Source organism: Panicum hallii, chromosome 4 (assembly GCF_002211085.1).
Source record: "Panicum hallii strain FIL2 chromosome 4, PHallii_v3.1, whole genome shotgun sequence".
Lineage (NCBI taxonomy): Eukaryota > Viridiplantae > Streptophyta > Magnoliopsida > Poales > Poaceae > Panicum > Panicum hallii.
Window position 1 is genome coordinate 48,238,641 of NC_038045.1, and position 67,624 is coordinate 48,306,264.

The 67,624-nt window shown below is 47.7% G+C and overlaps 11 protein-coding genes across 16 annotated transcripts; 6 read left to right on the forward strand and 5 right to left on the reverse strand.

Moving 5' to 3' along the window:
- The first annotated feature begins 16,718 nt into the window (after window positions 1-16,718).
- LOC112891066 (phosphopantothenoylcysteine decarboxylase-like) lies at window positions 16,719-18,780 on the forward strand. 3 transcript variants are annotated; one of them, XM_025957964.1, is made up of 3 exons: window positions 16,719-16,870; window positions 17,654-18,013; window positions 18,092-18,780. In XM_025957964.1, the coding sequence occupies exons 2-3, from the start codon at window positions 17,675-17,677 to the stop codon at window positions 18,434-18,436; spliced, it is 684 nt and encodes a 227-aa protein (XP_025813749.1). In that variant the 5' UTR covers window positions 16,719-16,870; window positions 17,654-17,674; the 3' UTR covers window positions 18,437-18,780. The 3 variants fall into 3 exon arrangements, with proteins under 3 accessions (XP_025813749.1, XP_025813750.1, XP_025813751.1); XM_025957965.1 differs by having other exon boundaries at window positions 16,759-16,870; window positions 17,659-18,013; XM_025957966.1 differs by having other exon boundaries at window positions 16,770-16,870; window positions 17,662-18,013.
- Window positions 18,781-22,140: 3,360 nt separating this feature from the next.
- Window positions 22,141-23,403, forward strand: LOC112888440. Its single transcript, XM_025954654.1, has one exon. It carries the CDS (start codon window positions 22,464-22,466, stop codon window positions 22,842-22,844), a length of 381 nt encoding a protein of 126 aa, XP_025810439.1. The 5' UTR covers window positions 22,141-22,463; the 3' UTR covers window positions 22,845-23,403.
- A 780-nt stretch (window positions 23,404-24,183) lies between these two features.
- LOC112888439 (polyadenylate-binding protein-interacting protein 7) lies at window positions 24,184-28,545 on the forward strand. The gene is made up of 6 exons (XM_025954653.1): window positions 24,184-24,492; window positions 25,687-26,487; window positions 26,559-26,946; window positions 27,402-27,472; window positions 27,701-27,825; window positions 28,051-28,545. Exons 2-6 carry the CDS (start codon window positions 25,756-25,758, stop codon window positions 28,328-28,330), a joined length of 1,596 nt encoding a protein of 531 aa, XP_025810438.1. The 5' UTR covers window positions 24,184-24,492; window positions 25,687-25,755; the 3' UTR covers window positions 28,331-28,545.
- Window positions 28,546-29,802: 1,257 nt separating this feature from the next.
- LOC112890126 (pentatricopeptide repeat-containing protein At3g18110, chloroplastic) lies at window positions 29,803-37,544 on the forward strand. 3 transcript variants are annotated; one of them, XM_025956989.1, is made up of 8 exons: window positions 29,803-33,367; window positions 33,474-33,674; window positions 34,328-34,418; window positions 35,105-35,723; window positions 35,818-35,917; window positions 36,197-36,265; window positions 37,032-37,161; window positions 37,238-37,544. In XM_025956989.1, the coding sequence occupies exons 1-4, from the start codon at window positions 29,874-29,876 to the stop codon at window positions 35,639-35,641; spliced, it is 4,323 nt and encodes a 1,440-aa protein (XP_025812774.1). In that variant the 5' UTR covers window positions 29,803-29,873; the 3' UTR covers window positions 35,642-35,723; window positions 35,818-35,917; window positions 36,197-36,265; window positions 37,032-37,161; window positions 37,238-37,544. The 3 variants fall into 3 exon arrangements, with proteins under 3 accessions (XP_025812774.1, XP_025812773.1, XP_025812775.1); XM_025956988.1 differs by having other exon boundaries at window positions 36,197-37,161; XM_025956990.1 differs by lacking the exon at window positions 36,197-36,265.
- Window positions 37,545-39,407: 1,863 nt separating this feature from the next.
- On the forward strand, window positions 39,408-42,161 carry LOC112888590 (pentatricopeptide repeat-containing protein At3g53360, mitochondrial-like). Of its 2 annotated transcripts, none has more exons than XM_025954838.1 (2): window positions 39,408-41,628; window positions 41,893-42,161. In XM_025954838.1, the coding sequence occupies exon 1, from the start codon at window positions 39,604-39,606 to the stop codon at window positions 41,347-41,349; it is 1,746 nt and encodes a 581-aa protein (XP_025810623.1). In that variant the 5' UTR covers window positions 39,408-39,603; the 3' UTR covers window positions 41,350-41,628; window positions 41,893-42,161. The 2 variants fall into 2 exon arrangements, with proteins under 2 accessions (XP_025810623.1, XP_025810624.1); XM_025954839.1 differs by having other exon boundaries at window positions 39,408-41,547.
- LOC112890587 (pollen receptor-like kinase 3) lies at window positions 41,777-44,419 on the reverse strand. The gene is made up of 2 exons (XM_025957452.1): window positions 42,298-44,419; window positions 41,777-41,912 (listed from the first exon to the last, which is right to left on the reverse strand). The coding sequence occupies exon 1, from the start codon at window positions 44,417-44,419 to the stop codon at window positions 42,338-42,340; it is 2,082 nt and encodes a 693-aa protein (XP_025813237.1). The 3' UTR covers window positions 41,777-41,912; window positions 42,298-42,337.
- A 5,690-nt stretch (window positions 44,420-50,109) lies between these two features.
- LOC112891154 lies at window positions 50,110-52,640 on the reverse strand. The gene is made up of 7 exons (XM_025958088.1): window positions 52,560-52,640; window positions 52,299-52,378; window positions 52,123-52,193; window positions 51,509-51,579; window positions 51,346-51,427; window positions 50,713-50,762; window positions 50,110-50,196 (listed from the first exon to the last, which is right to left on the reverse strand). The coding sequence occupies exons 1-7, from the start codon at window positions 52,638-52,640 to the stop codon at window positions 50,110-50,112; spliced, it is 522 nt and encodes a 173-aa protein (XP_025813873.1).
- A 543-nt stretch (window positions 52,641-53,183) lies between these two features.
- On the forward strand, window positions 53,184-55,749 carry LOC112888518. The gene is made up of 3 exons (XM_025954743.1): window positions 53,184-53,384; window positions 55,055-55,176; window positions 55,248-55,749. Exons 1-3 carry the CDS (start codon window positions 53,237-53,239, stop codon window positions 55,566-55,568), a joined length of 591 nt encoding a protein of 196 aa, XP_025810528.1. The 5' UTR covers window positions 53,184-53,236; the 3' UTR covers window positions 55,569-55,749.
- Window positions 55,750-56,598: 849 nt separating this feature from the next.
- On the reverse strand, window positions 56,599-57,432 carry LOC112890588 (ethylene-responsive transcription factor ABI4-like). Its single transcript, XM_025957453.1, has one exon. The coding sequence runs from the start codon at window positions 57,430-57,432 to the stop codon at window positions 56,599-56,601; it is 834 nt and encodes a 277-aa protein (XP_025813238.1).
- A 2,077-nt stretch (window positions 57,433-59,509) lies between these two features.
- Window positions 59,510-60,166, reverse strand: LOC112890589 (ethylene-responsive transcription factor ERF015-like). Its single transcript, XM_025957454.1, has one exon. It carries the CDS (start codon window positions 60,164-60,166, stop codon window positions 59,510-59,512), a length of 657 nt encoding a protein of 218 aa, XP_025813239.1.
- A 2,226-nt stretch (window positions 60,167-62,392) lies between these two features.
- On the reverse strand, window positions 62,393-66,648 carry LOC112890097 (20 kDa chaperonin, chloroplastic-like). Its single transcript, XM_025956952.1, has 6 exons — window positions 66,488-66,648; window positions 65,922-66,102; window positions 65,587-65,766; window positions 63,220-63,375; window positions 63,026-63,103; window positions 62,393-62,811 (listed from the first exon to the last, which is right to left on the reverse strand). Exons 2-6 carry the CDS (start codon window positions 66,072-66,074, stop codon window positions 62,638-62,640), a joined length of 741 nt encoding a protein of 246 aa, XP_025812737.1. The 5' UTR covers window positions 66,075-66,102; window positions 66,488-66,648; the 3' UTR covers window positions 62,393-62,637.
- Window positions 66,649-67,624: the final 976 nt, after the last annotated feature.

Genomic DNA, 67,624 nt, shown 5'->3' on the forward strand with positions numbered 1-67,624 from the left:
CAGCCCACATACTTGAGAAATATTTCTTTAGGTGTTGGCCGTTGACTGCTACTGGGAACTTGACGCCGTCCAATTCTTCAAGCATGTATGCGTTCCCGGGTAGGGCCTGGTCAACCCTGTACGGTCCATGCCAGTTTGGGGACCACTTGCCATATGCTGCATCTTTGGTTCCCAACGGTAATACTGCTTCCCAAACCAAGTCTCCTACCTGAAATTCCTTTGGCTTGACCTTTTTGTTATACGCACGGGCTACTTTGGCCTTATTCTCCTTAATCTTCTCTAATGACCATAGCCTGAGTTCCGTGAGGTCCTCCACATTATCACTCATCAGAGTCGCATATTCTTCAGCGGACAGGTCATTCTGGAATTCTATGCGCCTGGACCCGGCTGTAACCTCCCACGGTAACACGGCTTCCTGGCCGTAGACCAAATGATAGGGGGAAGTTTTTGTTGCCCCGTGACAAGATATACGGTATGCCCATAATGCTTCCGATAAGACTTCGTGCCAGCGTCTGGGGTATTCATCGATCTTCCTCTTGATCAACTTGATAAGGCTCTGGTTGGATGCTTCGGCTTGCCCATTCGCCTGGGCATAATAAGGAGACGACCTAATCAGCTTGATACCCATATCGGTAGCGAACTTCTTAAACTCTTCTGAAATAAAGACCGAGCCACCATCTGTTGTTATAGTCTGTGGAATCCCGAATCTGTGAATAACATGTTCTTTGACGAACTGAATCACATCTTTGGATGCTACTGACTTCATTGGAACAGCTTCTACCCATTTGGTAAAATAATCTGTGATAGCTAAAATGAACTGATGACCCTTGCTAGACGGAGGATTGATTTTGCCGATCATATCCATGCCCCAGCCTCTGAACGGCCACGGTTTAACAATGGGATTCATTACTGACGCTGGCACCATCTGGATTTTTCCGAATCTCTGGCATGCCTGACACCCTTTATAATACTTAAAACAATCTTCCAGCATGGTGGGCCAGTAGTATCCTGACCGCCTGATTAGCCACTTCATCTTGTGAGCTGACTGATGAGTCCCGCACGTTCCTTCGTGAACTTCATGCAGGAGCCGATTGGACTCGGTTGGCCCTAGACATTTGAGCAACAGCCCTTCCAAAGTCCTGTAAAACATATCATCTCCTATTAGGACGTACTTCATGGCTTCATACCGTATCTTCCTGGGTGCCCCCCGAGCCGAATCCTTCAAGTAGTTGAAGATATCGGCTCTCCAATCTCCCTGGTCCAGGAAGTATATCTGATGTCTGGGCCCATCGGCTTTGTATCCTGAAGCCAGCTGCGCGAGATCATTGGCCTCTGCATTCTGAGCTCTGGGTATCCAATAAAAATTTATATACCTGAACTGGGCCATCAGTTCCTGGCATTGCACCCACAATGGGAATAACAACTCACTTTCACACCTGTAGTCCTCGGTGAGTTGGGAAATTACCAATTTGGAGTCTCCGAAGACCTCTACAGCTTCGGCTCCGGCTTCCAGAAGCAATTCCATGCCTTTACGCACCGCCTCATACTCTGCAAGGTTATTAGTACAAGTGGCCGGTAACCCAATTGAGAAAGAGTATGTTGCCCCCCGGGGCGATACGAGCAAGATGCCGATTCCACATCCATCTCCACAAACGGATCCATCGAAGCACATGGCCCAGGCTCGTACGGAAAGCGCTGCTATGTTGGTATTAACCCTCTCAGCAATGAGGTCTGCCAATGCTTGCCCTTTAACTGCCTTCGCAGGTTGATATCGGATGTCGAATTCGGATAACGCAAACATCCATTTTCCTAATCGGCCTTTCAACACAGGAGCCGATAGCATATGCTTTATAACATCCGATTTGCAGATGATGATTACCTCAGCCGATAGCAGGATGTGACGAAGTTTGGTGCATGTAAAAAATAAACAAAGGCAAAGTTTTTCCATGTCGGAGTACCTTGTTTCGGCGTCCAACATCCTTCTACTGAGATAAAACACCACCCTCTCCTTGCCATCGTATAATTGTACTACCACCGAAGCAATTGAGGTGTCACCGACCGATAAATATATGTAAAATGGCCTGTCTTGCTGTGGCGGCATCAACACAGGTGGTCTCGACAAATAGTCTTTGATTTCTTCGAATGCCCGTTGTTGTTCTGCCCCCCAGCGGAACTCTTCATTGGTTTTGATTTTTACCAATTCCATAAAGGGTTCAATCCGCCCAGATAAGTTAGAAATAAACCTCCTGACGAAGTTAATTTTGCCAATAAGTTGTTGGAGCTCCTTCTTGTTAGTGGGCGGCACCATAGTGCGCACGGCCTCCTGACTTTTTAGGCCGATCTCTATTCCTCTTTCATGGACCAGGAAACCCAAGAACTGCCCAGCTGTTACACCAAAAGTGCATTTTTTCGGATTCATCCTGAGCCCGAATCTTCTGGTTCGTTCCAAAACTTGCCGTAGATCATCTAGGTGCCCTTCAACCGATGCTGACTTGATCACGACGTCATCGATGTAGATTTCTACCAGATTGCCGATTAGGTCATGGAAGATGTGGTTCATGGCACGCTGATACGTTGCCCCGGCATTTTTTAATCCGAAGGTCATAACCACGTACTCGAACAGTCCCACCGCTCCGGGTACTCTGAACGCCGTTTTGTGTATGTCTTCAGGAGCCATGAAAATCTGATTGTACCCAGCATTGCCATCCATAAAGCTCAAAATCTTGTGGCCAGCAGCCGCGTTGATTAATATTTCTGCCACAGGTATTGGATATTCGTCCTTCGGAGTGGCCCTATTAAGATCTCTGAAATCCACGCAAACCCGCCACCGGCCATCTTTCTTCTGCACGGGTACAATACTTGAAATCCACTCAGCATATCTGCAAGCCCTGACAAACCCGGCTTCTATCATTTTCTCTATTTCTTTTTTTACTTCGACCAAGACATCGGCTTTCATCTGACGTATCCGCTGTTGGAACGGTCGAAATCCACTTTTGAGAGGGAGCCGATGCTCCACTATGCTCCTATCGAGCCCAGGCATCTCTGTATAATCCCAGGCGAAGCAATCGGCATACTCCTTCAATAGAGTTATCATCGGCTCTCGCAATGACGGATGCAGTTTCTTACTAATGAACGTTGGCCGCGGCTTATCCCCGGGACCAATATCGATCTCTTCAAGTTCATCAGCCGATGTGAAGCCATAACCTAGCTTCCCATCCTCCGTTAGATCAATGCTGTAAATAGGAAAAGAAGATAACAAAGCGATCTCCAGCCGATCGGTGGTATCGGCCGATACACATATCTCACTATTTTCCAAGTGTTTAAGAAAAGAATCAGGCCGGCTGTCGAAGCCGGCCATCTCATAACAGCTACGTAAAACACTTGCCACCAAAAATTCATTTTTTTGGGGCCGATTGCGCGAATCGGCCTCCGTGGGTACATCATTACGACTTCCTTCATGCAACTCTTCTACTCTGTAAGGCCAGTGGATAAGACCAGCCTTACTCCGTTTTTTGTAGCCTCGATGCGGTCGCACCCTTCTAAGCTTATCCCTGAAATCGGCTCTTGGTCCTCCGCATCCCAGATACTCATGGCAGCATGTGAAATCTCGATTGAGTCATCTGCCTGGACTATCTCCACTTCGTCTCCATCCCATTGGATCAAACATTGATGCATTGTTGAGGGGATACAACAGTTGGTGTGGATCCAGTCCCAGCCGAGTAAGATATTGTAGGTGCTTTTGCTGTTGACGACGAAGAAGGAAGTCGGGACGGTCTTACTCCCGATGGTGAGATCCACACTGAGGACGCCCTGCGCTTCTGAAGTTTGCCCGTTAAAGTCACTTAACGTGACATTAGTCTTGATCAAGTCTCCAGTGGATCGCCCCAATCGGCGCAGAACTGAATACGACATAATGTTGACTGCCGCTCCCGTATCCACCAGCATTTTATTAACGGGCTGACCATTGATATACCCTTTGAGACACAATGCCTTCAAGTGCTTGTAATTCTTGGCTTGCGGCTTCTCGAATATCACCGGTCGTGGTCCCAAATCAAGCTGGGCTACAGATGGCTCCTCGTAGGTCCGAGCATGAAATTCTGCAGGAAGCACAAAAACCATGTGTGTATCAGCCGATACCTTCTTATCGGCTATTGTTGACTTAGGCCGCCATTCTTTCCTTGAGGCATCCGGCTTCTTTTCCTGCTCATAACGAATTTGTTCTGCCAGATCCGGTCGCGCTTTTCTCAATGTTTCGATGTATCTGGCCTCGGCTTCCTCCAAGCTCCGTAGCCTCTGAACCCGACGCTTCTGCGAACGATTTAATCCATCCGGGCACCAACGTGGGCGATGATACCTATCCTCGTCTTCATCTTCTCTTCGTAGTGGTTGAACCCACTGTTGCTGAGTTGGCACAGGTCCTAATCGCCCAAAAACCGATTCCCTTGCCTCCGTCTTCATAGGTGCACATTCTGGACAGTCCTTAACAGTAGGCAATCGGCTCATACCGGAATCCCAACAGTACCTGAAGAATGGACAGTGCCAATGATCACGAGCATCCTCATGCTTCTTCAAACGCTTTCCGGTGCGATGCTCATATTCTTCGTCTTCAGACTTCCGCCGGAGGCGCTGCTGGTATTGATACTCGTATTTCCTGAGAAGGTCAGAAGAAGTTGGACGTTGATTCCTGACATACCTTACTCGCTCTTCCGTAACATATTCTTTTTTCTCTTTTTGGGGCCGATTGCTGGAATCAGCCTCTTTATTGTTAACCTGGCGTCGCGATGCCATTCCTGCCATGTTTATGCCGAGCGCGAAGTCCAGCTGCCGCCTTGCAGACCGGTCATTTTGTTCCACCATGTTTACACCAGGAAAGGGCTGAGTGTCTATCTTCATGGCGGTCTTCCCCAAGATCAATCGGCCCTGCTCAATAGCCGATTGTATTTGCCGACGGAGCTCCTTGCAATCATTCGTGCCGTGGGTAAAAGAATCATGCCATTTGCAATATGATCTTCCTTTCAACTCCTGTACGGTGGGAAGTTTTATGTCCCTCTGGAAACTTCAACTGCTTTTCTTTTAATAATAAGTCAAAAATTTGTTCGACTTTACTCACATCAAAGTCGAATCCTTTTGAAGGACCAGTTTGCTTCAGCCACTTACAAGGCACAGGGTTCGCGCCACGAGCCCACTCTGCAACCGATACCTCCATGTCTTCTTCAGAGTCATCGGCTTCCTCCGTGTCAGCTACCGCCACCTGACGCTTAAATTTATCTTGGTATAACTCAGGATGACGCTGCTCATACGTCGACAGTTTCTGGACCAGATGCGCCAAAGAGGTGAATTCCAGTTGAAAAGCCAGATCTCTTATCGGCTTTAATAATCCCACCGATGCTAATTCGACAGCTTCTTTTTCTAAGATCCGCGTTGAATAGCACCTGTTCTTCATCTCTCTGAAGCGTCGAATGAACTCCGCTACAGTCTCTCCACGCTTCTGTCGGAGCTGTGCCAGGTCGGCAATTCCTGCTTCCGCGGCTTCTGAATGATACTGCATATGAAATTGTTCTTCCAGTTGCTTCCAGGTGCGGATGGAATCAGGACTCAATGATGTATACCATCCAAAGGCTGGTCCTGTGAGCGACTGCGAGAAGAACCTTACTCGCAACGGGTCTGATACAGAAATCATACCCAGCTGAGCTAAATATCGGCTCACATGCTCGATGGAGCTGGATCCTTCTGCCCCACTGAATTTGGTGAACTCGGGGAGCCGATACTTGGGTGGTAGTGGGATTAAATCATAATCTCCTGGATACGGCTTAGTATAGCCGATTGCTCTCCTCTTTGGTAAGATGCCGAACTGATCCCTAAGGATAGCGCTGATTTGTTCCGCTGTTTGCGACCCAGGGGCCGAGTGCATATTGTCATGACTTGGCCCGGTAGCATAGGTCGCTAGCCACGCTTGTTTATCTGCGTCGGCTCCAGAAACTCCCCCAACTGTCTTCTGTACAGGATGTACCGGATTATTACTGTCCGGTATATACATACACACATAACCATGTGGGATCTCCTTAGGTGGCTCGCTGAAAAACTGGTGATCCATGGGATCACCACCTTCTTTATAAACTACATAAGCTGGAGCACCATGGGACTCTGCAGCTGCAAGTGTATATGGTAGTGGTGGTCTGGTTTGGAACGGCAATTCTCCTCTATGACTTCCCAAGGTAGGTCCAGTTGGGGAATGTTGATGCTTCATAATCTCCTGGACCACACGCAGGGCCACACGCTCAAAAGCATTAACCAAACTTTCCGAATGTCGGTGCAATGAATGAGCCACCGCATAATTCACTTCCTGCCGCAGCGCTCTAGTACGATCTTCAGACGGAATGGATAAATCCACCCTATCAAGAGCACCTTCAGGTGAAAATCCCTTCCACCTGACACCATGGTTGCGAGTCCTTTCGAAAGAGCCGATGAGATCGGCTTCAAACTGAGTCTTGATTTCGTCATACCTCTGCTTGTGTTCAGCAGAGAGCTCGTCGTAAGTAATCGGATCTTCCCTTGCCATCCTGTTGATCACCGCTAACGGAGTCGACGAAGACGAAGGAGTCGATGAAGATGATGCCGATGACGATGACGAAGTCGATGAAGAAGGTCCCACCGGGCGTGCCAGAATGTGTTGTCGATCGAAACCCACCGGCGAGCAGCGACAGGCAATACGAGGAGCCGGGAGGCTTCCGGGACGGCTGGCGGGCCCCGGTCCCTCGGTCAACGGCCCAGCGATCTGGCGCACACCCTGGCTTGGAGTTGCTAGGCGTGCCACCTGATCCTGTACCTGATCAGGAAGGTGTGATTCGTGAAATTCCTGTAAGCACAGACACTTGTAAAGATTAGTCCGAGCCGTGATCGGCTCATTGCTCCTCCCCGGTATCGGCTGTAGAGAGCCGATTGCATCAGTACCGGATCGGATCTTCAGGTCAGATAACATGTGTATACAATAATAAGATGAAACTCGCTTTAAAGATATTAATCTAATCCAAACCACGACAGCTAAGCCCTCACTACACGATCGGAACATCCTACACGTGATTGAGCCTAACTAATACGCAAAGTATCAGAACGAACAACCCGAATAGAGACCCTAAAAACAGCTAAAGAGCCGATTCCTAAGGAACCCCCTACGCAAGCTAAGATCCGATACTAACATACTGCCGGAACTTTCAACTCGTTTGTAAGGCCTAATCGTGCACATATTGAACTAAATTCCTAATAGATAGAAACTAGCCATAACAGATTGGATCTATCAACATAAACAAAGCAAGGCGTGATCATTACATCCATGGTCGGGCATAATGACCGCGGAGCGCGCAAGAACAATGGACAGGGCAAGATCATAATACAAAAATAACATTGCTCCATGCACGCTATGATAACTAATGCTACTCGCCATCTACAAGGCTTCAGAACGAGCAACATATGAAGAAAACAAGCAAGAGCACTGCGCCCCCGATCACGCGAAGCGTGATCAGGGGGCTACATGGCACTTACCCGATGGAAAACCCTAGAACAGGGGAGGCGATGCGCCGTGAGTTGTTGATGAATGAATCCTTTTTCTTGTTTATTCATGGTACATATTTATAGTCCGTAGACTTGTTCTCCTTAACTAACCCTAACCAAACACGATACGAATCCTAACTGTCTAAGCCTGAGTTTACACGGCCTTACCGGCCCCAAACACCCGTACGGGACCCGATCTGTAATCCTGCCATCAGCTTTCCCTAGGCCCATCTTGCTCCTTGGCCCACTTTTGGCCCGTCCAGAATATGGCGATAACAATGATAAAATATTATCAAGATTTAATGCGACTATTAGTAATGCACCCAATTAGACATCTAAGTTGTTAAGGACTTCGCTCTCTCATTTTCTTTTAGCACTGCGGCTCCCTTTCAGTTTGCCTGTTGTAAGACTAAATGATCACCAAGAGCCTCACATGGAGATATTTTTATCTACAGTTTCACTAAGCTTCTCTCCACATACACCAGTGTCATGATAATGGTATAATAATACCTGCAGGTGTGTATCTTCAAATTTGGTGGTCGGTTGAGCTTTTCTTGCATCTCCCGGGCGCTTGTGCCTTCCAAACTCTCCGAGAGTTCCTTTCCACCTCCATTCCGCACTCACTTCTTCTCTCCTTTTCTCCCCTCCCTCCTTCGCTACCGTTCCTTAGCCGAGGTGGTGCTTTTTATCTCGTATATTCTTCTTTGTTTTGTTGTTATATGTAACTGTCCATGTAATAGCAACAGGTGACAAATGGCAGTAAGGCATTGGTGATCCATGTATGTGCTGCTGCTGGACTTGATGGATCTTCGTGTCCCCAGGAGAGAGAGAGATAGAGACAGGCGACGGACGCCCATGCACATCATAGAATAGAACTTCTCAAGCGTGCTAGCATGTGATTTCGTGGGGACAAAAGGTCACTCGTCTACGCAGCTCCTCCTTGGCTCCACGGCTCCACCACACTTGAGCACTCCCAATGACTCAATGAGAACGATGTGCTCATAGATTCTTCCTCTTTTTGCTTAGAAAGATGCTGGTCTTTAACCAAGTCAAGTTAGACAAATAGGTCAAGCAATGGCCGATCGATGCATTTTCTGGCCCCCTGATACGGGACCGCACCTTTTTATCATGTACTTCTTAGTCCACCGAGTGGGAAGAAGTTTCATTGCCATATGTGCAAACAAAAGAATGCAAAATAAAGCCACTTGTATAAAAAGGCATATGAGATGGGGGGCTAAGGTCCAAAAACAAAGTGATCCTAGCAGGAGTGCGAGACAAGGCTGAAACACCTGTGCTTTTTCTTTTTTTGCTTTTACTAACTAAAAAAACTACTTATTTATACCAACTTCTTTTGGAGGATTCTGTGGTCAGTGTGGGATGCCAATGTGGCATGATTACTTATTTTTACCATGTTCTATATATGATTTCAAGGTTTAATTATTTTTTAAATGGCGGGTTAAGTGGTGAAGTATCAGATTTGTAGCAATTGTTTTGAGATCCATGCAGGCTTACAGCACATATATTGCACCCTGCTTGCATTATATCCACATAGCGAGGCTGCATTGTGTAAGGGACCATTTTGTGATTTTCTTTGCTTATTAGTTCCTCCTGACCATTTTGTGTAAGGGAAGGCCCCTATGGTAATGCGAATCCAACTTATCGGCCAAAGATACAAGACCACCACTACTTGATATCGTATACGATGCCATGCTATAGGATTGAATTCGGGCTCACACCCACTTAAGTTTTGGGCGTTCATAGGTGGTAGACCTTGTCTACGCCAACGCACAAAAGCTTTGCATTCAAAGAGAGTTTGGTGCTTGTCAAGTTTAATGATTTGAAAACAAGGGACATGGAGTCAGCTTCAGAGCTTCTCAAGCAGGCAGCTCCTGCTCTATACCACATTAAACCGTCCTGTCTCATTCTTTCCAACAGCTTGTGCACCAATCTTTGCTTTCCACTAAATATTCTACCATTCTGTTCCTTTAGAATATGCAAAAAAAAGGAACTACAAACAGGTGGGCCCTCTTATAAACTCTTTCGGATTACTTTTGATCAGAAAGGAATGAATCCGCTAAGATAAAAAAGAACCACCAATCCATAATACCTAACTACCCACCGGCGGTGAACCATCCCCCCCCCCCTATATGTTAAAAAAAAGGACAAATGGAATGGAAAGGATCTAGCCCATTCCACTCATTACGGCATAACCATAACCATACTCGCTAGGGTTGAAGCAGCGCGCATGCTCCCCTCTAAAGGGGAGTGAATGTATATAGACTTGTCTACATATTGCATGCGGCTAAGTAGTTCACTTGTAGAGGGAGTATATTACACTTATATGTACTACTACAATAGCATAGCAGTTAAACACATATCAACATCTCTAACAAAAAATGGACAAGATTACCATGACACTATGAGCTTACTATTGTTAACATCTCTTAGCAACGGAGATGAAGGTTGATGTTAATTCTCTGAGGCAGACCGCCCAGTTTACATACGAGCTATACTGGAGCTTTCTTACAGTCCTTGGTAACAAAGTAGTGAGGAACTTAAGATACCAAAATTATAACCTCACTTTGGTAAAGGTGGTAAAAAAACTGTAGAGGTATCAAAACTATAAATTCACTCCCTCTCACCCCCACGAAATACCCCAAAAGGATGGTAAAAATGGTAAAAATTAGATACATATTGTTGTTAATATATAGTTCACTTGCAGGGAACAGTAACGTCAAACATCTTTAGCAACAAATATACAATAAAGGTAAAAACACACCGTCAACATCTCTAGCAGTAACTTGAGGTCTCTCTCAAGTTTTTGGAAAACCATTTGAAAGCAGCACGTGGATTACGACTGAAAGGTAGCTCATAACACAGAAAGATTTACATTGCATTAACTTCTTCATCACAAATTTACACTCAGCTTACAAGATCACCTTCTAGCATCCACCAGTCATGGCCTCATTTATAGGCCCGTTGCGCTTTTGTTCCTACGCGCGGCCAGGCCAAGTAGGGATGCTTGTACTTCAGAAAGAAACTGGTAACTTAAAACCGTGGAAGTGGCCAGTCAACATATCGGCTTGTGGCTCGTGACAGCCGGAGAATATCTCCTCCAATACTATGCCGGCAGATGGACTCATTTGCAGTACGTGTCACACACTCATACCGCAGAATCTTTGCATCAGGTGCCCCAGCCATCGTGAAACTAGGCCATGACACTTCATTTTCTAAGCTAGTACCTTTTGCCTTATTTTGGATATTTGTTTTGAGGATTGATTTAGCTTATTCTAAACTAAGAGTATTAAATTTTAGCTTAGATAATCTAAGAGCCGGATCTAAAGGAACTAAATTTTAATTATATATAATTTTAAATTAAAAATATATAACAGCCAAATTGAATTGTAAAAACAGTATTAGCACCATGATATGTTACCACAGCCCACGCTCTCACCCAATCACTCTAGAACAAGCATTCCCCGCCTTCCGGCTACGCGCTGCCGGCGGTGAGGAACAGAAAGGCGACGAGGGGCACGGCAACGAAGAGAAGCAGCAGCACAAATCCCAGTACGAGGGACTGCCAGAACGCGGCTCGGGAGACGGGCGCGGCCGGCGGCAGGGTGGCGTGGAGCGCAACGGGGAGGATGACGCCGGCGACGAAGAGGTAGGCCGTGGGGAGAGTTAGGAGGACCGCCGCGACCGCCATGTCGAGGACGGGCCCGCGCGCGGCGGCCCTATCTAGGAAGTCGAGGACCGGCATCAGGACCTCGCGGCAGCCGAGGGCGATGTACAGGGCCACCATTGCCACCTCCGGGAGGTCCGCCGCCATGTCTGCGCGTCAGGGAACGAAGTGAGCTTCTGTCAGCCGTGAGCAGGCAGCTAACGGGAACGGCGATGGGAGGAGAGCAAATGATCGGGAGCTAATGATGGGTTACCGTGGCCTAGGCTCTGCTTAAATAGAATTTGGTGATGGAGACATCTTGGGGGTGAGCTGAGTGGGGTCTATTCCCAGTCGCAGGTGCGACTGGGAGCTGAACTCTCGCAAAAGCTTCACTGTTGTGGGCCGGCCGTGCTACCCTGCCTCCACCGACGCTAACCCGGTACGCTTTCTCATTCCAGCCTTCTTCTTGCCTCGCCGTCGGCCGAACCACCACCGCTGCCAGGCAGCTGCTGCCCCCAGTCTCCCCTCTATAGCCGCCGGTCCTGGAAGCCGCCCCCACCGGCCCACCTCTGGAAACCCGAAACCCTAAAAACTGCCGCCTCGACCACCATCCCGGCCGGCGGCGAGGTCGCCGCCGGCCGCTTCCCCCACCTCCCACCCCTGGCGGCCGCTCCACCCCCTCCCCCTCCCCAAACTCGGCGGCGTGGCGAGTAGCGGCGGCTGCCGTGGGCCGTAACCGGGCCCTGTGCGATTTGTTGACTCGCACCCGCGTGCACAACCTGGAGTATTGGCGGCTGAGTGGTGCTACAAATGGCTGGACAACTTCGGATATTATGGTTTTGGTATAAACTGGAGACGAATTCGAGATTCCAATTCATCGTTGGGTGAAATTTGATTATTTTTTCTTTGTAAAGTTGAACAGAGTGTGTGTCCCACCCTGCCAAAGCAGAGTTTGATGATCTGCAACTGCAATGGACAAATAAATACCAGGAGGGAGTGAAACGGCCCGTGGGTGGGAAGGGAGTCGTCGTTGGTCGCTGGGCTGGATTGAGTTGCGACTACCCCGGGCCGCCATGTTAGCGTGTTGTTATTTGGGCTTGATTGGTGGTTGTGCGTATGGGCTGCAACGTGCACTATATGGGCTTCAATGTTACGGGCCGTAGACCCAGTAGCCCACAGATTCCACGCTCCCTTTTATTTCAACATTTCTTTTGTCATTTAGGAATTAGGAAGCACAAGGTACATGCGAAATTGCTTATGTCAGTGTGATGTGCTTGTTAAGGTGCAGTTTAGTTGAGATAAGTTGAGTTTGCTGAGAACAGATATGATTTGTTGTCGATCGAGTGTTTGGCAGAGCATGGTTTTACATTTTGCACGGGTAAGATCACATGACCTCGTCAAAATGTTCGAACTAAATGCACAGGAGGCAATTGGTTGCCATTTTTAGATGGCAGGAATGGTGTTTACAAGGAATTCAGCAGGGCTCCTGACAAAACTCTAATATTCAATACAGGCTGCATAATTAATGGAGGGAGGCTACTACGTGGAGATGCCTCTTTATTTATTTCACGCTAAGTGAAGAGCCCTCACACTTTCCTTTACCCCCGAAAGAGAGTCATCTGGGCGCGTTAATTGATACGCCAGTGAAATATTATAATACACTAACTAGGCGCATGAGTTTTTCCCCTTCCAAACACAATCTGATGAGTACTGATTGATTGGACATGCAAGTGACTTCTCCTGGGCCTCAGTTTTTAAATCTCTACCTGATGGAAAACAAAAGGAGCCATAGTCAGAAACCCGTTTATAGCGTCATCAAGAGTCCCAAATACTAAGCACTCCTATCGTATATTTGAGGTGTACCATTAGCCATGCAGCAAAAAAGCATACAAATTAAATTAGGAGGCATTGTTACAGTTCTGTAACGCAAAAAGGAAAGTTACTTCAGGTATCATGTATACTCATCATAAGTTACTTCCTATGTTATGGAAGTTGGTGAAGAGTTACTTCATGTAGTGTGAAGAATAGTCACAAGTTACTTACTCTGTTATGTTTCAAAATAGGCTCATAGTTACTTTCGATCTTATATAATTGATCGATAAGGTACTTCCTTTGTGTTTCAAATCAGAGAGAAGCTACTTTATATCTCAAATAATCCATACATAAGTTACTTCTTGTTGAGTTTCAAATTAGGGACAAGTTACTTTAAATTAATGTTTAGTTACTCCTTACATATTTCAAATCAGGGACAAGTTACTTTAAATTAATGTTTACTTACTCCTTATATATTTCAAATCAGGGACAAGTTACTTCCTGTATCATGTAAGTTAATGATAAGTTACTTAGTATGTGCTGCAAATTAGGAACAAATTACTTCCTACCTCATGTAAATCAATGATATGGTATTTGCTAGACCAGATTTACAATGACAGGTAATTGCTAATTCAGAATAGAAAAGGAGATGAGATACATCATATTTTGTTAAATCAGATGATAAAAAAATCACAACAAAGCTACAACTAGCACTATTTATTCGAGTTTTATAATTTTACATCATACATAATCAGAGGTGGAATAAAGCAGGCACGGTAAAAAGATCACGTGCATCTATATTTTGTTCTCCAAAATAAACACAGCTTTCCATGAGCATCGTAACATGTAAATTCTTTAAGGGATAAGCAGCTGATGGATTCTGTCGCAAAACTAACTTACTAAAAACTGTTGGGAGTATCAATACAGCAGAATTGAAGTGACCAAGGGTGGAGGCTAATATGGGCTCTTTGGCGGAGCTCCGACAACAGCTCCATAAACGGCTCCAGTGAAGCTGTACCAAACGGAGTGCATGCAAATCGGTTTCACCACTATACAGTATGTTGAAATTGTTTTTCTCTCTCCTCCTTCTTTCCCTCACAGGACCACAAGAAGTCGGTAAAGGAGCCGGTAGAGCCATAAATTATGGCTTCACCGGCTCCGGCTCCTCTACACTACAGTGGTGGAGCTGGAGCCAACAGTGGTGGAGCTGAAGTTCCACCAAAAATGGCCGAATCCAAAACTAACCTACTTGCAAACACTTTAAGCCCTGAACTAGCCTTGACCTACAACACTTGTACAGCTCACACTCTCTGTCCACGCATCAGCTCCAACGTTTTTATGATCCATATGGGTTCCTACTTCCTGCTAACTTTTCCGACTCTTCGCATATCTGGCTGATGGCAAGCTCCAGCAGGCCGTTTACCGGACTTTCTTTTTCGGAGCCAAGTTGACCAAACTTCATCATCTTGTGCATAATTAACGCATTGACAGAGCATCAGATCAATGAAGAGAACGAAAAACTCTTCAGACTATTATATGGTCCGTCTGACAAATGGTGATGAGGATTGGGGTCACTTAAACAAGGCGATTATGTGCTAGCCTCTTGTCGTGCATTAATTATGTTTCGAGTTTATCCTGGGAACAATAAGAGAAGAGCTTATCTTGCTTGGAAGATGTCGTCATTCGTCCAACCCAGCCTGTTCCGATCAATCAGGCACACACATATATGACGTCTCCTTCCACATTGACTTGACGAATGAAACCGGCCACCTCGCCCTTTGTTTTAGACGGATGATGAAACCGTCTCATGCTCGTCATACAATACCTGCACCCACCCATGGTAGGAGCGAGCAATCTTTTGCGACCCTTTAGCACCCCATTGGACGCTGCCCTTCCAGAAAAAGAAACGACTCGTCTTGGAAAATCAAACAGAATTTCATATATAATCGTCGTAAACTAACCATATGTCCATATATAAATCAGAGATCTCACATTTCTGTTTGTATAATTGAAGTATTGAGCTGAGACAGTTCACACTCACCTGCCGGACAGGAGGTCATGGAGTGCTACTATAACTAGAACGCACACCTGCAAGCAAAGCAAAGCTATAGCTTAGACGCCGAAAGCACCTCGCACATAGCTTCTTGCAACGGCATTGTAGCTAGCAGGATCGAGGCAGCGGCCAGGGAGATCAGATCGGCCGGCCATGCAGTTCCGCCTGGCGTCGTCGTCGCGGCGAAGGGCGGCGCAGCAGGCGAGCGGCGGCGGCGGCCGGAGGAAGAGGATGGCGGTGGTGAGGCTCGGTGGCGGCGGAAGCGACGGCGGGGCGAGGAAGCGGAGGCTCTTCGGCGCGCTGCGGCTGCGGCTGAGGTGGCCGTGGCTCGCGGCGGTGTACCGGCGCGCGCTGCGGCGGCTGAGGGCCAGCTACCAGCAGGCCCTGCGCGATCTCGTCGAGGGCACCGCGCTCGTCGGCGCGCTGCACGCGCCCGCCGGCGTCGACTGCGCCCACGCCGCCTCCTTCGGGCCCATGGCCACCGTCGGCTTCTGATGATGAACTCCGATGGATGGACCTGGCGATCCTGCACGCCGGCCGGCTTGATTAGTTACTAGCGTTTTACTACTTGCTTACTTATATGTGGACGAATATGTACGTGTTGCAGGTTTGATGAGGCCATGCATGTTGACTGTGTGCGATCGTGCCCCATGTGCATAAACACGTTTAGCTAATTTTCTTCATTTTTCGGGCATCTGATGTGTTTTGTCTATACCTTTCCTCTTCCTTTTGATGAACAGTTTCCCTCTTGTAGTCTTGTACTACTAACGTAAGACAGCTGACGAGGCACTGATGAAGGCTAAAGCTAGTTATTATTGGCGAAATCAAGGAGCTTAGCACATGAGAGTGATGTTCATTTCGAACTTTCTTTCTCCGGTCGTTCTTGTGATCAACGCCTGCGCAATTCTGGTGGCTATCTGAAGCACTCCTCTCACTGTGCTTGAATGCCTGATGAGACGTGTTTACTTCGTTGCATACATGCAGGGTAAAGAAAACGGGCCTTTTGCTCCTTCTTTGTTGTGCTGGCCGGGCCTTTTCACATGAAAAAAAAATAATACATCTTCCGGAAGATAGTTTATTACGAAACTTCCACTTTGAGATTCGTGCTAGGTCAAAATAAACGCATGAGTTTATAGGGGTGGAAAAGGAGGTGGAATACTTCAATATTACAGGTGTCACGATTAAATTGGCTAGGCAGCAAGTGGTTTAGATAGATTTTTTGATCTTGAAACATATTCTTTCTTTCAAACCATGAATCTATTTTCAATTCCTTTCTCAACATTTTCTTGTCGAGAATAAATATAAAAAATAAGATCCAACATATTTAATTTTATTTAAATAAAAAAATCAATATTCGTGCTGTACTATTTTAATATTTCGAGTATAGATGTTCAATATTTTCAATATAATGCTTCAATATTTACATAAGTTGTTAAATTATTTTATCTAAAAGTTTGCATAAAGCTTTAATAGATGCTCAATCTCATATTTTAGAATGTTGACTATATTAGTTTAGTATTTTAGATATGCTAGTTACAAGTTTTTCAATAAAAGTAACGAGCAAAATGAAAAACATAGAAGCACACCTGCCACCTGCCTCCCGCTGCGTCTGTGGGCTTTTCCTGGGCCTCCCGACATGCGGCGCTCGCTCGGCCGCCGCCTTCTCTCTCTCGCCCCCCTCTCTCCTGTCCTCTCTCTCTCTCTCTCTCTCTCTCTCTCGCTCGGCCCCCTTCTTTCCAAGCGCCGACGACGACAGGGGAGCGGCGCCTCGTCGGGCGCTTCGCCGAGCCGACAAGGTATGTCCCCCCATTCCCTTCCCTTCCTTTCCTTCTGGGCGAAATCGAATGCCCAAATCCCCTAAGGTGTGCTATCTGTATCTGGATCTGACCGTGGATTTTACCTACTAACTTCGATTTTTTTGCAAAAATTATTGGGAGATCATGTGTACAACCATGTCCTATACTGGGTCCGCCCCTGATGGCACTAATTTACTATTAACAGATTTGTGCAGTACAGGTCCACAACTACCCTTGTTTCTCTAGGCTTAAGTTGTCTCCAAAGTTCCAGAAGATGAAGCACTGGATGTATGCTGCGAGTAGTCATAGCACAGGATAGTGGAAGTAATACGGTTGTGGTGCTTGAACCCCTGGAATCCTAATTTATACACCTTTTGGCCGTTGATAAAGACAGTACTGTGCACATTTCAAGTTTGTGGCAGCAATCAGATTATAGATCCTCACTGGACTCGTCTGCACAACCATCACATTGTCTACTTCTGTCAAACTGTAAAATTGTGCCTATCATAAAGAAAAACACTTATTTTTGAAATTGAGAACACACTAGTTTTCCATAGCAACACTAACAGAGTTAAGAGTTTTTAATGCAAACATATGATTCCCTTAGCGCTGCAAAGATAAAATTCAGGGCCATATTGAGTGATGCACAAAGGTTTTTTTTTTGCTTATTTGAAATGATATTTTCCCCCTGTTTTTCTTTCATTTCATTCCAGACCTTGTATTGTTAATCATGTTTCTCTATACCTGCACAAAAATCATTCGACTTACTGTAATCCTATGTAGTTGAGCAGTTCAAGCAGGCTCATGGCTACATCAGAGCCAGTACAAGAAAGTTTGATGCTGGACTACCCACAACCTAGTAAGCCTCGGGTTCTTCTTGCTGCTTCAGGAAGTGTAGCTGCTATAAAATTTGAGAGCCTATGTCGTAGTTTCTCTGAGTGGGCGGATGTCCGAGCTGTGGCCACCAAATCATCCTTGCACTTTGTTGATAGATCATCTCTACCTAGTGGCATTGCCCTTTACACTGATGATGATGAATGGTCTACCTGGAAGAAGATAGGAGATGAAGTTTTACACATCGAGTTGCGGAAATGGGCTGATATTTTGGTGATTGCACCATTATCAGCAAATACCCTGGCTAAGGTATCTTGTTTTTGTGTGTGTGAATAGCAAATTGGTTTCATTGCATACAAGAAGTGATGCTAGATTTTTTCTGTACAGATTGCTGGTGGCCTATGTGACAACCTCTTGACATGCATTGTGAGAGCATGGGACTACAGCAAACCACTCTTTGTTGCCCCAGCTATGAACACATTAATGTGGAACAACCCATTCACAGAGCGTCATCTTCAGACGATCAACCAACTGGGCATAATCTTGATCCCCCCAGTTACCAAAAGGTTGGCTTGCGGTGATTACGGAAATGGTGCGATGGCTGAAACCTCACAGATCTATACTTCCGTGAGGCTTGCATGCAAAACGCAACCCCATGGTTCAAGCAGATCACTTGTGATTCCTGTCAGTAACCATCTAGCTGATTCAGCTATCAACCTCACCAACTGTTAAGCTTAGGGATTTGTTTCCTCTGCAATGTGCATCTGGATGTTAGAAGTGAAGAGCAGTAGATATTTAATCAGCAGTGTTTGTACCAACCAGAGTTGTAGTGTTGTACCTTTGGATCAATGTACTTGTTATCTGGGCATCTGGTAGATTGTTCAGACTGGGTAAAAGCTGTTGTTACAGCCACAGCTTCCTCCCTATCCAGTAATGGTAGCGATGATGAGTCTGTTCAGTTTGTGTTGTTTGTAAAATTACTCCTATGCAGTTGTATCAAATGCTGCAGCAAACTTTTGTATCATCTTTGATATTCCTGCTGCAGGCACTGGAAATTTGGAATGATTGTCTGACCATATGGGTGCTTCCTACTGGATCTGCCATATTGATGTGCTTCAGTCAGCTTCTTCAGTTCTTCGTTCTCAAATTCTTGCCTGTCCATGTATATCTCAAATCACCTGGTGTCGCTGTCACAAACTTGGACCAATATCTCTTGGATTCATTCTGGTCCCAGGAGCACGTCGATGATATTTTCATGGAGCTGCACATCGTCAGGCTCATGACTCTGTTCAAGCAACATGAGCAACTGCAAAGATAGGCATGACGGACTACCTGCGCCTGCTATCTGCACCCATGTTTCCAGGTCCAGTGACTTTTGGATCACTTCAAGCAGGTAGTAGGAGGAATGTGCATTGGCATTTGGCAGGTGCAGGAACAAAGTGGGAGTGACATGGACGAGCAAAGGCCGGGCGAAAGCAAGAACCGGTGGCCAACAAAAGATAACGCCAGCTCGCGCATGCTCCTGTGGAGATAAGCATCAGGGGCGGAGGACGGCAACAGCCGGGGTCAGGTCGGCTGTTGGGTCGTCGTCTCGCCACCCAGCTCACTAGCAGTGAAAGGACGCTTTCGTCTCGCATGGATATGGCGGTTGGTGATGAATGGCTGGTCAATTGGGGTCTGAAAAAGGGAAAAAAATAACCGTCAGTCATTTGGATAAGTATGCCCGTTCCCAGCATGAATTCAGAAATGCACGGTGATCAAAATGCTTAGCACAGCTTAAATAGAAGAGCGAAAGTCAGTCATACACTTGCATATACGCAACACAATGACTTGACCACATATTTGTGCTGCGATTTTTCATTTTGAGGAATATTTGCGCTGCCAATTTTTTTTCTTTTTTTGGAGGAATATTTGTGCTGCCACTGAAAGGCACCTGGCAGCCAGGCACCTTGGCAGCCACATGTTCCAAAAGAAAAGGTAATTCCGGCCTAGATAATTTTGATACAATGCGGATGAAAACAAAAGGGTCACCGGACAAAAAGAGTGCCGTATCTAAAAAAAATCAGCGGACTTTTCGCTTTAAGACGGCGAAAGCGCGCGACGTGGGCGTTTCCGTTTCCTCACGAATTAAGGTGGCAGATTGGAACGATGTGCTTACGCTAAAATTGCGGTGGATAATAAATTGGCGTCATATCAACCATTTCACTTTCGTATACAGGGAAAAATCAGTTTGGTTCGTTCCACGTACATACATGTGCGCTATTCCATTGGAGAGAGAGTTCGATTACGGCATGCACAAGAAAATCGACCGGTTTTAAATGAATAGATACCGGTCCAAGAAACTCAGATGTCGTTTTAATCTGCGGCGTCAGGACCACAAGTGGAAAATCACGAGCAGAACTCGAAACAGGTTTGGATTTCAAGGTGCGGATGGGGCCGGGCACCGGCATCCGCAGAGAAAGGTAGGGGTGCAATTTTTATTATGTTTAGTTTAAAATTTTACGCTACTTCTTCAAAATAAGATCTTAATTTGAAGAATTAATACAAATATTTGAATTAAAGAGGGTTGAAGTTCCATCTAGGAGTCATCAATTTACACCCCGGGTTTCCTGGGCCCTCCTCTGAACTGAACCGAACTGTGATTGTGAATTTGCGATGCCGCGGGCATCACCGGCGGTGAGACGGGAGCGTGGACCGGGACCAGTGGCAGCGTGCGTCACGTGCAGTCGGCGTCGTCTCCCTCGTAGCCTGCAGGCAAAGCCGACAGGAACGGGTGCAGTGTCGTCGGTGTAGTATCGTGCCGTCGAACCAGCTGCGCGACCTGCACTGCACCGGTCGCTGCAGTATGTATTACCACTGTATCCGGTGTGGGCCGGCCCGGTAGATTTACCGCCGCCATGGACGGCGCCGTCGCTCTCGGCTCACGTCTCGGACCCCCCGCTCCTCCTGCCGGCCGGTGGAGCGGGACGCTCGTGTCCGGCCGCGGCCTGCACCTACCGGTGTGGTGGGTGTGCCCCGGCCGCGTCGCGCCTCCGCGGAGGGGGGAGAACGGCGGGCCACAGGGCACGGATCGGATCGGGCCGGACGATGAGACGCCGGACGCGACCGCTCGCTCCTCCGGCTCCGGCGCGGCGTGTCGCGCAGCTCGTCGGCACGTTCGCTCCGGCGGTGCCGTGGCGGACAAACGAGCCGTGTCGTCTCATGCGGTGCCTTCGTTCTGTCCCCGACGCCGCAACCGCAGCCGCAGCCACCCCCGGCTCGCTTCCATGGCACGCCTCCTTTTTTTGAGCGCCGTCTCTACGCGAGTTCGCGACGGTGGGCGGGCGATGCGCCGATGCCAACGTGTCTGCTCTGCTCTGCGACGATCCTGGACAGCCACGGGATCGCATTCAGCGGCAGCTAAAACCAACACGAATCCAGCGGCAGATCGCAGCATCGAGCGACGACGACGCATCGGCATCGGTGTGCTCGTGCACCCATGTGAGCCTCGCGTTGTCCCCTTTCCGGCGCCTGCTTCCAAACGTACAGTGGCGCACGGCCAGCCTACAGTACACCGGTGCAGTCGGCTTGATCGGACGGCCGGGGCACTTGGACGAACTCGAGGGCAGTGCTACTACAGGTCTACAAGCCATGTACAAGGCCCGCAAAATAGACGAAACCTTCTTCTTCTTTTCCTTCCGAGTGGAAATGGCCGAAACGTTACAGGTGGGCAGGGTTCTGACCGCAGATGGTGAAACTCCTTTTCATCTTTACGTGCCATCAAGAATGCGTATTGTAATTGGAGATGTAGGCTCTTACGAAATATAAAGATGATTTTTTTTTTCTAAAAGAACGATCTAGAAGTCACTAGTTCGCAGAGTTTTTGAATTCTCCAAGAGTAAAAAGTCGAGTAATCGGGCTATATACTAGTAAGATTATGATTGGCGGCACCAACCCAAGACAAAACCAGCAGAGGAGACAAAACTGTTTTACCCATTTTTAAAATTCGAAATTTTTTAAAAAACACGAAAGCAACAGGAAAATGGCGAGCGGGGGCCCAGCGACAGCGACGGCCCAGCCGAACCTGCACCGAATCCCACCCCACCCAACCCAACCGGAGCGGAGCGGCCGCCGCTCCCCTCCACAGGCCGCCTCCGCGCGGGCCCCTCCTCCCCGGCGTCGCCAGCTGTCACGGTCCACACCATGGAAAAGGGCGGGCGGGCCTTCCAGCTCGGCGCGCTGACGTGGTCCTCCCCCCTCGCGGCCCCCGCCGCCCCTCCTGCCAGACCGCGACCTGCACGTGGCGCCGAAAAACCTACGCCCGCCGACGTGTGGGGTCCGGGGCGCGGTGGTCCGGCGTGTCGCGGTTCCGGGTGGGCGCGGGTACGATAGCGGCGTCGCTCTAGCGCCGGGGACCCCGCGGCTGCCACGGCGTTCTCCTATGGATAAATACACCTGGAGAGACCAGAGTACCAGACCACCGGTTTGCAGGAGCAGGAGATAGCGCGGCGGCCGCGGAGGAGCAGCGGCGGCGACCAAGCCGAGGAGGTGGGAGATAGGGGGGAGGGAGACGTCTCCTGCGATGACACCGGCCTCATCCGCCGCCTACACCGTCATCGTCGCGAGCGAGCAGAGCAGCAGCAGCCACCGCGCCACGGCGCCGTCCGTCCCGTCGTCCTACGCCGTCTGGGAGAAGGAGCGGTAAGAGAGAGAGCTGTACGTCTGCTGCTGCTGCAAGGAGAGGAGAGGAGGAAACGATCGTCGGATCGTGAGGAGCGGCATGGAGGTGGAGAAGGCCAAGTGCGAGTGCTGCGGGTTCACGGAGGAGTGCACGCCGGCGTACATCGCGGCGGTGCGGGCCGAGTACCTGGGCCGCTGGGTCTGCGGCCTCTGCGCCGAGGCGGTGGGCGACGAGATCCGGCGCGAGGACGGGACGCTCACCACGGCCGAGGCGCTGGACCGCCACGTCGCGTTCGCGCGCGCGCCGCGCGCCCGGCCCAGGAAGGCGGCTGCGGCGTCCCCCGACGACCTCGTCGCGGCCGTGGCGCGGCTGCTCCGGCGCTGCCTCGACTCGCCGCCCGCGTCCCCCGCCGCGCCCGCGCCGCCGCAGGGCCGGAAGGTGGCCGCGGGGCCCGGGTGCCCCGACGCGGCCGACGCCTGAACCCCGAAGACCGCACGACGCGGGACGGCGAGCTGCTTGCTCGGCGCCGGCTGCAATGATTGGGGCCATTCGTTGGTTGGAGGTTGAAGCTGATGGCGAATTGAATATTGATTACTTGTAGCTGTGCAAGAATAAAACCCTGGCGGCATGTGTGGGGGTAGCAGTGCTCATGCAGGTCGCCTTCGTCTCCCTGAAGAAACAATAATTCGTGCCGTGATCGATTGATGATTGCTCGAGAGAGGAGCGAATCGCGCTCCGTATGATCATCGAGCATGAAGTTATTACGTGTTGGGGGTCTATCTAGCAATGGTACTTCTTATCTGGGGAATTATAGCGGAGGACAAGGGGTGTTCCATTAGCTCAGTACTGAATTATTCAGCTAGAGCTAGATACTGTAGTCAGGTCGGAAGAACATTGTACTGGACTACTGGAGTTTGTCCTTGACTTCCTTATATGCTAGATGCAACTGTATTCATGTAAATTATCTTGTATTTTGCTTGTGTAATTCTTGCCTCACATCGACATTTGGAGTTGTTCAGACTGAATGCTGCTATACAAATCTTCATGGGTGAAACTTGCCCAATTTCACTACACGAGTTCCACATGGCTCAAGTAAAATATTTTCTCTGAAATCCCCTCTAGATCCTTCGGGCCAGCAGATCAGTTGCCACAGCTAGTGTAGCACCTGCACCGAGCCTGGTCAAGCTGGCGACCCCAACTGAAAAAGGATAAGAAAAATGGAAAACAACTCCAAGTCTCTGACGGAAAAGCGCATTGTTGAACCGAAAACCACTTGCCAGCACGTTTGCCGTTCCTCCACGTACTCTACGCCTTTCTCGCACAGAGAAAGCACTTGGAGCCCGGCAGACCTCGAAACAGAAACGAGCAACCTTTTAGCTAGCTGCAAGCCTGCAACCAAAGTCTGCTGCACCCATGCCTCACCACGGCCTGGCTTGCTATTTTCAGTCACCCATCCATGACGATGACGGCGTCCCGGACCTCGGCTGGCTCAGCCAGCGCAGGAGCGACCACCACCAGAGAGGCCACCCGGCGCACGGCGCCACCCGATCGCGAGGGCTTCCAGAGATTTCCCAGCTCGGCGAGGCAAGCGCATATTCGCATCGCGCGCACGCCTGCCTGCCAGGTGCGGCTTAGCCGCGCCCGTGCCAGCCGCGGATCCCGAGGCCGCCACCCAACCACCGCGCCGCGGCCCGCCCCGCCCTTCCCCTCCACGCCACCGCGCCCCCACAATGGCCGCGCGGGACCCACCCCCCCGTCGCGTCGGGTCAAACTCCACCACCCCCTCCCTCACCTTCACCTCACCTCACCTCACGGCCTCCTCACCCAATCCATCCATCCCACCCACCCACCAGCCCGCCCGCCTCCATCCACAGCGGCCACGCCCGCTCCCCTTCCCCTCCTCCTCCTACCTGTATCCGCCCCGGACGCGGCGCGCCCGTCCGTCCGCCTTCGCCTCCCCCCACCGCCCCGATCCGGAGCCGAGTCGGCCTTGCTCAGGAGGTAGAGAGCCCCGAACCGCGGCGGGAGGGAGGGCGGCCTCCTCTTAGCTTCCCCCCGCCGGAGGCCAGCCGCCCCATGGGCCGGTCGCCCGCGCGCGCTACGTACCAGCTCATCGACCGCCGGAAAGGTACCGCCGGTTTCCTCGCCCGCCGTCCCCAGATCTGGCGGAATTCCGCGTAGATCTGGTCCGGATCTCCTGCTCTGTCCGGTGCACTAGGTCCGTTGGTTGGTTGGTAATTCGCCGGTGTCCTGTCGCGTGTGTGCGGTGAAAGAAAAAAAAAGGGGGCGGAGTCTTCTTCTCTCGCCGGTTTAGCGTGGGCGGGGACGTCGTGAGCGTGGGCTGCCCGCGGGAGCGATTAAGCGAAGCAAGGTGCACTGCTCGCTCACTTTGTTTTATATTTGCTTGCTATTTTCGCTTCGCTCAAGTATAATTAGTGTGATTAGAGCTGGAGTTGCGATTAATTGAAGGGTTAAGGTGGCTAGCTTGAGAACGGCTAGCAGAGCAGCGTCCTAAGCTTTTCCGTTCGTTATTTCTTGCCTGCTGTTTGGTATCTGCAAAAAATCTTCTTTTTTCCTGTCTCTTGTCTGCTTCGCTTGCTGTTTATGTAGATTCTGCTTTGAAAGAGTATTTTCTTTGAGTGGATGGAAAAAAAATTGCAAAGTGATGAATTTGGAGAGTGCAAACTTGCACCATGATGGGAAGCTGCTGCTTTTATGAAGCAAGTAGTTCCGTGCTGCAACTTTTAGTAAAGGAGGCATGCGTAGGAGCGACGGGGCACAGCTGCTTTTGTTGCAGCAGGGAACACGCCATCGGTTTATGGAAAGAAAGCTACAATTCTTTTGGTCTTTTGGATTGTGAGAATAATTACCATTATAAGCTAAGCTGTTGCTGGTGGTGGTATAACTGCCGGACACTGTGACTGGGATAATAAGGAAAGTTCCTTTTCAAGCAATAGTGTGGGGGCATTGCTATTCTAACAAAACCTTGACCACTTTGCCTGGCCCGATTTGATTGGGTTTTGCATTTAAGGAATAAGGAAGTCAATTGATATCCTCTTTATATTGTCCTAATATAAACAGCTAGTAATAAGAGCTATGAGGTGCTTTGCAATTACTCCTAATCGTGTATGAATAACTGGCTGCAGTAAGGCCCTACAAATAGGATTTTAATTTTGTGGAGTAGCATGAAATGATTCTACTTACGAAATTTGTATTTTGATTACAATAAACAATCATAGAAAAGTATACTTTTTATTTTTGTTTAAGGATTGGCAGCCAAACCATACCTTTGCATAACTCTCCTTTTTTCATGTCTTTTCAGGGCTTGGGTAACTCTTTGTTGAAAGAACCTCTCTTGTACATGTAATATTGCATGTAATTTCTGTTAAAGATGAGTTCTCTGAATAAAGTTGTTTCAAATAGTGGGGATGCGTGTTCAGTGTTACCTAGTAAAGCCACATCATTAAATCCTAATGCAGCAGAATTCGTACCTTCGTTTATTAAACCATCTCTTGGAAGCAGCACAGTTCCAGACGTAGCCAAGTCAGATTTTAGGGGGTCTTCTGGAAAAACAATCCTAGATAGGTCCGAGTCTTCAAAGTCTAATAACTCGGATGATGAGGCGCACCAGTTTTGGCGCAAGCAGCTTCCAGATGACATTATTCCAGACTTCTCTTCGTTTGAGAAAATTGAACAAGGGCCTGAAGATTTGTCCCTTGCTGGATTATCCTTGAATGCGCCGCCCTTTTACGGGACAACTTCCAGTCGTTTCTCAAGAGAGCATCAAGAGTTATCTTCTCCAGCTACCAAGGGCCTGGAACTGGAACATACTAATCTACTGTACGAAGATAATTATTTGGGTTCAAGCAACTGGGAGCAAAATTATATTGGTGATCTTCATATTGCTAATGGGAACCAAGACCTTCACTATGATTCTGAAAGCGCTGCAGGCTTTTCTGACAGTTTTGCTAGCGAGTATGCTGCTGCATCTGATGGTGTTGTTGACCCCCTTGAGTACTTAGCATCTCAGTTCCCTGGATTTTCAGCAGAGAGCCTTGCGGAGCTATACTATGCAAATGGTTGCGACTTCAACCATACCATTGAAATTCTCGCACAGCTAGAGGTAATCTCCTGTCTCTGTTTACACGTAAAATATCTTGCTAGTATCATTAAGTGAGCCTCCTGATTTTTCAGATGCAAGTTGATCCTACACCCAATCACGCAATGAATTTGACCCCCAGAGCACCAAACTTTAGTACGGGGGATTTTCCTGCTCTGCCAACAGCTGAAGACCAGAATGGTTTCAGTAAGGGCAATGTGGATGTCCTTGGCATCTTCAATGGGCGTGGTTCATCCACCATATCAGGTGGAGCTGGTGATTTTGTTTCTGCTGTTCGCAAACTTGCATCACAAAATTCAGGCCACTGGAAGTTTAAGAAAGGTCCTGAATATGGAAATGGTGTTTCATCTCATTCTGTACCGAAACAGTATAGTACTGGCACCAAACAATCATCTGGGAACAAATTTCAAAGTGTCAGCAGTGCAAGAGTTGCTCCATGGCTCGAGACTGGTGATGCAGTGGGTAATGCTTCTTGGAAATTTGTTATTTCTAATGCAGATTGCACACTTGCATCATGTTTAATAATGTTGGTAGTTATTGATTTTTCATCATTCTACTACTATGCACTTGAATTAATAATCACCTGGAGAGAGCGATCCTATGGGGTGTTCGGGTGAGGAGGATCACTCCTGGAACATCATCAGTACAAATTTAGATCTGAATCATATATTTTCATTTTCAAATGCCCCTATCCAAATATACCGTAAGCTGGCTAGTTCGTCATTCTTTGCAAATTACATCTTGGTGTGGACGCTTGGAAGCATAGATTTGTTATAAACATCCCATTTGACAGTATAGCTGGGAGCAGTGGGGAAAAGCACTAAGAATAGATTGGATATTTCAGCATTTGATGTTCATTTATCTTGACTCCGCTCCAATTGTAAACTGATCCATTATCTTTGTATCCAATCTGCCAGCAAATATGTATTCCGAATCAAGGGGGGAAGCTCGTGATTTTGCTAGGGTCAGAAATGCTTGCTTTGAGCAGGTAATTTTTTTAATTGTTGCCTTACATGCAGGTCACGTGCATATGGAGAAGAGTATACTAGTGTGGCATGCCACATGTTTTTACATTTGCATTTGCCTTTGCTTATACTGGTAGTACATGTTGCTTGTGCATGAGTAGAGTTTGCTGGCATAAAAATATATCACCCGAGTTGTTAGATGGATGTTTCATGAGTTTGTCAAAGTATTCACATAAAGATATACCTGACAGGCTAGACAGGCTTACTTGGTTGGCAACAAAGCTCTGGCCAAGGAACTGAGCATGAAGGGTCAGGCGTACAATGCACAAATGAAGGCAGCTCATGAGAAAGCCAGAGAAGCTATTTATCGACAAAGGTCTCCTACCCTTAGCCTTTCACCAGATTTAGTTGAATTCCTTCTTATACAGTTTATGCTATCAGTTATCACACCTAGTAGCTGTTCACATTCTATTCTGAGTTCCGAAGTTTGTTCCGAATCATGATAATTTTTTTTTTGGGGTTGTGTTTTCCAAAGAGTGTTTGGAATCACGACATATTAAAGCCTAACTCAGTCGTGTCCTGAGCTTGTTAAATTGTGCAGGAATCCTGTTTCGCAACGGGGAGGCGATGGTCTGATTGATTTACATGGACTGCATGTGAGTGAAGCAATCCACATCCTGAAGGTTGAGCTTTCTGCCATGAAGATGTCAGCAAGGGCTGCGGGGGAGAGGATGCAGGTCATGGTATGTGTCGGGACAGGCCACCACACCAAGGGCTCTCGCACCGCAAGGTTGCCCATCGCCGTGGAACAGTTCCTCCTGGACGAAGGCCTCCACTACACGCAGCCTCAACCGGGTCTTCTCCGCGTCATGGTGTACTAACATCTCTTAGGTAAGACACCCTGGAGGAAAAAAGGACCGCCAAAAAAAAAGGGAGAAAAGAGATGTACGAAAAACACAAAAAAAGCGTCGTTGGAGCACGCACTGTAATTTCCTTGTAGCTGTATATTAAAAGAGGCAGCAGAAGAATAGCCTGACAACAGAATACAGTGTAAAATTATACATAGCTTCATTCAATTAACATTCCATTCCCATCCCGCCTTTGCGAGCTGAGGTAAGAACCTGAATGCCCTGCTGATTGATGGCTTGATGCTGATTTCTGTGAAATGTTATGCGTGTAGACTGGAGTTGATTGCAATTGTCGCTAAAAAATTGAACTGAGTTCATGAGATATGGTGGAAAAATCAAAATAACTGGCTGGAGCGCTGTAGAAAATTGTTGAGCCTCTGGCATTGCACTGGCACTCTGGTAGGCCATTGCCGATTGTGGCTGCTAGTATTATGTACGTATCGCAGCGAAGCAGTAGACTACAAGGGTCCTAATCGTTATGCACTCATTCTCGTTTTACTTGTGTACCCGTAATTTTATACGTTTAAATGGCAAAAAAGAAAGTGAAACATGTAACGTAAAAAATAAGCAAAGATACGATCATATGTGCGCCCTAAAAAAAGGAGAGATGAATATATGATCATATGTAATGTACTTAGTATGAGAATGGAAAGGCTTGACGATCTATTCTCCCTAATTCTATTTCGTCATTTTTTTTACACTGCCGTCATGGTCATATCATGTTTTTCTCTTGCACAATTTTTTTTGAAAGTGAACACACATTTTTTTTAGAGTTTTTCAAAGCTCGAGTATTCAAATACGCACAGACGCGTACGGTGTAGGAAAAAAAAAAGAGCTGCTAGCTGTCGGAAGTCCAATGGAAAATTTTTCATCGGACCTTCAGTAGCAACGTTAAAAATTAACTACTGCAATATTACAAATATATAAATAAGAATAATTCTATCATCCAATTATATGACATTATATTTCATGCAACATCTAATGAAAACAACAATATATAGAAATAGAGTTATGTAATATCGACACTTAACTTTTGCAATATTTAAAATTATAATTGCGATATTTTTGAACTACAATTGCAACATGACAAATTAATTATTGAAACATTTGGAATAAATTTATGCAACATTATAAAATAATTGTTGCAACATCACATCATATCTCAAATATATTGGAAATGATCACTGCAACATCATGAATCGACCCATCGAACAATCTTAAAACAACTATTATAACATCAATAATCAACCAAAAATTCCCACTGTAACATTAGTAATCAAAATTATATGGAAAAAATTTCCACACTAACATTAGTGCGCTAGGTGGGGAAAGCAAACGAGCGGACGGGAAGCGTCTGATTTTTTTAATGGTATCGGACGCTCCAGCCGGAGCGTTACCGAAAAAAAAATCTGCTTGAAATATCTTCCTCAATTGCCCGCCCAATTCAGCAAACGTTATCGTCTCCACGGGGAAGGTGAAGCTTCGAGCCACATTCCTCCATGCTCGCCTGTCTCTGATGGCCGTCGCCTCCCCACCATTCCCCTTCCCCTCCTCTTCCTCCTCCTCGCGCCACCTCCGCCGTGCGGCCACTGCCACCGCCTCAGCGGCTTCACCTTCCTCCGACGACTTCGACTACCCCCTCGCCGACTCCACCGTCCGATGGCCCCACCTCCGCTTCCCGCACCTGCCCGCGCCGCGCTTCCCCGCCACCGTCACCGCCGCGCCTCCGCCCCCCGCCAGGCCGCCCCAGGGGGAGGACGGCGACCCCGAAGAGGCCCCCGCCTCTGCCACCGCACTCGTCGAGCCGCTGGACGCGCGCGCCCACCGCGGGAGGGTGAAGAGGCTGAGCAAGCTCGCGCTGCGGCGGGCGCGGGACTGGCGCGCGCGCGTGGCGGGGCTCGCGGACGCCGTCCTGGCGCTGCCCCCCGGGGCGCCCGTCGACGACGTGCTGGACGGCGCGCGGGCCGCGCCCGACGAGGCCGCCCTCGTCGTGCGCACCGTCGGGGAGAGCTCCTGGCGCCGCGCGCTGGATGTCTTCGAGTGGCTCGCGCGGAGCGGCGCTCCGGCTCCCCGCGCAGTCGCCGTTGTCATCGGCGTCCTCGGACGCGCGCGCCAGGATGCGATCGCGGAGGAGCTCTTCCTTCGCTTCGCGGGCGAGGGCGCCACCGTTCAGGTGTTCAACGCCATGATGGGCGTTTACGCGCGCTCTGGCCGATTCGATGACGCACGGCAGCTGCTTGACACAATGCACGACCGGGGGATCGAACCTGACCTTGTGAGCTTCAACACTCTCATCAATGCCAGGGCCAAGTCCGGGTGTTTGGCTTCCGGTGTCGCCCTTGACCTCCTATTTGAAGTCCGGCAAGCGGGGCTAAGGCCGGATGTTATCACTTATAACACGCTCATCAGTGCTTGCTCACAGAGTTCTAATCTGGAAGATGCTGTGACAGTGTTTGAGGAGATGATGGCTTCCGAGTGCCGGCCGGATTTGTGGACTTACAATGCAATGGTGTCGGTGCATGGCCGTTGTGGGAAGGCTGAGGAGGCCGAGCGGCTGTTTAGGGAGCTGGTGGAGAAGGGTTTTATGCCTGATGCAGTTACTTATAATTCTCTTCTCTATGCTTTTGCAAAGGATGGGGATGTCGACAAGGTGGAGCGCACCTGTGAGGATTTGGTTAAGGCTGGGTTCAAGAAGAACGAGATAACTTATAACACTATGATTCATATGTATGGGAAGATGGGCAGGCTTGATTTAGCAGTTGGTCTGTATGAGGAGATGAGGTCTATGGGCTGTATTCCAGATGCTGTGACGTACACTGTATTGATTGATTCTTTGGGGAAGATGGATAGGATTGCCGAGGCAGGTAAGATGCTGGAGGAGATGGCGGCTGCGGGATTGAAGCCGACTTTAGTAACTTTCAGTGCTTTGATTTGTGCATACGCCAAAGGTGGGAGGCGCGCCGAGGCGGAAAAGACATTTGATTGCATGGTCGCATCAGGTGTCAAACCTGATCGTTTAGCGTACTTGGTTATGCTGGATGTTTTTGCTAGGTCAGGTGAGACGAAAAAATTGTTGGATCTGTATCGGACAATGATGAAGGATAGTCATAGACCAGATGATGGCCTGTACCAGGTCTTGCTTGCCGCACTTGCAAAAGAAGATAAGTGCCAGGAGATTGAAGAAGTTATCCAAGACATGGAACTACTTTGTCAAATGAATCCAGGAATAATATCTACAATACTCATCAAGGCAAGGTGCATTTCTCAGGGCGCTGAACTATTAAAGAAGTCATGTCTCCAAGGATACGAGCCTGATATTAAGAGCTTACGGTCTATTATTGATGCATATGTAAGGACAGAAAAACATGAAGAAGGTCTCTCATTGCTTGAATGCATCCAGGAACATGTATCCAGTTCCCATGATTTGATGTCGGAATTTTCCATCATGCTTCTATGCAGAAAACAGACGAGCATTGCTGCCTATGAAGAGTACAATAGAATGCAAATGTCAAAATATGAATCTTTTGGTCGAAACTGTAACTTGTATGAATACTTGATTACATGCCTTGAGGAAGTTGAGTTATTTTCTGAAGCTTGTCAAGTGTTCTGCGATATGCAGTTTATGGGCATAAACGCTTCTAAAAATGTATACGAGAGTATGATTTCCACCTACTGCAAACTGGGATTCCCAGAAACAGCACATCGGTTGATGGATGATGCTTTGCAATCTGGTATTCCGCTAAATGTTCTCTGTTCTAGAGTGCTTATAATTGAAGCATATGGGAAGATAAAACTCTGGCAGCAAGCAGAAATCTTGGTGAAAGGGCTGAGGCAAGCATCAGGTATTGATAGAAGGATTTGGAATGCTTTGATACATGCATATGCAGAGAGTGGACTTTATGAGCAAGCAAGGGCTGTGTTTGATAATATGATTAAAACAGGTCCTCTACCAACTGTTGATTCTATTAATGGAATGATGAGGGCATTGATAGTTGATGGCAGATTGGATGAGTTGTACGTGGTTGTGCAAGAGCTTCAAGATATGGACTTCAAGATCAGCAAAAGTACGGTACTCCTTATGCTTGATGCTTTTGCAAAAAATGGTGATGTATTCGAGGTAATGAAAATCTATAATGGAATGAAAGCAGCAGGATATTTGCCAAATATGCACCTATATAGAAGTATGATTTCCTTGCTCTGCCATCATAATCGATTCAGGGACGTTGAGTTGATGATTACAGAGATGGAGGAAGCAGGGTTCAAGCCAGATGTTGCCATACTTAATGCTCTTCTTATGATGTATACCGCCACTGGGAACTTTGATAGGACTATACAAGTATATCAAAGTATTCTGGAAGCTGACTTAGAGCCGGATGAGGACACATACAATACATTGATAGTAATGTACTGTAGAAACTTGAGGCCAGAAGAAGGTTTTACATTATTGAATGAAATGGGTAAACGAGGTCTGACACCAAAGTTGCAATCCTACAAAAGCTTGCTTGCTGCATCTGCAAAAGCGGAATTGAGGGAGCAAGCTGACCAGCTTTTTGAAGAAATGAGATCGAAGGGTTATCAATTAAACAGATCTATCTATCACATGATGATGAAAATTTACAGGAACGCTGGCAACCACTCCAAAGCTGAGAACTTGCTAGCAGTAATGAAAGAGGATGGCATTGAGCCAACCATTGCCACTATGCATATCCTCATGACTTCTTATGGGACTGCTGGGCACCCACGTGAAGCTGAGAATGTACTGAATAGTTTGAAATCCTCCAATTTGGAAGTCAGCACGCTACCATACAGTACTGTCTTCGATGCTTACCTGAAAAATGGTGACTACGAGCTTGGTATCACAAAACTACTGGAAATGAAAAGAGATGGTGTAGAACCAGATCATCAAGTTTGGACATGCTTCATTAGGGCTGCTAGTTTGTGCGAGCAAACTGAAGATGCTATACTTCTTCTAAGCTCTTTACAGGATTGCGGATTTGACCTCCCCATCAGGTTAATACTGTACTTTATTATGTTGAAGAGATGGACACTTCACATGCCTATTTTCCCCTTCATTCAGGTTTAGGTCTTTGCTTGTTAGTTATTGAATCTTTTGCAGGCTCCTGACTGAAAGGACACCGTCAGTGTTAAGTGAGGTCGCTGATTATCTGGAAGAGCTCGTAGCATTAGAAGATTCTGCTGCTTTGAACTTTGTAAATGCACTAGAAGATCTGTTGTGGGCATTTGAATGTCGAGCAACTGCTTCATGGATTTTCCAATTGGCAGTAAAGAGAAGCGTATACCGCGATAATGTCTTTCGGTATCTATGGCAATCTCTATCTCTTGAAAATATCATTTGATGCTGTTTACAATTCCTTGACTTGAAATATCTGCATTTCATGTGCATATAAAATCGTGTAACCAGTGTAGGCATCACTTTTCAAATCGCACATTAAGCTTTGGCTCAAACAAACAAAACATTTTTTCAAAAAACAAAGTGAGAAACTAATTACTACTAAGGATGACTTTGTAAATAGAACTATTAACATTGTTCCAAGAAATATACATGACAAGCCATATTCTGGTGATGTTTTAGAACTTTGTTCTGATCGTAAATGAGCCGGTCTAAAAATACTTATGAACAAATAATTTTAATTTGTGATAAAGAAGTTGTACCTTTAGTTGCCCGAGAAAGTTCAGCGGTATGACCCTAGGCTTGAGCATAAGTCTGCCAAACATCCTGATTATTTTTTAACGATGCTACAGGAGTTAGGCATTTGAGTAATAATGTTTATTATTTTTCTATTTTTATCTCGTTTCACTTATTCATCTCTGAAGATTTTTATGACACTTATCTCATCTTGGCTTTTTGTTGTTTTGGGATGTTCTACTTTTGATTATGATAAACTGCAAAGTGGCAATACATAATTAATTTTACCTATCAGTTAACTTTTTTATTGGTGGATGACTCAGTGTGGCAGAAAAGGACTGGGGGGCGGACTTCCGGAAGCTTTCTGCTGGGGCTGCACTTGTCGGTCTTACATTGTGGCTTGATCACATGCAAGTATGTGCTTAAATATCTTTGCATTCATAGCGAGAATGTGTTAAAGAAACATCTTTTCTTTACTCTTCAACAAATAATCTTTTACTATCAGTTTTAGATTCTTTATCTAGTTCTCTGAACTTTTGTCATGATTATTGCCAGTAAAGTAACCGGATACACTGAGAATCCCACTAAAATTGCATGTGTCTATTTTCTGCGCTTCAGTGATGCCACATGAGCTACAAAGTAAGAAGAATTAAATGAACAAAGTGAAGTTTGAAATGAGGATGGACACATGCGACTTATTTTCTTTGTTAGTTCCTATCAAGCTAGTACCAGTTCCCCCTGCAACCTTGTAAATATGCCAAACTGCCTATAAGTAATAGATTGGTAATTCCTTCAATCTAAGTCTAGGAGATATATTGGGCAGAAGATGCATTTGTTTGATATTTTGGTGTGCCTTTCCATATTGCGTGTCATTATAGGTTTTCTAGTCTATCAACTTTTAGCTCCAATTGAATTGGAGACGTCAATTAATAACACCTAAAAAACGCCCTAAAGAAATTTGAAAAGAACATTATTGAATGTTCACAATAGGTTTCTGAACTTCATCATTTTTCCCCCTCTATTCAAAGTTTTTGTTTGGATGGACTTGAGTTTAATTTGTTTATGAACATGCGACCTGACCAACTCTAGTTTTAATTCAGGATGCTTCACTCCAGGGTTCACCTGAATCACCCAAATCTGTTGTACTGGTCACAGGGGAGGGGGAATACAACATGGTATCCTTGCGTAAAACCATTAGAGCCTACCTTTTGGAAATGGGCTCCCCATTCTTGCCATGTAGAGCCCGATCAGGTCGTTTTGTGGTAAAGGCCTACTCTCTTAAGATGTGGTTGAAAGATTCTCCTTTCTGCATGGACCTGGAGTTGAAAGACATTCCAGCTCTTCCTAAATTAAACTCAATGAAGCTGATTGATGGATACTTCATGAGAGCTGGCCTTGTATCAGCATTTAAAGATATACATGAGCGACTTGGGGAAGTATGGCCAAAGAAGTTTTCCAGATTAGCTCTGTTGTCAGAAGAAAGTAGGGATGAGGCTATCAATGCTGATATCCAAGGAAGGAAAGAAAAACTGCAGAGAATGAAAAAGAAGGGTCTGGTGCCAGCAAGTAAATCTAAAAGGAGACCACGAAGAGCGAAATTTGTTAGGGAACAGGAAGAAAGCATGAAAGCAGTATAAACATTGTTGGTGTCTATGTTTGCTTCATCATGGAATTTCCTTACGCGGCATCTGGCATCTACATGATAACTAGCTCATAGTGGTAAAACTATTGTTTGATCATCTCTTCTTTGAACTTTATGACCTGGACCTTTTGGCTTCCTGTACATAGTTCTTTTTCAATCGATCATTTGCAGAGATGAACAAACTTTGGATATGCATAAAGAATATTTCCCTAATGATGACATCGTTGGGTGAAACCAAATGCAAAGCAATCATGCTTCACATGATATTGAGGTAAGCTCTTTCAAGTGTTAAACTTAGCTGCACTTTGAAGTATTTGCTTTCCTTCAAGGGACTTATCCAAACTGTTGGTACGTCCAATTACTAAAATTGCTTTGTGTCTTGCCCAACAAATATTTCATTTGATAGTACTGTGACACTGTATTCTGGTGTATTCTCCCGATTGTATGTCTAGCTAATTGATGAGGGTGGTAATGAATGCTTGCTAGACTTAGGATAAAAACCACTTTCAATCTAGTTATACTTGAATATATGTTGCACTAATATTGTCAGGAATGTGAGAACACATGGTTTGATGGTTTAATTACAAAAGCAAGCAGGGAATCAGTTCTTACTTCTAAGGTGGAGCTTCTTTTCACGATTATTGTTGTTGTTGTATCTGGTTTGGGACCTTCTAATTACGGAATTCTTTTCTTAATATTTGGCACCATTAACTTTGTTGATTTCTTTGTTTTATGGTAACATGCATAGTTAGTTATGAGCGATGAGAGTCTGTTCCTAAATGTCAGTAAATAAGCTGAGAAAGTACATTAACTTTTTACAATCTAGGGTTTACATCCAAATCCTGAAACCATCATTTATGCCATTACTAAAGAGGGACTTAACATTATACACGTTCCTTCTGAGACAGAAACTTTGTACTGTTGTGACTTGAGCGAAACACTCTCTAAATCACAGAAAAAAGTGTGTGAACTGGCTAGCCCAGTGCAATATTTTTTGCACCTCACACGAGTGGTAAACATTTCAATATATGCAATTAGAGCTGCAGATATGACTTTTAAGTATGGTGAGGAAATGGATTACCTTGAAGCTTTGTTGAACATCCATGTATAATCCACGTGAACCAAGAGCTAGGCCTTATGTGGTACATGTTGCAGTTTCCACTTGACTTTATGTAAAGATTATCGCTAATTAACAAAATACTGCCTTCTCCAATATACTTTTGGCAATCTGTTATTTTCCCTCTCATCCCTTTCTTTCAACAACTGTCAAATGGACTGGAAGTATACAATTCACCACTGAATTTGTGGGATTCGATCCTAGGTTTTTGTGTAGGGATACAGATGAATATTCATCAAAAAGACTTGATTTACATTCTGATATGCAGCCAACGTCGTAAAATCGCTCAAAATGAGTGATGGTTATGCATAGGAAGCTGAATCTGAGGAGAAGTATTCTGTAAGCATAGCAGGCGCTCCTCTCGGGTTTGCAGTTGCAGTCGGTGCCACTTGCGGAAGGTAAAACAGATCGCCCTTCTATACATACATGATACATAAATCCAAGTCCGATGGTTCTATCTTGCATTTTGTGCAGATGGTGCCGCTTGTGCTGATTACAGTCAGAACTGAGAAGTTACGTTGCCAAGGATTTGTACAGTTTTCGCATCTTGGGTCGTCCAACGCGAAAATGTTAGGTAGTGTTTGGTCGGATGAATAGATTCTATCCTGTATGTGTTGTTCAAGTTGATCGAAAGGTCCTGGATGGTTTGATTCAAATTGTCTGTTTGGTAGCATGGATGAAAAGATTCAGTTTTTTGTTTGCTTCATTGGATGGAATAGTACAGGATGGTACAAGATTTTATTTGGTTGAATGAATGGTTCTAGGTATAGTCACCCCTGTACCATAGGTGGTAACTTTACCTCTACAAATCTTTACTTCTACGTAATCACACATAATTCAACTTATGAAATCAGATAACACATACAACACCAAAGTTTATATCTCAAGTTCCATAAAATAGTTGCAAATATAATTTCAGAATACCAAGTTCCATAAATAGCAACCACTACCCGTGCTTACATGCCATCAACCACCATTATAGCAAGTTTGTGGTTAGCAAAATATAATACAGCAACATCATCCTAACAATTACCATTGCATGTCCACCCGTGCTTACATGCCATCAACCACCATTGTAACAAGTGGGTTAGCAAAATATATACCAAAATCACCAAGAAGACCTAACAACTACAAGCATCACATGTGCTTTGTCTTTAGCCACCATTTTTAACAATTTGGTGGTTATCAAAATACACTACACTTTAGCACCTACTCATCAGGACCGCAAAGGTGCTCCTCAAAGGTGCTCCTTGATGTACCTCGCAACCCACACCATCTTCGATGACAAACGCATATTGTAGAAGCACCTTGCAATTGATGGATGTTCGCACAAATAAGCATAGTAGTGATCTAGATGCGCCTCATCAAATCCAGGAATACTCATCATGTCATCATACAACCCTGCAGGAATACCATCATCTTCCTTCACCACCTTCTCTATGGCTGCTGCCAAGGTGTTGCCTCACCTGCGCTAATAAAGAAAGAGAAAGATTGGGGAGGGCGCCGGTTCGATGGGGATTTGGGGAGAGCGCAGATGGAGCGGGAGGTTGGGATGACTCAAAGCACTGATTTGGGAATGGGGATAGATAGATCCATGGCGGATCCGGTGGTTCAGAACATATACAAGGGGCCAGCCACCGTAGATACGAATCTGGGGTAGCCATGGCGGATCTGGTGATTCTGAACCCATAGGTAGGGAGAGGAGGGGAGGGAGACGAGGGGAGGGGACACAGCTGCTTCACCGTCACCGGCGAAGTTCTGGCGGAGAAGAGCTCCCAGCAGAGAGAGGGAGAGAGGAACGAGCACGGGCTGCTGCGGTGAGAAAACTCATGAGGAGGCGAGCAAAGCTGAGATTGCTATCCTGGATCGCGTGGTGCGGTGTTTTTTCCCGCACGGGCTGGTGCGGCATCAACAAAGAATATTCGGAGCATCTAGACCAAGTGGTTCTGGACGAGCTGTTCAAGTACGCGAACCAAACATGTTGACTCTCTACGGTTCGTACGAGCTAGTGCAGGACGACATCCGTTCGCCCAACCAAACACATTCCACCTGTGATGGATATATTGTACGGTATCCTTTTTACATGGTCAGCTCACAATAATACAATTATTTGTAGAAGGTTTCACTCTGGAGTTCTGCAACCTGGAACCATGCGACTAGTTTCCGTAGTTCAAGGCTTCAGGCGTTCAGCCAAGTTCAGTTTGAAATCACAAATGTTGAGCAGACTCATTTTTTATTAGTCATAAGTTCTCAAACAGCATCCCAGTACTGCCCGCCCCCCGAGATGTCTCCCGTTTGCTTCATTGCTCGTGCAGAATTCTGAAATTCCATGTTGTTCAGGCATCAGAATTCCCAAGGTGTTTTTGTGCGCTCGACTACTGGTTGACCATAACTGGGCTGTCATTCAAGGCTAATCTCAATGGGAGGTCATAAAAGTGTCATGGGTATTAAATGGCATGCCATATCAGCAAATTTGCTAACATAGTAGAGTCAGTTGTGAGGAGAGAGGAGAGAGGATAGAGTTTTATGGAACGAGAGGAGTGTCATCGTCATAATACTCTTCCGGTACGGTTACCAAATTTTCAGTTTTGATAACTTCGATGAGACTCACCACTGAAACTGATCTGACCATTTCAAGTTTGCCAGACCAAAAATTAAGGTCCAGACCAGCAACAAGGTCGTTAAAATTTTCTCAAAATCGAAGTGGAACGCACTCGAGTTAGCAGCTGACAATAGGCCGCCTTCAGCCCACCACGTTGCGGGCCAAATCGGCGGAGCAGAAGCCTTTGTACTTTGTATCCACCAGTGCACGCGCACCATCACACGACCGTTCAACTTGAATGGGCAGCCAGACGCTTGCTCGAGGCGCCCTCACCGTTTCCCGAACCCACCCGCCGTCGACGCCGACGCGCGCCTCCCCCAGCGGCCGCGACCACTCCCTCTCGGCGGCCGCCGCGCGCGTCCTGCGGCTCGAAGCCCCCGCGGCTGCCTCGTCCACCTACCTATGGAACAGGCTGCTCGGCCTCCTCTGCTCAGGCAGCGGCGCGCCCGGGCCGCTCGCGCTTGCCCGCAGGGTGTTCGACGCGATGCCCGAGCGGGACGCCGTCTCGCACAACACCCTGATCGCGTGCCTCTCGCGGGCCGGCCACGGGCACGCGGCGGAGCGCGCGCGCACCTACTCGCGGATGCTCCGCGAGGACGGGGTCATGCCCACCGGGACCACCCTCTCCGCTCTCCTTACCGTGAGCGGTGGTGATGCGGCGTCGGCGTGCCGCGGGTTTTTCCGGCAGGTGCACGCCCATGCGGTGCGGTTCGGGCTCTGCTCGAACGCGTTCGTGGGGAGTGCTCTGGTGCGGGCGTACCAGAGGTGCGGTGATGCAGACGCCATGTTCGGCGTGTTCGAGGAGATTGATGAGCCAGACGTCGTGTGCTGGAACGTCATGATCGACGCATGCGCGCGGAGCAGGAGGGCGTGGCGTGCTGTGGAGATGCTGTCCAGGATGTGTAGGGGTGGAGGCGTCGCTGACAGGTTCACACTGGCGAGCATCCTGAAGGCTTGCTCCTGCGGCCATGATCTGGGGCTTGGCATGCAGCTACACGCATGGGCATGGAAGATTGGCTCGGAGTCAGAGACGGCAACCTGCAACGCTCTCATCACGATGTACCTGAAATGTGGTGGTGGGGTGCATTCAGCTGCCAATGTCTTCGACGGGATCTCTGAACCAAACATAATTTCTTGGACGGCCGTGATTGCCGGGTTGGTGCAGAATGGCCTTGCCATGGAAGCAGCCGGCTTTTACAAACACATGGTGAGGGTTGGGGAGAAGGAGAATGACTTCTGCTTCACAAGCGTGCTCTCAGCATTCAGCAATCTTGCGAGTCTGGAGCATGGCAAGATGGTGCATTGTCGCGCTGTGAAGGCTGGGTTTTGTTTCGATACGATCCTTGGGAACGCCCTTCTTGACATGTACTTCAAGTGTGGCAGCTCTGCAGATGCTCAATTTGTCTTTGATGCAATGCAAGCACATGATGTAGTGTCATGGACAGCTATGGTTGTTGGATATGGGCGGCATGGTGAGGCCAGAAAAGCTGTTGAATGCTTTAGAGCAATGGTTGATGGTGGATTTAAGCCAGACAGCATAACATTTCTTGCTGTCCTTTCTGCCTGTAGCCGAGGAGGTATTGTGGATGAAGGGCTTAACATTTTTCGCTGCATGGCTGAGGATCATGGCATTAAGCCAGACAGAGAGCATTGTGCATGCTTGGTGCATCTGCTAGGCCATGCCGGCAGGCTAAATGAAGCAGAAACGCTGATTAGGAAGATGGGATTGCAACTTGATTCATTTGCATGGGAGTCGCTTCTGAGTGCTTGTGGCATACATGGAGAAGTTGAGCTGGGGAAGAGGTCGGCAGGGAAGGTCATGGAACTGGAGCCATGGAAGGACGGGCCTTATGTTTTACTGTCAAACATGTGTGCTGAACAATGCCAATGGCGTGAAAAGGAGACATTGAGAGGGAGGCTCGACTACAGCAATGTGAGGAAGGATGCTGCTCTCAGCTGGTTTCCAGTTTCAGAAGCAAATTGAGAACCTCATATGGTTGTGTGCTTACTCAAGACATTTGTGGCATGCCAAGGAAACAGAGGGGATGAACTCCATATATACTTGCTGAATTTACAGAACTGGAGCACCAGAAGCCGTCAGTCAATCAGCTCGTGAGGATTTGCAGGTGCAAGGACATGGGCAGTCCGCAGATACGGAGAAGTAAAAGTTACAATGATCGAGGTAACAATGTTATTCTCTTCTACATATGCAAGGGCAAACTCTTCAGGCAAATGATATCAATCAAGATCAAACCCCCATTAGGTAAACAAATCAAGAACTTTCATGCAATCCATCCTACACATGGGGTTAGACTTACAACTGCGCACGCATGTAGGTGATGAAATGTGCCACTGGTGCGATGAAATTAAGATCAGAGTAACAATTAGAACTGCTTAATCCTACGGATTCCTCCCCTGTTATCAGGAATACCCCCCTATTTCTCCTTTATGCACAAAGACTTTCCTGTCCTACCTCCCTTGCGCCCTATATTGATGGGCATATGTGCGTGTTCTATTTTCGCTGCAGAGCCGCTGTTCCTCCGCAGCCTACATGAACAAGAGAAGACATGCATTGTTAGAGGCCATCTAATATGTTTTGGGATCTCATGCAGCATGGTTCAACCTCCAGGTTTTTATTACCAATTGTTGATTCAGATACACACAAAAAAAGCATGTAAATTTTGTTTTTAGTTATTGATTCAGATCAACAATGTGAAGATTTTGATTAAAAACTGTACATTTTAGTGAATGTACTTATTTTTGTGAGAATTTAATGAATGTACATTTCACTCTTATGGAAATCTCTACCTTAAGTATGGAAAATTCTGAAATTCTTCTGTACAATTTTAAATTCTGCTACATTTGCTTAATACTCCTACCTAGTAGGATATAAATACAAGTTGAATTTAGAGGGAGAAATGGTTGAACTTACAAAATCTGATTCTGGCCAACTAGCTGCCCTCCCTGCCGTCTCACGAGATGCCGTACGCGTAGTCGCTGCTGCCTCGCCGCGATGACCGCTCGCCGACGCTTGTCATCCGCTGTATCGACCCGTCTCGCACGTACACGGCGTGCGAGCTTCTGCTGGCCGCGTCTTCGCTGCCGCTCTCCCTCGCCCTGGCGAGCGCCGTCGCCACCACCACCTCCTCCACCCTCGCCGCGATCTCTTTCATGTCCGGCCGCTTCTCCGGGTCCGCCTCGACGCAGTCCACTGCCATCTTCATGAGCCGCTTCATGTCCGGCAGGGCGGACTTCCACGCGGCCATGATGGCCGGGTCGAACAGGTCGCTCTCATAGCCGTCGGCCATCGCCGACGTCGCCCACATGACGAGGTCCGTGCCGCCCTTGGCGTTCTGGAGGTACTGCGCCGGGAACTTGCCGGTGAGGAGCTCGAGGAGGACGATGCCGAAGCAGTAGACGTCGGCCTTGGCGCTCACCGGGTGACCGGCGACGCACTCGGGGGCGCGCCGCGCGAACACGGAGTGCGGGGACTGCATGTGGTTGATGAGGCCGGAGTAGCCGAAGTCAACGAGGAGCGGCTCGAAGTCCGGGGCGAGGAGGACGTTGGCCGACTTGAGGTTGCCGTGGGGCACCTCGTGGCCGGCCAGCTCCGTGTGGAGGCACGCCATGCCGCGCGCGATGCCGGCGGCCACCTTGAGCCGCATTGGCCAGTCCAGCGCCGCGTAGTCCATGCCCCGGTCGCCGTGGAGGACGTACAGCAAGCTGCCCTTGGGGATGTACTCGTAGACGAGGAGCTTCTCGTCGCTGCGGTAGTGGTAGGCCAGCGGCGGCAGCAGGTTGGCGTGCCGCACCTCGCCGAGCCGCTTCATCTCGGCCTGGAACGCGTCCTTGGTCGCCCGGTTCATGTCGCGGGAGCGCTTGACCACGACGGCGACGCCGTTGGCCATCACCGCCTTGTACGCCGACCCGAGGCCGCCGCTCCCGATCACCTCCGCCGCCGCCTTCATCAGGTCGGCGAGCCCGAACGAGCCCTTGCTGCTGTTCACCATGACCAGATCTCCGGCGGACCGGCTGCTTCGATCGTCCACCTTGGCGGCGGAAGCCGACCGCCGGTGTCCGAATCCCAGCGAGGAGCCTGCCCTCCTCCCGAGCCACGACGCGCTCCGCTTCTGCGGCTGCTGGGTCGACGCCTGCTTGACCATGTACGCGGGCGGCTTCTCCTCGAGGCCCTCCATGTCGCGGCTGCTGGGCTGGCTGCTGCACGCGCACAGGGCGACCACGGCCACGACGAGCAGCGCGGCGAGCAACATGACGTCCCGCCTGTGCGACGAGTCGACCGCCACGGCCTGCTCGCGCTTGCACGACTTCACGTTGGTCGGCACGAAGCAGAGGTACTCGTTGCCGGCGAACATGCTGGCGTCGAACCTCCGGAACGGCTCCGGCACGACGCCCTCGAGGTCGTTCTCCGACACGTTGAACGACTTGAGCGCCGGTGGCGGCGCCGGCGGGAGCTCCCCCGTGAAGTCGTTACGGTCGAGGTGGAGCTCGAGGAGGGACGAGGCCTGTGCGACGGACGCCGGGATGGAGCCGTTGAGTTGGTTGCCGTCAAGCCAGAGCTTTTTGAGGTGGCTGAGGTTGGCAAAGAAGCCCTCGGGGAGCGAGCCGGAGAACTGGTTGTTGGAGAGGTACATCGACTTGAGCGCCTTGAGCTGGTGGAAGGCGGGGAGCGGGCCGGAGAAGTTGTTCCCAGCGAAGGAGACGGACCTGAGGCGCGGGAAGCTGGCGAGCGCATCGACGTCGATGGTGCCGCCGAGCCCGAGGCCGTTGAGGCGGAGGCCCAAGACCTTGCCGCCGGAGCACACCACGCCGTACCACTCGTGGGAGCCGGGCGCGCAGGGGTGCTTGTCGCCGTCCTTGTCGGTGATGAGCCACGACGAGAGCGACGAGGAGTTGGTGAAGGACTTCTTGAGCTTCACCAGCGCGTCGGCGACGGGCATGTTGTTCTCCGCGACGACGGCCGCCGGGAGCGCCGCGGCGGCGGCGGCAATGGTGGCGACGAGGAGGAAGAGGAGGCGGTGAGGAGACGGGGTCATCGCGTGAGGGCGCCCGGGACGGGGAGGCCGCCGTGTCGGGCGCGAGCCTAAGGTTGGGGAGGACGGTTGCGCGGGTGATTTGGCCTTCTCGGGGCACGGTTTCTTCGGCAGCGGGTGAGCTTGCCCGGAATAGATAGCCGAGGATGGCGGGATGATGCGCGCGTGTGAGGACCGGATTAATACAAAATTTACAGGACTTTAATAAATACACAATACTTTTACTTTTATACTAAATCACTAGCATCTATAATATCAAATAAATGCACATTAATACAAAATCTACAGGACTTTAATAAAACAGATTTGACGTAGTAGATGTTAGTATGTTTATTCTATAAATTTTGTTAAACTTAGAGGAATTTGTTTTAAGAAAACTAAAAACTCTAAAATTTTAGACGGAGGATGTATGCTAGAGACTCACGACAAACTGCTTTACTTGTTGTTTGAGAACAGGGGAGTCCTTGAGCTCTTCCCAGTACTCCCTCCGGTGTACAAAAGATTGTCGTTTTGGACACGATTTGGCATACCAAGGAGTGATTAATTACGAATCTAACTTCCAGTTGTGTCCTTATTAAATAAGGTCCGATGTGTTTGTACCCAGATCTCTTTCCTATCCCAATCGGTTAATGGCGTTGCTCCCTATGCGTGCGTCCCGAGTTCGAATCCTGGCGGCCGCAGGCCTCAATTTTTTTTGCGGGCGCGCGATGTTTTCTCTGCGTGGCGTTCGGCGCTCTTTTTTTTGGCTGGGGCGTTTGCATGCGCGCGTATTTTTTTTACATGGCACTCGTTTTTTGCTGAGGAGTTTGCATGCGCGCGTATGTTCTCTGCATGGCGCTCGTTTTGCTGGGGCGCGCGACCATAATGCTGCTCGACTGCTCGCATGCTCATCTATTTAAGCTGTGGTGCCAGTGAGTCCGACAACAAACAAAGGTTCCTTCACCTCCTAAACAAAGCAATGGATTTACAGGGTGAAAATCACTTGTTCGACTTGAATATGGAGCCACCTGTTGAAGAGTGCTTAGGTATGTGATTTGTTGCTTCCTCTTCACTTTCTATTCCTTTTTTTTAAGTTTGTTGCATGATGTGGTTATATAAGTGTAACGTTGTTGCTTCTTGTACACTTTCTAATGCTTTTTTATATACATGTTGCATGACGTGTCAATCTACAATAGGCTTTGACTTGAACCAAGAAGCAATGGTTTTAGAAGAAGATGTCGTAATCGACTTGACTTTGGAAGAACCGGCTGCACAAAAGTATAATTTCTTGAATCGGCCACATATACTAGTACGTTCATTTTCTTGAACCGGCCACTGATACAACTAATATTTTCTTGATTTTGTTGAAGGTGTGAAGCGGAAAGATTCTTCTGAAGAAGTTAAAAATCAAGTGTACCACCAATTGTTGGCAAGTAGAAATGGAGTGCTACCAAAGAATGCTACAAGAAAAGTTGCTGCAAATTTTGATCTACATATTAGAACTGTCCAGCGTTGTTGGGATCTAGGTAAAACCTCACTTGATCAAGGCACTCCGGTTAGTTTTTCTAGTAGAAAGAGAGGTAGATGTGGCTGTAAGCCAACTCCAATAAACTATGAACAGCTGCACAATATTCCTCTTAAGGATAGAACCACCCTAGAAGATACAAGTAAAGTACTTGGCATTTGCAAGAAAACACTTTTGAAGCACGTGAAAGAAGGAAACGTTAAGAGGCACACAAGTAGTATTAAACCACATCTTACTGATGAAAACAAGAAGGCTAGGCTACAATGGTGTGTGGACATGCTTGAACATGAGAGCTTGCATGATAATCCAAGATTTAAGAGTCTTTTAGACCATGTTTTCATTGATGAGAAGTGGTTCTTTATTACTCGTAAATCTAAGAGGTATTATTTGCTTCCCGATGAAGATGAACCTTATCGTACTTGTAAGAGTAAGAATAACATCCCTAAGCTCATGTTCTTGTGTGCCATCTCTCGTCCAAGATTTGAGAATGGAGTTTGCACTTTTGATGGGAAGATTGGGTGTTTTCCTTTGGTTACATTTGAACGTGCTAAAAGGAGTAGTGTTAATCGACCAGCTGGAACAATGGAATTAAGAGAGATGTGATTAGAGAGTTCATGATTGAGAAGGTGTTGCCGGCTATTAGAGCTAAGTGGCCACATGATGATCTCAACAAACCAATCTACATCCAACAAGACAACGCACCTTCACATATTGAAGTTGATGATCCGCTATTTTGTGAAGCTGCACAACAAGATGGTTTTGACATTCGTCTCAAGTGTCAACTGGCCAATTCTCCGGATTTCAATATATTAGACTTGGGTTTTTTCGTGCCATACAATCAATTCAGTAAAAAAAAACAGCAAAAACAGTGCAGGACCTCATTCCAGTTGTGCAAGAGGTTTGTAGTTTTATCTATCAATTCAATAATTTTGTCTATCAATTCGGTGTACTAACAATGTTCTAATATTGCAGGCATTCCATGAGTATTCTCCACGCATGGCAAATAGAATGTATCTCACACTTCAACAAGTTTGGAAAGAAACGATAAAAGTTCATGGATCCAACGAGTACAAACTTCCTCACATGAAGAAGGACACACTGGAAAGACAAGGGACACTACCATTACAAGTTCATTGTGAAGAATCATTGGTTCATGAAGCTATGGAAAAGCTTGCTGCATGGAACATTTAGGCATACTAGTAGTTGGTTCACTGAATGTACTCACCGAACATTTAGGCATGGAGTAAGATTTAGATTTAAGGAGTTCACCATCCAAATGATTAGTTCATTGCATCTTCGTTCTTGGTCTCCCCCTCCGATTCTTCCTTCTTCGCAGCATCTCCAGTGTCCATCTTCTCCTCTTCCTTCACTCTTTCTTCAACCTTGGCCGGACCAACCACTTCGTCTTCATCGTCAGACGGCGTACGCAACCTCGCACCCCTTTGACGTGAAGGCCGGATGTAGGGGTGCTGCCGGACTTGCCGCACGCGCTGGGACGCTGATCCGCGAGCAGCCGCTGCATGGGCCGCAACAGTTGCCGCACGGGCCGCAGCAGCAGCCGCCGGTGCCTCACGCGATGCCGCGGTGGCTGCCGCATGCATCCCTGCAGCAGCTGCACACGCCTCACGCGCCGCTGCACGCGACGCCGCAAGTGCAGCACACCTCGCCGGATTACGCCTGCACCACGTCGGGTCGGACTCATTGCTGGAAGCCGGAGATTGATCCATGCGCGCGTCGATGGGAGGCGGTACGGTGTCTCGTGGAGTTGGGGAACGGGGGCAGCGACTCGTGGAGTAGGCTGCTGCCTTGGGGCGCTGGCCAAACTGCTTCGTCTCACGCGCGCATGCGATAGGCGCCAAACGCTGCGCTGGCCAAACTGCTTCATGCGATAGGCGCTGGCCATGCAAACGCTTTGTCTCATGCGCGCATGCGATAGGCGCTGGCCATGCAAACGCCGCGCATGCGATAGACGCTGGCCATGCAAATGCTTCGTCTCACGCGCCGGATGCCGATAGCAGGGGCAAACACGGCAAAAAAAGAACGCCGATGCCAGGACGACATTCTTTCGTTCACTCGTGAAAAACGGCAGAACGACGTCCTTTTGTACACCGGAGGGAGTACATCAATCTTAGACGCTGCAAGTTCAACCTAGTGTTAAATAAAGTTGAAATTTCTCAGTGCCAAATAAAAAAGTCTCAACTTCTTTAATTATACTTATTGGACTAACAATGCGTGATGTTTATTTTGCACAACTTCTAGATTTCAGATGCCTTCTGTAATAGACGACGACAAAAGCAGTGACACTGCCCTTAGTAGAGAATGCCAGCTACGTTAGGAGGGGAGCTTGGGTTTGAGATGTGCTCTGCGTTGACGGATCTAGAGGGGTCACTAGGTAGGGGCTGGATCTGTAGTGGGTGGCGTGGCGGTGTGGCAAGGAGCCGAAGGCTATACCAACGACACATGTGGATGGCGGGTAATAGAGCAATTAGGGCCAAATGCGGGTAGGGGCAAGATAACAAAAGGCAGCTGTAGCGGCCAGTTACCACTACCGCTATGAAGTAGTGGCCATCGGGTAGCGGTTGGGAAATTATGACAATTGTTGCAGTTTTTAGGATGCTATTATGGGGATGGTGCTCATGTGATACTTTGATGGATCGATTTACAAATTTCGAACCCTCTCATGCTTTACATATCTACTCTTTGAGTGCAATTAGATGACTATTATACTCTTAAATTATAAGTGATTTGAACTGCTAGCGTTTTGTATTTTAGTAGGTTTTTAGAGCATCTCCAAGAGTTTTTCTAAATTTCACTCTCTAAATTATTATTTGGAGAGTCTTCTGCATAAAAATTACTTTCTATATGTTTTCCCTCTCCAACAGTTCTATATCTTGTACACTCTAAAAAGCTATTTGCATTATCTATCTTTAGCTAGCGAGAAATACAGAATGGAGTATGGCTACGTTTGAATAACCATTTAGAGAAGCTGTTGGAGGATATTTTTCAATCAAAATCTCTATTTCTAATAATGAGAAAAGATATAGAGAGTCTTTTAGAGTTGCTGTTAATATGTTAGAAAGTGATGTTCCATTTCATGACATATATACTCAAATTTATGGCCGATCTTTAAATTCCGTTACTGGAATTTAGCATCTGCAATAGCACCCGCTATCTATTAGTCACTACCCCGACAACAATTCGTTATCAGCCCACTATTTGCTATTTATAATCTTGGTACGGGAACAGTCGCGTCGGCAGGAGACGGGAGGAGACGGGAAATATTGGTAAGTGCAAACCACCGAGACAAAACCCCCTAAAAATCATACTTGCAAGTATCCAAAAAATTTCAAACGATTCATATCCATAGTGCATCATTAGATGTACTCTATGGTAAAAGTTGAGATGCAAAATCATTTTGTAAAAATTCATATGAAAATAACAAATTCCATATGCAAGCACTACAAGACAAATTTCCAGGAATTTTGTCTTCTAGTGCCTCATGCACTTTGAGTTTGTCTCTAGATTGAGTTTGCATCCCAACTTTTGATACAAAGTACATCAATGTATGTACTATGGATGTGCATCATTTGAATTTTTTTGATACTTGAAAGTATGAGGCACTAGAATATGCGAGCGCAACTTCCTTTTTCTTTTGCACACCTTCTGGATATTTCTTTTGTTTATTCTCCGTGTTCTTCCACAAAATTATTGGTTTATCATTGTTTCACTATTGTAATATAATGCTAATGTAATTTCCGATGGCACACGCTGCTAGGTGGCACGTTGTGTCTAAATTATTTCTTCTACGTAATACAAAGATGCGTAGCTCTACTACGTATTCGAGGAAAAAATATTTTGGAATCGTAATGACATCAACTTTGTATCATACAAACTTTAAATTAATAAGGTAATCGTCGGTTAAAGTCTGAACCTAAGGAAAAAAAATTAGCCTTGTAACTTTAAACGCAGGGGGTACAGTTGTGGTGGAAAATCTACACTCAAATTAGTCAAAATTAGAAAAAAATACTTTTGGGGCATAAGAATAGCAATATTTACAGGAAAGGAACAAGCATGATTTAAGGCATGGACTTAATTCCATTCCTGTGGAAAGTCCGCAGGTGTAGATAGATGGAGTGATCATAAAAAATTGCAAATTGAAAAAACAATAAAAAAGCACTATCAGAAGGGCCTAAGGATGCAGAAATATGGGCGCAAGTTTCTCACTCAGCAGCTTGCTGACACGAGAGGTCAAAAATAGCCATGGGAGAATTCCAACCTGCATCAGCAAGATGAGGGATTAGGAGAAGATAAAGCTTTCCCTTTCCAGCAAGAAAAAGAAGAAAGAAAGGCTGAACCAATCGAAGAAAACTAAAGAGGGTTAAAACTAGAGCGTTTGTGTCACAACTAACACAAGAGGGTTAAAACTTAGAAATAAAAATAAGGCATCACTATTTTTTTTTCTAGCCTACCATTTACCTAATTAACTTATAATCCGAGTGACCTAGTAGAGACTTCTCAGGGCTTGTTTGGATCATCTAAAGTTGAAAGCTAAACTTTAGCACCTATTAGCACTTATATCTTTGCTAAAGTTTAGCCTACCCTATTAGCTGTCCTGTTTGGATGTGCTAGTACTAAAGGTTAGCACTTTTGGGCATTAGCGCTTGGATTCAAATACCCCCTCAATCTAAATTGGTAAACAAGAGAATTAAGATAAACATGCATTCGTACAATAGGGATTTATGTCGAATCAGTCTATATACATTGTGGCCCTTAAAAGTTTGATAAACCTTACCACAACACGGCCTGTAGCAGCATCTACACCTCTCCAGGAAAACAACCTTCCTGTGAATCACTTGCAATTAACCTTCAATTCTAGATTATTCTTCATTATGTGAAAAGGATCCAGTGAAACAAAAAGGATGAAAAAAATTACAGTTTTGGTCCTAAGACCCAGATTGTAGAACAACCATGCAAGTACAAAGGAACTAGAATTCATTAGTGAAATAAAAAAATCCAAAAAATGATATCATGACAAAACTACAGCAGTGTAGCTTGATAACAATTACTTAAAGTCATGATCTGAAAATTGTTAATTGCCCTAACTTTTTGCAGTATTTCTCTGTGAAGACTTTGCAGTTGCTAACCGACCTACTATGGGTTGATTTTAATCTTCTCAAGTGCATGAAATAAGTTAGGGAAAATGGTGAATGATGATGATTATTCTGCTGAATTCGAAGGAACTCTTATATTAGAAACAAAAGTCATCCAACGAATGTCACCAATACATGAAAGCAAAGGTCAACTTTTCCCTATTAGTAGGCAAATGGAGTAAAGGACTACCCCAGAGCAGTGAGCAAACATAGGCATTCAGGCAGATGACAATGTTTTGGAACAAGATGATATCTGATAAATGTCAATAACGTACCGAATGGCTGGAGAAGGTGCTTAGGAACAGTAGTTACAGGAGTACTCCAAAACCACTGAATGAGCACGCCATAGATTAGAACCTAGCAGGTGAATTTGATGAGACACTCCTGAAGTTATACATACAAACAGGAATGCTAGAAAATAAAAACCATATGAATCACCTTGCTGACCAACAAAATTTTGTCATGTTGTTCGTGTAAAGATTGCTTTCCTTTAATGTTCAGATCTTGTACTGTAATAAATTGGACAAAAGAAGAGAGTTTTAAAAAGTTGTGAATTGCAACTGTACTTTTGGACCAACTATTTCCAAGAATGGATACTGCCTTGATACCGATACCAGTGAGGGCATGAGGAACAAGTTAATATTGAAGGAAATTTCACTTTTCCTATTGCCAAAGCAAGGCACTATATTCTTTTCTTAAAAATAATACTCCCTCCATTCTCTTTTGATAAATCTATTTTCAAACTGATTTTTTTCTCTTCTGAAAAATTTGGTGCATGCATATGATGATATTAATACCGAGGAGTCCTCGCGGAAAATGATTTCCACTAACTAGGAGTACATAATGATGTGATTAATTGATGATAAGCATGGTTCTTCTCCTTGTCAATATTTCAAGGTGAAACAGGTCTATCAAAAAATAACGGAAGAAGTAATACATAATCATTAGGGGACGATCTTACCGTTTCATTTTTTAAAAAAAATGAACTGGCACAAACAAAACTTCAAGAATTCAAATATTTTCTAAAGAATTTCCAAGAGTTGAACTCTTACTCTTTGCCAGCTCCTTCTCTTTAGCAGCAGCCAGTCTCTTGAGTTTTGCGGCCTGCGCAAACGTCGAGGGCCTGCAAACAAAATCCTGGAAGGAATCAGAGTAGGAAAAAAAAGAGGAGGAGAAGAGCTATACCAAAATTGCTAAATCACAGGAGAAGTGTATCCGAATTGCCTACGTGGATAGTGCACTGGCCTCCTTGAGAAGTTGCGTGATCTCCATCCGTAGTTTGAGCTGATCGTCAGAAATTGATCCCCTCTGGAACATCATCAACAGGTCAGGGCAACATTACCGGAACGGAACAACTGAAAACAGACGGGACATCATATTTTCGATACAGAATGATCTGTTAGCTCCTCAATTCGCCCAAAATCTAATCTTTTCTTCGCATAAGGATAATCTGGGACAGGAAAAGAAAAAGAACATTCGTGGCACCGACCCTTCTCGCGAGATCGAGGACGCACTCGAGCATCTGCACCGCGGAGACAAGGAGGAAGACGAAGATGGCCGCCAGGGACATTGTCGCCGGCAGCGAGATAGGCGCGGTGGCGGTGGATGGTCCGGTCGGGTTGGTACTTTGCTCGTCTCCCCTGCGTGGGTACGGGTGTGATTGGATGGCTGGATCTTTTCTCAGCCTCCCTGAACCAGGCTTCCTCTGGCCAGGCTAGTTGCATGCAACACTAGCAAGATTGGTTGCATGCATGCATGCATCCAGGTCCATCCAAGCTGCTGTTTGGTTGCCAAACTTTGTTTTCGTTTTCCGCACCTCACACTTTCAGTCCATGCGGCGTGAGCCTTGTGTTGCATCAGCCGGGCTCAAGCTGCACGATTGCACGAGCGGAGCATGGTTCGAACTATTGTCCAGGAAAAAAAAACAACTGCAACCTGCATCTACTGCAACCAAACGCGCCCTACAGAGCCCGACCGAGAGCAAGGTCCATTGCCCTCTGCCTCTGGCCTCTGGGTATATCCTGGCCGTTGGTTCTGTAGCCTTTACGCAGATCAACGGCTCAGATGAAACTATGTGGATTGTTCATCAGACACCTGGGCTGACTGTTCAAAAAGACACCCGGCCTGAACGAATAAGGCCAAGGCGAGCCACCAACCAGATAATCCATGGCGCTCTCGAGCACGGAGGAGAAGAAGACGGCGGCGGAGATCGTCGCCGCGCTGGATCTGCAGCGCCACCCCGACGGCGGCTTCTACCTGGAGACCTTTCGCGACCCCTCCATCTTTCTCCCCACCTCCGTGCTCCCGCTCCGCTGTAAGCTTCACGCGTTTCCCTGCTTTATTGCCTTACCGCTCTCGCGTTTCCTTTGTTTAGATCTAGTTCTTGCGGTGGATATAGATATTAGAGAACGGTAGAAGCCCCTATTGAAAGTGGCCCCTTGTTGTAAGTAGTTGTAATCGGTGATGTTTTGTGAAGGGGTGGCAGTTTGGTCGATTGGGGATTTGTTTCGGAGCTCCGTGTTTCAGGAATTCAGGGTTAGTTTAATCTAGATCAGGAAATGGTGTAAAAGCTGTGGAGAAACAGGTAAGTGCATTATGTGATGATCATGAGCTGTTAGTAGCACTTTAAGATCCTCATTTTTGGCCTTGGAAGGCAGCCAAGTGAGCCTTTTCTTTGCCTATATAACAGGAGCAGTTTCTCAAATACTTTTAACTTTTTTTTAAAAAAAAAGAGAGAGTTGAGATAGTATAATGTTAGAAGCTGAGGCAAGCTATTGCTGCGCGCAGGGAGTCAGGTTCTCCCAAGTGATTGGAAAGTGCAAACTGTTGCTATTTCTTTCTTTTGATTAACGGAGAGGAAACATATGGTTCCTGACACTTTGTCTTGTCTTGAAGAACTCTTAATCCTAACTGACTAACTTCCAAAATTCAGCCATGGCCTCTTGTTACAGTGCTCATGCATGAGGTGTATGGATATTTATGACTTCACTGTTTTTCCAAACAAGAAGATATCCTGAATATGTATCAATGCGCTCAGCTTGTGGGAGATAGCCTGTCTGATTTCCATGCCCCTAAACTAGATGGTTAAAAAAATTGCTAGCGCTCCAGCAACCATCGGTAACTTGTTGTTTCCACAAGTTCTATGAAACTTGCCACTGGATCCTACTGATTTCTGAACTATGAACTTCAGTGGTTCATCATATCTGAAAAAACAACATAAAGCCTTTTAGTCCCAAGCAAGTTGGGGTAGTCTAGAGTTGAAACCCAACATAAGCCACCAATAAAAAGGAAAAGAAAGAGGAAGTTTTTTTTTTATAGATGTAAGACCAACATATTGATATTATTGGGGGATCTAAAGCCTGTGGATAGCTGATTTCTACATGGTCCAATCCATGGACAAATTTCTATGAGCATTTCACCCTCGTAAGTTCCTTTTTACTGCCTCCTCCCATGTCAAGTTCAGTCTACTTCTTCATACATTATTGTCCTACCTTAGGATTCTGCTATGCACTGGTGCTACTGGGATCTCTGTTGGACATGTCCAGACCATCTCAACTGTTGTTGGACAAGCTTTCCTTGGATTGGTGCTACCCCTAGCCTATCATGAATATTGTCGTCTCAGACCTAGTACATTCTTGTATGACCACAAATCCAACACGACAAGTGCATTTATACAACACTTGACTGTTGAACATTTTCCATTTAGTAGGCCAACATTCTGCACCATACAACATGGCTGGTCTAGTACGCCGTCCTATAGAACTTGCCTTTTAGCTTCTGAGGCACCTTCTTGTCACAGAGAATGCCACATGCCCGGCGCCATTTCATCCACCCTGCTTTAATTCTATGGCTACATCTTTATCGGTATCCCCATCTCCCTGCAGTGTTCCCCAAATATCGAAAGGTTAATAACACTCATGGTTACTTGGATAGTTTGCAGTGTTTTTCCTAATTCATAATTTTTTTGTGTTCCATTTGTTGTAGATAAGGTGGACCGAGCTGTGAGCAGCGCCATCTATTTCCTACTGCCTGCTGGGGAGATTGCTCGATTGCACCGCATCCCTTGTGCTGAAACCTGGCACTACTACCTAGGAGAACCTCTCACGGTCTGCAAACTTATCTGAAAATGACATGTTTGATTCTCTGAGAACGCTGCTCAGATCATCCATTCATCCAGGTATTTGAGGTGCATGATGATGGACAAATCAAGATAACAGTGGTTGGTCCTGATCTACGGCAAGGCCAGAGACCACAGTACACTGTTCCTCCAAACGTATGGTTCGGGGCCTTCTTGACCTGCGACATTGAGTCCTTTACTGAAGATGGAAGTGTCTTTGTCAAGGCTCCTGGAAGAGACCCTGCGGTGCATTATTCCTTTGTTGGTGTAACCTGCGCTCCAGCATTCCAGTTTGAGGACAATGAACTGGCTGCACGTGAGGACATGAAAGCTTTGGCTCCAAAGGCTGAAGCTTTCATCAATTATCTTGTACCGTCTTAAACTGCATTGTCAGTGTAAGTAGCTTGTTCTTAATGAGGAACGTCTTGTACCAACTTGTTCTAGTGTAGTAGCTATTGAAAATCGCTGTATCATATCAAAACGGATTATGACTCAGTGGAATCAATTCTGTATGGATTATGGAAGAAGTTGATGTTGCTGCTATGCTCGCACTAGCGCTGAAGACTGAATGTTCCTGTATATGGTTGGCCATGTAGCTTGTCAGGAAGATCTCATTCGCTGAGAATCTGGATGAAACACCATGTTTAACCAGCTAACCCATTACTTTTGCCAGGTTGGAGTTGTTCCAACTTCACAGCTCCCGTTTCAGGGTAACAATATGATGAGTTAGCAGTATTCACTGCAGCCCTATTCACTGTGGTGCTGCAACTGTAATCTGAATTACTGTCACTATATCGACATGGTCCATACCAACAGAGACTTCATTTATTCAATGAAAAAAATCAATTGATATATATTTTTATCTACAATGGTAAATCAACTGAGATGGGAACAAAGCATGCACTCATCAAAGGACCGTTGACTAATTGACTGGTGACAACGTCATGACATGATGTCATGATCACAAGAAAAAAAATTTGAAGTAAAGATGACAAGAAAACTGACAAGCAGGAAGGTCAAAAAAATATCAGATGAGTAGGTGTTGGGACGTTTCAAGCCTTCGGGCTGTTCGGATCCGGTTACTGTTTTTAGTCCAGATGATACTTGGATGCCAATTAGAAACACTAAATGTGAGCTAACTGTAAAATCAATTGTATAAATGGAGACTAACTCACGAGACGAATCTACTAAGCCTAATTAATCCATCATTAGTCTATATTTACTGTAGCATAATATTATCAAATCATGGACTAATTAAGTTTAATGGATTCGTCTTACGAATTAACCTCCATTTATACGATAAATTTTATAATTAGTATATATTTAATACTTCTAATTGGTTTAAACATAACCGGACTGAAATTTAGTCCCGAGGAACAACATGCTCCGAGTGCCACCAAAATTTGAGCGTTCAGTGGCGAAAGCACGAGCCGCCAGAATCGAAGCTCCAAAGGCCAGGGCACGGACGGTCTTCGTTCTCCTCCGAGTCGTCTGGTGGCGCCGCCGTCGACGTGATCGGCAGGTGCTTATGGCTTCCCGTCACAGTTGGCAAGTAGAGCGGCGGCGGGTTGGCCACCAGCTGCGACCAGTTGAGCCTCTCCGCGGACACCTGCAGCGGGGCCGGCTCGGCCACACGTTCCACCGGCAGGCCGCGGTCACCCGCCGTTGCGGCCTCCGGCGCAGCATCGGCTTCGGCTGCCTGGTTGGCGTGCGACGCCGCGGCGGCGTACACGTGCGGCGGGGCCGGCGCTGCCACACACACTTTCCACCAGCGCGCCCGGCGTGGCAAAGCTTGCCGCCTCCCGCGCCGCTGTGGCGGCACCGACGGCTCTGCTGGCGTGCGACACCGCGGCCACACGTTCCCTGGGCGCGCCGCCGTCGTCATGACCGCCGGGGTGGCCGCGGCGTGGTTGGCGTGCGACACCGCGGCCGCGCGCACCTCCCGCAAGTGGCTGGTCCGCCCCACGGCAGGCGGCGAGCCCGGGAAGTTGAGCCCGTCCATGGCGCCGGGGCCGCGGAAGCAGACGTGCGCAGCGTCGAACGCGCGCGCCGCCTTCTCCGAGGTGTCGAAGGAGCCGAGACATATCCGCCTGCGGCTGTTGGGCCGGCGGATCTCCGACACCCACCTCCCGCGCCCGCGCCGCCGCACGCCCCTGTACTTCCTCTTGCCCGACGGCGAGGGTGCATATGCGTGCCGCCCCCGCCCCCGCGTCGTCGACGACGAGGACGACCCCGTGGCCGGCATTGTCGGTCACGAGCTAACCAACTAGCACGAGCACCGATCGAGCAATGGGCAATGGCTGCACCGCAAAAGCCACTGTGCGTCGTAGGTAGGTTGACAGCTCCAGTCTTCAGGGCTTTATTGATTAGCTTGAACGATTACAGTCGTACTAAGTTTCAGCCTCCATGAATCTTTTCCAGAACGAGAGGAAGCGGGTGGGACCACGTCAAGTGATGTGAGCCATGGTCCACCGGATGTTCTTCCTAGGTGGCGCGATGACAACTGGCAATGATATCTAAGAAGGGACAGCTCGGATTGGCGTTACATTGGAAGCATCGAAGCCCCCTGCGGTCGGAAAACGAGTAGGAGACTAGGAGTACGACGTTTCAGCTCCAATGGTCCAACGAAGAAATTTTGCCACCGCTACCTTTTTTTGAAAAAAAATCAAGTTTGGATCCTAGGAAAGTATTCTCGGTTTTGGATCCTGACGTCGGCGCCGTGACTCACAGCGCCGAGGTAACACGTCTCGGCGTCGAGGTTGCAGCCCCGGTAAACATGGCTGCAGCAGTGACGCTGACGTGGTAGGAAGCTCGGCGCCGCGGATCTTGACGCCGAGCTCCCTGCCACGTGGGGTCCCCGGTTCCTCCTTCTCTCTACGCTCTCTCTCTCACTCCCTTCGCCATCTCTCTCGGTTCTCTCTCTTCCCTCCGCCCTCTCTCGGATCTCCGGCGCCGCCGCCGCATGCGCCCCCGCTCCGCTTGTCGCGGGACCCTTGGCCACCCTCGGCGGGGAGGCTACGCCCGCGCCAGCACCGATGCCGCCTTCGCCTCCGCCCAGCGCCCGGCAGTAGAAGGGGAGGTGGAATTTTTAAAAGCAGGCTCGGTGCCATAGGCCATGGCGCCGAGCTTGGCGCCGAGATGTGTGGCATTGAGCTTGGCGCCATAGCCTATGGCGCCGAGCTTCATGTTATGTCGGCGCCACGTTTACCGTGGGGCTATCACCTCGGCGCCATGGCTTACGGCGCCGAGACGTGTTATCTCGGCGCCATAGGTCATGGCGCTGACCCCAGGTCCAAACGTGGGAATACTTCACTCAGGGATCTAAACATGAGTTTTTTTGGCTAAAAGGGTCGAAATGTAAAAAAGACGGCCGCTGCCGTGCTTGCACAAACATATCCGGTTCTAGTGTGTACCGACACATTTTGCTAGGAACCAGAAACGTGTGATGAAATTCTATTATCAGCGCTAATGAGTTGTCCATACACGAGGTGCCCCTCCACCCCCTCCACCGGCGCACAGGGGCAAATTTAGGGGGGTGCATGGGGCTAGAGCCCCCCCCCCCCCCCCCCACCATACTGTCCAAGAACTCCATTCGAGGCAAAGATGAAGGTGGAAGAGGAGAAGAGAGGGGGAAGAAGAAGAAAAGAGAGGAGAGGAGATGGAGGAAGAAAAGGATCGGAATCAAACATTCGTCTTAATTGTATGAGTCAAACATCAATGCAACGGAGTTGACAGTAAGTTCCATACCGGATTACGTGAATGGTATGGCTTAATAGAATAATTAAAATCACAACCAAGAATCATGCGACGGCGCCGGCGTGCATGGTGCCCTTTGAGATGGCTGGACGACTGGCTCAACTGCGGCGTATATGTGTCGACTGATCGACTGACTGGTGAGTCTACGCCTGACGGCGCCCATGATTTGTACAACAGAGGTGCGAGGGGAGGACACAAGGTGAAAAACGAGGAGAGAAGACCATGGAAGTAGTACTGCATTACGAGGATAGAAATCAAGTTCAAACACCATAGAGGCGTGTGGCACAATAGTTTGCAAATGCATCGATGCCATGTTGGAATCCTTAGTCTATGATGACTGATAATGGCGTGTACGTGGTGGAGGAAAAACGAATCTTTATTACTTCCTACAAACATGCATGCATGCAGCACCTGAGACCCGTTGACGCGATGACTGGCGTCAACGCTGCTAGCTATAAGAGCCAAGAGAGACAGATGGCCAGATGGGCGACCTGAATGATCGATCATCCCGGTGTCGCCATCATTGGATGTCAGGAAAGATCGAGCGCGCTTGTCCAGTTTCGATGTCAAATGTCAACATGATCAGTGACGGGAGCCCCACTAGGATCGAAGCTCCAAAGCCCCGGGCATGAGCCACTTCCGATTTCGTCCATGTTGACGTCCGCCGCCGTCGGCGACACCGGCAGGTACCCGTGGTTCTCCGCATAAGTTGGAGAGAAGAGCGGCGGCAGGTCGGCCATCAGCAGCTGCGCCCAGTCGGAGCTCCGGGCGGGCACCTGCAGCGGGGCTGCTGCCGGGGCCGGCGGCACCGCCGCAGCATGCACTGGCGCGCCGCCGTCATGCGGCTCGGACGGCTGCTCTGTTGCATCGTCCCACGGAGCCGCGGCGTCGACGGCGGCGGCCCGGTTGGCGTGGGACACTGCGACCGCGTACACCTCCTCCGGGTCGCTGGTGCGGCCGACGTCGGGCGGCGAGCCCGGGAAGTTGAGCCCTCCCGCGCCGCCGGGCCCGCGGAGGCAGAGGTACGCCGCGTCGAAGGCCCGCGCCGCCTTCTCCGGCGCGTCGTAGGAGCCGAGCCATATCCGCTCGCGGCTGTTGGGCAGGCGGATCTCCGACACCCACCGGCCCCACTTGCGCAGCCGCACGCCCTTGTACGACCGCCTCCTCTCTCCCGGCGGCGGCGACGACCGCTCCGGCGGCGCCGCGTTACTGGGCCGCACCATATGTTGATCACGAGCTAGCCACCAGCTAGTGCAACGGGCAATGGCTGCGTGAACCGCTTCGTTGTACGTTAGGCCGGCGCTGCTGCTCCTGACTTCCTGGGTGCATCAGCATGGCAGCATGAGGAACTGGGGAAGAAGCTCGCGGCAGCTCGTTTTATACGGTCAGGTTGCGGACGTCGGAGGAAGCCGGGGACGCGCGGCCAGAACGAGTGGGATGGTGACACATGCCCCCAACCTGTGCACAGCGAGACTGCGCAGCACGTAGACTCAGACTTTTAACCGTACGGTCCCGTGCTTTCACGTCATTACGTGTCTTTGTTTTGGGCGGTATATGAGAACAAAACACAGTTTCGAGTCTTTGCATTGGGTTTTTTACCTCTAGGACGTACACACCTCTGACGGACTGACGGATCCTCTCCAACTAATGTTTAGATCGTGGAGCTTGTTTTTAGCAAACTGAAGATTAGATTGCTAAATTTTAGCAGGAGCTGTTTGGATCCCAAGTGATCATACTATCTTTCATTTAATTCTTCGCTCCACCTCTCACCTGTGCGCCACGGCCTGCAGGGGGCGCCACTGCCGGCAGGAGGATAGGGCACGGCCTGCAGGGGCGGCCAGCAGGGGGCCACGGGCCAGCAGCTACGGCACAGCCTGCAGGGGCGCATGCAATGGGAGGCGGAGAGGCGAAGGGATGGCGGCGGCGCTGCGAGAACAAAAAGGATCGGGAGGGAAAGGTGCGGCGCGTTGGGGGAAAGGACGGGAGGATGAGGGGTACGGCGCGTCGGGGTGGTGGGCTGGCAAACCATTAATTACGAGGGTAATTTGGACTTTCATCATTTTTAGCAGGTTTTAGCAACCCTTGGCTTTCTAAAGGCTAAAGCACTTTTGGAGCTCCAACTAAAGTTTAACAAAAGTTTAGTTGGATCTATTTGGATCCAAAGTTGCCAAACTTTAGCAACTAAACTTTAGCAAGGAGATCCAAACAGACTCTAGGGATTGTTCCTATATTTCGCCTCAAACTCGTGACCTGCGTGTCAATCTTATACTACGATGTATCCTTGCCGTCCCACCTATATGATTTCATTGATCACACAGTACAGAGTTTTCTTGCTTTGATCCTTCATTGTCTGTTGGTAAGTGCTTATACAGAGCTAAAAGTCATGCTCATGGGGCGACGCGTTTGGTTCCCCGCCACGGTTTGCCACGCCTCGTCTTCGGCGCCGCCATAAAAACAAGGCTGCTGCTTGGTTGGTTACTAACTTGCGGCACGCCACAAATTTCTAAGCAGCTCGTAGTAGATTTTGACGCCACGCTTGCGGCGCCGATTTTTGACGCCTAAGGTTCGGCGCTTGTCGCTCCGATCCTGCGGCGTGGCGAGCTATGGCTGGCTACCAAACAGCCTCACGTTTTGCGCCTTGATCCACTGTGCCTATCTTTGTCCTAGGTACTCGTACAGTCGTACGTGTGAGCACGTGACACTGTGGCAGTGGAAACTAAACGAACCGGTCCAGATCAGAATCTTTTTTTTTTAAAGGATCCAAATCAGAATTCAGATCACTGAGGGTGATGACTGATGAGCACACGCTTGTGGCCGCGCTGGCCGGTGGCGACGCCCTGGCCCTGGCCCGCCTCTGCCGGACGATCAGCGATCGATTGGAAGGTTCTTGCGCGCCGCCAAAGCCCAAAGGGGAAGGAGCTGGACAGTACGGACACGATCAGTTACTGTTACTATTTTGATAAGTCGGTTCCTATTTTGGAGCATCATATATTCACACTGCTGAACGCTCACGCGGTTTCCTTGATACCGACAGTATTATGTGCTGGGAATCTAGAACTTATATGTTGCATAGCATGATAGCAAGTAGACAACGTTTTCCCCCCGAGTACTTTTCTTTGGTTTTATGTGCGGGGAGTAGTTTGCATTTTGGCTACTACTACCAAGCAGCAAGGTCAAACTCGACAGCACGGTCCATCGAGAGAGGTCGCCGATCCAGGCTTCTCGTCAACGTGTGACTGGACTAGCAAGGATTTCCACTTGAGCTCCCTTGCTTAGGCGAGCTAGTTGCTTGGCAAAGCAAAAGCAGGGTCTTCCACGACAACAGAACAGCAGAGCTGCCCTAAAAAATTATTAAAAAAACAGCAGAGCTCGTCCGCAAAGCAGTCCGAGTCCGTCCTGAACGTTCGGTGGCAAGAACATCATCACCAGAAGTCCAGAATGCAAGGAAATAGAAGACAGAAAAGAAGGGGATTTCACCCCCAAAATGTGCTTCATAAAACCAACCGAGTGCTCTCACTATCAGATGTCGACGTCTCTGTCCCCCACAACACGTAATAGCTTGTAACTTGTGGACAAACAAATTCTATCCCTATCCGACAGGGTCCTCGCGGGGTGATGATCACCACAAAGCGATCGTTTCATACCACTTCACACCTATTGGTTGCAAGCTAAAAGAACTGGAAACGGAAGGCGCTCAGGAGAGGACAGCCATCACGTCCGACGCTCTCAACACGATGTAGCCCGTGCCGTCCGCGCCCTTGAACTCAATCCCTGCGTACTTGACGTACAGCACGGTGCTGCCAGCGGGCACTGGCAGTGGCTGCCTCTTGCCTTCGTCGTCCAGAGGGCCTGGGCCAACAGCTACAACCTGCACCAGTAGAATAGAGATTTAGCTCATGTATTCAGATGGTAATGATCTTAACGCCTGTGCTCAGACTGTTAACTTTGCTAGTGCTATGCTTGTAGCATATCAAAACCCTGCAAGCTACAACTCGCACAAGCTGAAACAGTAACATATGGCCCTAACAATTTTCAGTTTCACAGCTATAGATCCTGAAGGCAAACTGGAGCTAGGAACTCACCGTTCCAATGGATGGCTTTTCTTTAGTTGTTTCAGTCAGGATAAGGCCCCCAGGAGTTCTGTCTTCAGTTTCTGCAACCTATTATGGCATGCCAGGAAAAATGTAACTAAAGGACAGCTATTCAAATCTCCAAGTTTACAATCCAAAATCAAAACATCTCTGACAAAATTGATACAGGTAGCAGGGAAACATACCTTGATGAGAACACGATCATTGAGAGGCTTCATATCCTTCACATCATCGCTCTCAAGAATACCGATGACATCGTCCTCTTTTAGAATGAGATGCTTCGAGTCATTGAATTCAACCTCGGTTCCAGCATACTTTGAGTACACAACTTCTGCCCCAATCTAATAGGCAAAACATAGGTATTACTGCAAAGCATTTCATTGGAGACCAAACGAAGGAGTATGCCAAAAAATAAGCATTTAAGCAGTAGGGCACATGAAAACAACTAAATTGACAACACTACTTGTATCCAACTTCTCTGCTGCATATTTAGATATACTTGACATACTAAAGCAGTCAAGATCTAGCATGACTGTGCAGAAAGCACGTTTGATAAAACAAACAACTTACATTGGCTTTGCTCAGTTTATCCTGATTTTATAACTGAAGCAGAAGATAACTAGTTGAGGAACATAGTTGAATGACTGTTTATGACTTAGACAATTTCCCTTGAAATAGATGATGGGCCCAAGTTTAAACAGAACAAGATGCTCAGTTTCTTTATGTGCATCAATCAGCACAAGTAGTTTTGACTTGTGCATCACAACCAGTCCCAGAAGAAAATTCCAACTCTCCGACAAAGTTGTAATCAATTTTTACCTCAATGTGCAATATTGCAAATTGTCAGTCTTTCTTTCCCCTTCTTTTTGAGAAAGGGCGTTTTGAGTTTTCACTGGACCAGCATGGGTATCAAACTCTGAATCTGTTGAGACCTACCTGTACTGCATTACCCCAAACTTGTCCATATTTCCTATTTCCCTAAACTTGTCTGTATTCCCTATTACCAGTTACCAGATAAAACATATGGAGTATAAGATAAGTGCACATCTAGACTGCGATCAGTATACCAAATCTGCTGCCAAGTCTAGAGCATGGCTGAACAATTTGGGCTCAGACTATAGATAATGCCAATACATGGTCCACGTGCCATAGTGGGTTGAACTGAACATCCAAACGTACCGAACCAAATTTGTGCAAGAGTTATACGAATTTTCACACTTTTCTAGTCCAAAATCTGGTCAGATTTTTTGGGCACCATTTGTATGACAGCAAAATTTCAGCTTGCCCATAAGATTATGGGAAGTTCTAGCTTGATGTCAGGTGGATGTGGGAACTTCGTTCATCTACAGCCCAGTGTGGTTCTATCCAGTTCATGTATGGATTCTTTGAAGATCTAGAGATTCCAATGTGCAAACCATACACAGTTTGATAGTTGGGAATGCTATCTCCATAGACAAAAAAAAATGCTTTGCCATTTCAAGGTGTGCAGGAAAAAATGTGGGCAATTCGCCGCATACTGTACTAGTACAAATTGCTTAGTACCTGCGGATTAGTACAATTAATATAGAGTAACACTTAAGCTCCCTTGCTATTAAAATTCACTTGAGCTTCTTGTGAGTTTCTTGTGAGAGGCACTATGAGCTATAAATAGGACAGAGTTTGACATGGGTGGCTGATCTACAAGATTTGAGAGACAAACTAGGGATAACTATATATAAACAGGTTAACTTGAGGGCTTCTAACCTGATTGCTAATTAGCAGTCTAACAAGGAAACTAAGGGCTACTCTAACTCGGTTATACTATCTTGCAGATACAAACTGTACATATATTCGTCATGCAATGAATTAGTTATATCTTCTGTTTTGCATTTCCAAAGACAGTCACAGGTACATTGTATCTAAGCAGCATGTAACAAATTAGCTACCTTTTGCTCTACACAACCAATGGCTGCTCTAACTCAATTTTAGTAGCTCATAGATTGTACATGTACAGCATGCAACAAAAGGTAACATTTGACCTATGACCACAACTCTAATGGCACACTGTTCAATACACATGAAAACAGTCACCCTTAGCTTTTCAACAGTCACATGGGCACTGGAAGGCTCCACCTTCCAGAGTCCAGATCAATACAAATTCATCCATGAACATGATACAAATTCATCCATGAACATGATACAAATCCATCCATGAACTTGATGGTCAGAACCGCAACGACGTGAGGGACAAAGCCGCAATAATGCCTACTTCAGCATTTAAAACGAAAAAGGAACAAAAAATGCAAGGGATGGCAAGTGTCCTATTTGTAGTTGCAATTTATGGCTAAATTACATTACAGGGTAGCATTAACTGGACCATTTTTGTCTTTTTTTTGGTTTTTAGTGAAATGCGTACATGTGCAGCAGAAAAATGAAATCAAAGTGCTATAGTATAATTGTCCGGTACACAGAAGAACTAGCCGCAGCAAGAAATGTAGGATTTTTATAGGTTCTCGTTGACAATTCACCAGCAAAACTCATAACAGAGTATACCACCGGGAACAAGAATTTACCTGTATGCCGACCTCTATTTTCTTATCACGGACGGTCCTTCCCGCTCCAACAGCGACAACCTCACCTCCTTGAGGCTTACTCTGCGCGGTTGATGGAAGCAAAATGCCACCAGCCGTCTTCTCCTCAGCCGCTCCAAGCTTCACAAGCACCCTGTCCCCCAGAGGCTTCAGTGAAGTGTACTGCGATACAACAGCATATTGAACTCAATGCTGCAAACCATACACAAGTACAGCCTACATTCTATCCTACCAAAACAAATGAAGCAAATCATGTAATGCTCTGCCAAAAGTCGGGTGCATATTGCAAACCATAGTCGCGGGTCACGGTCGCATACCTTTGGGGTGACAACAGTGGCAGCCCTGACGACCAGGCTACGGACAGAGCGCCTCGACGAGCAGACCCTGAGCGCCGACGGCGGTGAGGCTAGGCCCTTGTTCGTGAAGGCCACGGCGGCGACCCCGGCACCCGAGAGCTGCACCGACGACATTCTAGTGTGTCCGCTGAACAACGACTACCTGCGAATCGGGACAGACACGAGATGAGCTTAAATTGGTGAGGACCCAACCTCATCCATCGAGGCCAGTGCCACAACCATCCAAATCCGCGAGAAATGACGGGAATCCGATAAACAAGCGCGAATTAATCTAGACTCTATCCACACAAATAAATCACAATCGCGGTAGTCAACCAGCCCCTTTCACATCATGCCCCGAACAAATTAGAGTCCACTCGATCCACGCACATGGGGATACTCGAACAAATCAAACCCTCCTCTTGCGATACCAAACCCCAACCGAATCTGCACGCCCATCCACGAAACAAGCCGAAGAGGACCCCCAATCCCACTCATAAACCCGCCAAATCCAACACCCAACAAGCGAGAATCCCAGCGGGAGGTACCTTCGGCCTTCGGGGCTGGAGCCTGGGGCGGGGCCGCGCTCTGGAATCCGGCTGCCGTGCGCGAGAAGCGAATCGGGTGCTCGGGACAGAGGGAGGGAGGAGATAAACCCTATGCGAGAGAGCAGAGCAGAGCAGAGCTGCGGCTAAAGTGCCGCCGAGCTAAAGCCCAGCCCCACTTTATCCCCAGGGCCGCCGCGGTCCGGTGCCCTGCGGGCTCGGCTTACCCTGCTTCGATTTGGGGATTGGGAGCTGCGAATTTCGATCGAATTTGGGTGGATGTGGCTGGGTAAGCTGCTCCGGAGGCGTACCGTACCGTGCGCGTTTAACCGTTTCGCTTCGGTTGGTTGGTGGTGCGATCAGACAGGATTGTTCTAGAACCTTGCGGGGTCTGCTCTTCAGATGGGCCGGACGCTGAGTCGCTGACATGACCCGTTTGGCATTTTGTTTTGTGCCCCACAAATGCGTTCGGATATGGGCCTCGGATCAACTTAGCACTGTACGCACGGTATCTCTGCTTTTGCCTGCATGACTACCAAGTCCAAATGCACCACATATGGTTCTAGTGTAAAATTTTCAAGCGTTAGAGCATCTCCAGCAGCAGATTTAGTAAAATTGGATACCTAAACTTGCTTTTAGGTATAGGACAGAGAAGATTTTGTATATGGATTTTGTGTTCCTCTCTAGCAAATTTGGTAAAACTGAATACCTATAGTTCATTTTGCTTCTTCTCTCGTGCCATTTGCATATGAGTTAGATTTAATCACTTTGATGATTAAAAACTAATTCAACAGGTGGCAAAGGATGGCAGTAGTGGGAGGAGGATCCCAACGGCGCGCTGATCTCCTCCCACAATTGCGGGGGGAGTGCGGGGGCCGCGGCTGGGGCGCAGGAGCTGTGGCCGTCGGCGCACGCGGCGGGGAGGAGCACAGGCAGTGCCGCCTAGGGGAGGAGTTGGGGCTGCGCGGTGTTAGCGGCATTGACTGCGGCGGATCTCTCCCCTCCTCCACGGTGAGGCACAGGACGGGTCGAGGTGGGAAGGTGGGGGCAGAGGACCACTGGAGGGAGCTGGTGGCACTGCGGTGCCCGAGCCGTGGCCGAACGGCAACCGGTGACGGAGAAGATAGACCGTGGCGGATC

Bases quoted from the DNA above. Each gene is read 5' to 3' on its own strand.
- LOC112891066 (XM_025957964.1), top strand. From the start codon at position 17,675: ATGGCTACATCAGAGCCAGTACAAGAAAGTTTGATGCTGGACTACCCA. The intron at 18,014-18,091 runs GTATCTTGTTTT...TTTTCTGTACAG, and splicing joins CAGCAAATACCCTGGCTAAG to ATTGCTGGTGGCCTATGTGA.
- LOC112888440 (XM_025954654.1), top strand. From the start codon at position 22,464: ATGGAGGTGGAGAAGGCCAAGTGCGAGTGCTGCGGGTTCACGGAGGAG.
- LOC112888439 (XM_025954653.1), top strand. From the start codon at position 25,756: ATGAGTTCTCTGAATAAAGTTGTTTCAAATAGTGGGGATGCGTGTTCA. The intron at 26,488-26,558 runs GTAATCTCCTGT...CTGATTTTTCAG, and splicing joins AAATTCTCGCACAGCTAGAG to ATGCAAGTTGATCCTACACC. The intron at 26,947-27,401 runs GTAATGCTTCTT...CCAATCTGCCAG, and splicing joins CGAGACTGGTGATGCAGTGG to CAAATATGTATTCCGAATCA.
- LOC112890126 (XM_025956988.1), top strand. From the start codon at position 29,874: ATGGCCGTCGCCTCCCCACCATTCCCCTTCCCCTCCTCTTCCTCCTCC. The intron at 33,368-33,473 runs GTTAATACTGTA...AATCTTTTGCAG, and splicing joins GGATTTGACCTCCCCATCAG to GCTCCTGACTGAAAGGACAC. The intron at 33,675-34,327 runs GTATCTATGGCA...TGGATGACTCAG, and splicing joins TACCGCGATAATGTCTTTCG to TGTGGCAGAAAAGGACTGGG.
- LOC112888590 (XM_025954838.1), top strand. From the start codon at position 39,604: ATGGGCAGCCAGACGCTTGCTCGAGGCGCCCTCACCGTTTCCCGAACC.
- LOC112890587 (XM_025957452.1), bottom strand. From the start codon at position 44,419: ATGACCCCGTCTCCTCACCGCCTCCTCTTCCTCCTCGTCGCCACCATT.
- LOC112891154 (XM_025958088.1), bottom strand. From the start codon at position 52,640: ATGTCCCTGGCGGCCATCTTCGTCTTCCTCCTTGTCTCCGCGGTGCAG. The intron at 52,194-52,298 runs GTAGGCAATTCG...TTTTGTTTGCAG, and splicing joins GAGGCCAGTGCACTATCCAC to GCCCTCGACGTTTGCGCAGG. The intron at 51,580-52,122 runs GTAAGAGTTCAA...AATTTATTACAG, and splicing joins AGAGAAGGAGCTGGCAAAGA to TACAAGATCTGAACATTAAA.
- LOC112888518 (XM_025954743.1), top strand. From the start codon at position 53,237: ATGGCGCTCTCGAGCACGGAGGAGAAGAAGACGGCGGCGGAGATCGTC. The intron at 53,385-55,054 runs GTAAGCTTCACG...CATTTGTTGTAG, and splicing joins CTCCGTGCTCCCGCTCCGCT to ATAAGGTGGACCGAGCTGTG. The intron at 55,177-55,247 runs GTCTGCAAACTT...CCATTCATCCAG, and splicing joins ACCTAGGAGAACCTCTCACG to GTATTTGAGGTGCATGATGA.
- LOC112890588 (XM_025957453.1), bottom strand. From the start codon at position 57,432: ATGCCGGCCACGGGGTCGTCCTCGTCGTCGACGACGCGGGGGCGGGGG.
- LOC112890589 (XM_025957454.1), bottom strand. From the start codon at position 60,166: ATGGTGCGGCCCAGTAACGCGGCGCCGCCGGAGCGGTCGTCGCCGCCG.
- LOC112890097 (XM_025956952.1), bottom strand. From the start codon at position 66,074: ATGTCGTCGGTGCAGCTCTCGGGTGCCGGGGTCGCCGCCGTGGCCTTC. The intron at 63,104-63,219 runs GTATGTTTCCCT...ATGCCATAATAG, and splicing joins ATGATCGTGTTCTCATCAAG to GTTGCAGAAACTGAAGACAG. The intron at 62,812-63,025 runs GTGAGTTCCTAG...CTACTGGTGCAG, and splicing joins AAAAGCCATCCATTGGAACG to GTTGTAGCTGTTGGCCCAGG.